Source organism: Lolium perenne, chromosome 1 (assembly GCF_019359855.2).
Source record: "Lolium perenne isolate Kyuss_39 chromosome 1, Kyuss_2.0, whole genome shotgun sequence".
NCBI lineage: Eukaryota > Viridiplantae > Streptophyta > Magnoliopsida > Poales > Poaceae > Lolium > Lolium perenne.
The window spans coordinates 176,109,585-176,181,052 of NC_067244.2; the positions used below are offsets into that span (position 1 = coordinate 176,109,585).

The following is a 71,468-nucleotide window of genomic DNA, read 5'->3' on the forward strand; positions in this document are numbered from 1 at the left end:
ACGTGCACCGGCTGGCCACCGAGCGCCCTGGGCCCAGGCCTTTGGTCGCGGTTCTCCTCCCGAACCGCGACTAAAGGTACCATTTGTCGCGGATCCTGCAGCATCGCGACTTATGGGGCTCACCCGAAGCCTGTTTTTCCACCAGTGCAGAGATCAACATTAGTACTTGGCTGAGTTCATGTTTTAGGTCTATCATGCCATGTTGACCCCATTTTGCAAAATACTCCTAGGAAAACATAAACACATGATCACATCGTAAGTTAACTGCAGACCAAAAAGTGAGTTAGTGAGTATGACTTTTGCTACGAGTATATACCTCCACTTCTTGTAGCATTGGCTTAACGTGGCCCCTCAGCTTGGATGGATTGAGTGCATCGATAATGAATCGATTCTGTTCACTTCTTGTGGAGGTGTCAATGCCAAAGCCAACCTCTTGGCCAAACATTGGCACAGTGAATTCATAAAAATTACCTTGGCTAATCTTTGAAGCTGGCCCTTGAAAGAAATGAGCTGACGCCTCTGGACCAATCAAGAAGGTTATCTTTGATCCAAAGAAATTTATTGTGAACACACTTCCAAACTTTGTATATAGATTATGGATCGTAGCTTGAATACCCTTTGTCAAAACCGTAAGTAAAATTCCCACGAGAGCAATGCCATTAACAACCGGGGGAAATTGTTTTGTGCTCATTGGGACAAAGGTGATTCTTCTTCTTATGATGTTGGTGAGTACTGCAGTGATGAAAAAAATAGCTACGGCAACCCAAAGGTCGCTAATTTCGAAGTCCATGTTGGGGTTTGCCATGATGCCACCAACAAAATTGCTAATAGGATTTTCACTGCAGGAATATCAAGATGAGTTGGATCAGATATATGTATGTTGTCTTCTGTTAAGACTAAGTTACATTGCATATTTAATGTGCTTATTATACTCTCAAAAAAGGTGATTATAATAGAGTTGGATGAACAAAGTAGTTGAAATGGTTAAAACTTTAGCACAATATAATTATAATAATTTAACGAACAATTCACATTTTATCAACTATATTGATATGTAGTCATATGGAAAGTCGATGTCAACAGTCACAAAGGTTCACCGACGTTACAAGATAACAGTCAAAAGAGAAAACAGGAGAATAAACAATACGTTGTGTGCATAGTGGAGCTGGTTGTACCCCAAACCCACATGGGATAAAATGTTTGTTTTACGTCCCGTGTCTCACAATACAGGTTATTGTTTCCATAGGATTCAATGCACATGTCGATGGCAAGCTGATACATCCAAAGCATATCTACTTGTTCGATGACTTTGCTTATGGTTTGCCTTTCTATCTTGTCTAAATGAATTCATATCGTAAGACACGATGTTGTTTTCAACCCAAATCATCCAATGTATTTTAATGTGGAGGAAATCATTTCCACAAATTAGAGGAGATATGACACTGAGCTTCGGGACATAAGGAGGGCAACCACGACAGAGGGGTTGTGCGATTATGTGTGTGGCTAGGCGCACTACCTGATGTTGGATCCATGTGGCTCCTCCGACGCCACTTTTCGGACTTACTATTCCTTTCCAATGAGAACCCTATGAGCATTATCCACGTATTTTCCATGACCTAAGAGTTACGGTCACCGCATATACTCGTTCCATAGGGAAATCGGATCCATGTATTCATTGCCGGATAGGGCTAGCTCGTCTCCTCTATATTCGACACCACTCCATCCTCCGTTGATAGCTATGATCATGTTTCCCCACATGTGAGTAATTCTTGGTAGGAACTTGTGATGGATAGAAATAGGATAGTCACATTATGTTTTGTTGTTTAGATCACGGCTGGTTGTTCTATTATAAATATTGAATTATTTTATGCAAAGCTCGCTCTCAATTTGTTGTTTACCTGAACCATATATGTTATAACGGTGTTTTTGTGTTATGATGATAACTGCTTGCCGTATCACCTGACATAGTTCCAAACTGGCAACCAGAGAGTAACAGACCAGAATATCATTGGGGAAGACTATGGTTTGAGGATCACAGTATACATTAAGTGTCAATGCATTGCTCTGGTAGTATAGAAAGGAATATCTTAGTTATCATTTATTTTATAGTATAGTTGTAGACTTGTGGTGACAGGCAGGTTTAGAACAATAGGCATTGGACCTCGTTGTAGGACAACCTGGTTACTTATGAAACGCATGCCTATATTACTACGAGAGCATGAACTTTATTAGCATTAGCAAACATGTACGTGCACACAATGTTAAGGAAATCGGTAATCGTTAACTGCTCGGTTGGCTTGGGAGTAGCGATTAATCGGAATTCGGACGATTAACTGATTTAATCGTTCGGCTATTAATCGGTGCAAACTACACAAATTAACACTTAAAATAGTTTGTATAAGAAAAAATAATAGTATATGAGCCTCTATATGTCTGTCCCTACATCTCTGGAGGCTAAAATCCTAGAAAAACATGTACGCTTCTCCTGTGTGACCTAATTTTCAAGGTTACGAGCGAATCAGGATCCACTAGCCGAAGCCGCCTTCCTTCCTTTCACTTATTCTTCTTTCACCATCTGAAGGTTGTATTCTCCCACCACCTACCTAGGGTACGATCCCTCTTACACCTCAACCATCTAACCTATTGAAGGCATCCTCGAGCTCCTGGACGAGCTCCTCAAGGTGGTCGAGCTCCTGTATCTGAGGTCTGGAAAACTGCGAGTAACTGGTCTAGGAGGGCAAGAACTATTTGGCAACAGTGAAAATCAAGCTACTGGAGCCTGCAATGTAGCGGGAGATTCACAAAATCTACTTTATTGGGGAGGGGTAGCGCTTGTATTAGCGATATGCATTGAAAATTTTGTAACTTTTTTTGCCAAGTGTAATAGTTAATCGGGAACATACCTAGTAATTGGACTTTCAGACTGATTAATCGGGCTAAAGGATTAACCCAAGTGATTAATGGTAATCGACACGGCTAGACCCCTAGTAGCGATTAATCGGCCTAGTAATCGTTGAATCGGCCTAGTTTTTGAACAATGACATGCAGTACTGCTTCCGTTCGAGATTACAAGGCCGACGCGTATACGTAGGTAATTAATTTAACCAACATAGTATGAATTATACAAAACAAAATTTATAACATTAGAAAGCCCATCTAAAATCGTTCGGGGAGTCCGGACGAGAGAAAAGAGGAGACGGGCCCACTCTGTCGGCGAGAAAACATGCGAACCCCACCACTTTCTCACCACAAATCCCCCACCCCTCTTGTAGCCGTCTCGCCGCCGGCACCACTCCTCGCCAATCCGTCGGCTGGTTGCCTGTATTCCGTTGTCCCTCCTCCCACCAGCCTATATTCCGCCATCCCTCCTCCCGTCTGCCTATATTCTGCCGTCGGGCAACTCCTCGCGTCGACCACGCCCGGCAGGTGTTCGTCTATTTGCCTGGGCGGATTTGGACTCGGACGAGGAGGAGCAGATGTTCGCAGAGATTTTTGAGGAAGATATGGCAGCCGCCGCCCAAGACGAGGAACACATGTTGGTCCTAGCTTGCTTGTCAGGCCTGTACGCGGAGAAGGCCATTGGTCGACGTGGTGAGTCGGCACCATGTCGCCGGAAGTGCAAGCCGAGGCAGCGAATGGAGGGCTACTGCATTCTCTACGCCGACTACTTCGCCGACAATCCATTACACGGTGAGGCTGTTTTTAGGCGTCGTTTCAGGATGAGCCGGAAACTCTTCCTGACAATTGTGTATGCCCTTCGAGACTACGACTCCTACTTCGGATGCAAGTTGGATTGCACCGGCATGGCAGAGTTTTACGCCCTCCAAAAGTGCACGGTGGCTATGCGGATGCTAGCATATGGAGCTCCTGGTGATGATGTGATGATTATCTTCGGATGGCGGAGTCCATCGCCCTTGATTGTTTCTACCGGTTCTGTAGGGCGGTGATAGAAGTGTTCGGGAACATCTACTTGAGATTTCCGGGATGTTTGGAAGCATTGACTGCATGCATTGGAAATGAAAGAACTGTTTGTTTGTCTGGCTGGGAATGTACAAGGGTCATAAAAAGCCTGCACTGTGATACTTGAGGCAGTGGCTACCCATGATCTCTGTATTTGGCATTCCTTCTTTGGTATGCCGGGATCGAACAACGACATCAACATCTTGCAGTGCTCGCCGATCTTCTCCATGCTTGTTGAGGGTCATGCTCCCCCGATTGACTTTGTGATCAATAGCCGGCACTGCTACAACAAGAGATACTATCTTGCAGACGGTATCTATCTAAAGTGGGCAACATTTGTGAAGACTATCTCAAACCCCGTCCCCTCGAAGGAGGCGGGGTTTTTTCAAGAAACAAGAAAGTTGCCGAAAGGACGTCAAGCGTGCATTTGGTATTCTGCAGCAGAAATTTGTTGTAGTCCGGTTCCCCGCTATGACTTGGTCCAAAGATCAGATGTGGGAGATGATGAACTGTTGTCTGTGCTTACACAACATGATTATTGAGAATGAGCGAAAGTATTCAGTTCCTCTGAGCGAGCAAGCTGCACCATATGACAGAGAGGATCCTCTTGCACAGCTTAATCACCAGGTGCCGACATCGTGGACTTCGTTCATCGCTTTGCGTCAGAAGATTCGAGACTCCACAATGCATCAACAGATGCAGGATGATTTGATGGAGTACATATGGAGGCTTCGAGGTAACACCAACTAGTTTTCATTTGATTTGTTTCAAAACTTGTTAAATTATTTGCTTGCTTTATTGAACTATTAAATTTATTTGTAAAAATAGGTCAAATATTAGCCAAAATTTGTCAAATACACTGAACTGTGAGTTTATTTGTGAAAATAAAGCCAAGTAGGCCGATCATCGGGCGCCTAGCTGGGGCACGGCTGGAAGTTCAACGCTCCCCACACCAAACTTTCGTCCAATCCGACGATAATCCACCCCGAAATTAGCCGTCGGGAGCGCCAACAGCTGAAGGTGCTCTAACAGACCAGTATATCATTGGGGAAGACTATGGTTTGAGGATCACGCATGTTCATTCAGTGTCAACGCATTGCTCTGGCAGTATAAAAAGTACTGGAGATGACATGCAGGTTTATGACAATAGGAACTGGACCTCGTTGTAGGGCAACCCTGTTACATATGAAACACATGCCTATATTACTAAGAGCGCATGAACCTTATTAGCATTAACAAACATGTATGCAATATATATGATGAATCGGTCCGTCGGGAGCGCCAACGGCTGAAGGTGCTCTAACAGACCAGTATATCATTGGGGAAGACTATGGTTTGAGGATCACGCATGTTCATTCAGTGTCAACGCATTGCTCTGGCAGTATAAAAAGTACTGGAGATGACATTATCTCCATGCAGGTTTATGACAATAGGAACTGGACCTCGTTGTAGGGCAACCCTGTTACATATGAAACACATGCCTATATTACTAAGAGCGCATGAACCTTATTAGCATTAACAAACATGTATGCAATATATATGATGAATCGGTCCGTGTAACGTCCAAATGTCCACTTTGCGCTTGCTCTTTTCAGTATTGTTTGCTCTAATTTACTGCCAAATTTCCGATTAACGCCGAGCAATTACTGTTTTACTTATTTTCTATAATTATCAGAACTAACAATTTTTCATTTTATCTGTTACTAGTAAATCACATGAAATTATTTTAAGAATAGTGTGGTTGGCAGTGTCGCCTCATCTTACAAATATTATTTGGCTCCAATCTTGAGAAATATGAAATATAAATGAATACTACCTAACACTACATCGATCTCCTACACTTGTAGGTATAATATTCATTTGTGGTGACCTCGACAATTTGGAAGTTCTGCTACACTAGTCTTCTTTCTTAGCGTCGTGGGTGTGTATTTATGTGGTGGTATCATATTTATGTTGTTCTCGGTTTAGCATATACTCCATCCATCCGAAAATGTAAGAAACTGTTGGGTTTTTTTGTTTTGTTTTCATTACTCATATTTGATTATGGTTTTTACTTATGATACATCTGCAAAGAGATGAATAAATATGGGGGAAAAAGTAGTTTGTAAGACAAATACAACGGTATCATTTACCTAATACATAAAATTAAGTATATATTGGTGGTTAAAGTCTTGGATTAAAGACAGTGCAAGTCAACTATTCCTACATTTCGTGATGGAAGGAGTACATCACAAAAAAACATATTATATAGAATGTTTATATAGCCAAATATACATTTTGATCAATGGAGGATGTCTGCGGAAAATATTCGAATCAGCAGTGGATTTCGATGCTGTACAGGAACATGCGCCGATACCTAGCTATCTAGCTAGGCGGCTTAAAAGAGAAAATCAAATGCCAGAGAAATAAATAAATAACAGAGGCATGCCTTCACCTACTTCACGTAGTTCAGCACCATACGCGTCATGGAGTGGAACGTGTGCATCCAAGAGGATTTGCAGTCGGCCAAGTGTTTTCTGCATCTGCAAGCTCTCGCAGGAAGGTGTCACATTTATAGTGTGGTAGTGAAGCATGAGCAACAGCGTGAGTACTGTTGCACCATAAATACTCCGTATAACTTAATGGCATGTACGGTGAGGGTAGCTTCGACTTCGCATTCCAACTGTGGCAAGAGTACAACGATTAGCTGCTGAGTCTTTGCGTGTGGGCGGCCTGCTCGACTAGGACACCAGGGTCTAGGCCGGCTGTCACCGTGAGCACGCCCACCCGATTGGACGATTCGGGTCTTGTTGTGACTGTCCTGATCGAGAGGAATGGCAAAATTGATTCTTTCTCTTTTCTCTTCTCATTAATGAGGACGTGGAAAGGTAGACACTAGATGTAAATTAAGCGGCCCGAGGCAAAAAAAAAAAAAAACACCAAAACTGGCTGCTTTGCTTCTTTTGGGGCTGACACAAAAAAAAAATTGAGATTCATCAAAATTGAGAAATCAAATGAGATCCATATTCTAAGGACCTTTATACAGGAGGTAAGGAGGTACCCTTTGTGACACTTGATTAAAACATATGTATGCGATGAAAATTCATAGAAGTCCAAGCTAATTAGGACAAGGTGTGAGCACTATTGGTATATTATGCATAAGGCAAGCAAACTTATAGGAAGTAATTATGCATAAGTCATACTATTTATCACTACCTTTGACATAAGTAGCACCTATCAAAATAAATATTTTCAACACTCCTATTACTTTCAAAATAAAAAGCTCTAGCACATGGGTAATCTTTGTTTCTCTCTGCGAAGAGCCTTTCTTTTACTTTCATGTTGAGTCTCCATCTTCTACTTTATGCATCGATTAAGAGAGCATAGTTATCATTGTTAGTGCAATGTGCATAGTTTCAAAATTATTATTGATTGATTCATGATTGTGCTATTACTTGCTCTCCAATTATTTGTATCTAGTCACCCTTTAAACTTTGAAGGTGTCCTTACATTTATGTTTTGCTATTCCATAAGGACATGTTCAGTGCCACTTTATTATGTTTACTTTATGATTATAAACACGCAGTTGCTTTCAATACACTATTATTCATGATCTTTTGTTTGAGTTACTCTTCATGTTATAAGATAGTTGCTAAGTTCAATTAAATCCTATCTATCATGCCTATGTTAGAGTACTTAGATGCTAGCTCACAATGCTTTACATGCTTGATCAAGATTGTGTTGGCTTTATGTCACCTCAAAAATTATTTTGTTATCACTTACCTACTCGAGGACGAGCAGGAGTTAAGCTTGGGGATGGTGATACGTCTCAAAGGTATCAATAATTTTTGATGCTCCATGCTTATTTTACACCAATTCATATGTGTTTTGTTTGCACTTTGTTGCACTTTTACATGATTTCCGGCACTAACCTATTAACAAGATGCCACCCTGCCAGTTCCATGTGTTTCTACTGTTTTTGTATTTCATAAAAGTTGTACATGAAATATTCTCGGAATTGGACGAATCAAAAGCCGAAGTCAATATTTTACCGAAGACGAAGTCCGGAGGGGGGACGAAGAGGCGCACCTGGGCGCCCACACCACCCCTAGGTGCGGACTAGGGCTAGCCCGCGCCTAGGGTAGGTGTGGGGCCCACAGGCGCGCCACCGACCTGAGTCATCTGCCTATTTATACATCTTCTCGGGAAAACCCTGGATACCCGAGCCTCCTGCCACGAAAAGTTCTGTCGCGGCCGCCATCGCCAAACCCATCTCGGGGGGTTCTGAAGCTCTTCCCGGCACCCTGTCGGAGGGGGAAATCACCATCGGAGGCATCTACATCGCCATGCCCACCTCCGAAGTGATGTGTGAGTAGTTCATCCCTGGACTATGGGTCCATAGGAGTAGTTAGATGGTTGTCTTCTCCACCTTGTGCTTCATGTATCGATCTTGTGAGCTGCCCTACATGATCAAGATCATCTTTATGTAATCCTCTATGTTTGGTTTGCTGGGATCCGATGAATGTTGAATACTATGTTGAGATTGATTATATATGCATGGCATATGTTATTTGTGATCTTGCATGCTCTCCGTTGCTAGTAGAAACTCTGCAAGTGGACACTTGTGACTCCAAGAGGGGGTATTTATGCTCGATAGTAGGTTCATGCCTCTAGTTTCCTGGGAGAGTGACTATAACTTCTAAGGTTGTAGACGTGTTATTGCTACTAGGGAGAAAACAACGATGTTTTATCCAAGGATAATTCTATTATTTACTTTACACACATTGTTTAATGCGATAGTCTATTGCTTGCAAATTTATACTGGAAGGGGTGCGGATGCTAACCTGAATGTGGATTATTAGTCATAGACGCAGTTGAATTACGATCTATGTATTATGTTGTAATGCCCAATACTAAATTATCATAGTAATCATTTTGTCATGTATGGTCGATATTCTGTCAATTTCTTAGCTGTAATTTATTTACCCAATATGCTATTTCTTTATGGAGAGACACCTCTATTGAACTGTTGACCCCGGTCCTATTTTCTTTACTGATAAATTCAAATGCAATCATGTTCCGTTTACTTTCTGCAAACATCTCTTTCCACTCGACACGTCTAATCATTTGTGTTCAGCAAAACGGTGAGATTGACAACCTCACTGTAAGTTGGGGCAAAGTATTTTGGTTGTGTTATGTGTAGGTTCCACGTTGTTACTAACGCCGGTAGTGCGCCCTGCCACTAGTCAGTCAGTAACACATTTAGATGTCACGCATTTCTCCTATTGGTCGATTAAACCTTGGTTTCGTACTGAGGGAAAACTTGCTCTGTTGTGCTCATCACACCTTTCTCTTGGGGTTCCCCAACAGTGTGTCTGCATACGAAGAGCACACGCCATCGCCGACACGATCGGAACAGCCGATGAAGTGCCTTGTACCAGCAGGTTTGCCACACACGGCGCCAATTGACGAGGGAGCTCCTCAGCAATGCCCACCATGAGGGGCTTAGGGTTGACGGAATCCTGCAGGCTAACACGAGACATCGGATACCAAACGAACAGGGAGAGAGATTTACCCAGGTTCGGGGCCCTCGGTGAGGTAAAACCCTTACTCACTGCTTGTCTGATCTTGATTTATCGAGTAAAGCAGGTTACAAGGGGATAGCCGATAGACTACTATGGTCGACTCGCCGGGAGGCAAGGATTCTAGGGTTTGTGTATGCTAAATTGCGATGGTTTCGTGTGTGTTCTTCTTGTTCTGTTGTTCGGCAGGCCCTCTCCTGGCCTTTATATAGGAGGCCATGTCTCGAGAGTCCTGTCCGAACTTGACTAGATTACAAAGAGATCTAAACTAATCCTTCCTTTACTGACGTCTTCTTGCCTTGTCCGTCAAGAATCCATCTTCTAGTAGGTTTCCTTCATTGCAACCGACGTACGGGTCCACCTTGGTCTTGGATAATCTTCGTGGGCCCCTAATTGGGCCAAGGGAGGTAGACTAATGTCGGGTACCCAAAGGGTATTGCCCACATCACTGGACGCTGCTCAGGCGATCTGCCGCCCGTTCAAACCTTGCTTTCCCGACCTAAGTTTCCTCTCCCTTCCTCTTCACGCCCGTAGCCGCCCCGCTCCCCCGTTTCCTCGCCCTCACCATCGATCCACCATCCGAGTTCGCCATGGAGGAAGCCGACACAGCTAGAGCGACAGGCGTGCGCGTGGCGCCGGCCAAGTGCGGGCACACCGACGTGATGAGCAAGGAGAGTGATTGTGGCATCGTGGGGAAGGCGTCGACATCGAGGTGGAGGGTTGGGGGCTGTGGCAGCGTCGATGTGCCCTGTGAAGGGCACGGGGGTAATAAATGGCATGTGCGCCGACGAGTTCTACAATCTGCAAGACCGCCTTGGCTTCGACCATCCCAACAACTCAGCAAGGACGTCGACTGGCTCATCAACTCCCAGCAGGTTCGGCCTCATAGCTATAACTAGTAGTACAAACATGAAGTCTTCATAGTCAGTTTTGCTAGCTAAAAGAATGGGCACACAACAAACGCATTCCACATGCTGTTAGGTGTTCGGTTCCATTCATCATGTTTCATTTTATTTTTTGAGAACAACTAGTAAACATGCCCGTGCGTTGCACCGGGAAAAAAGGCACAAAGTTCTTGCAGGTACAGTTTCAGCACATCCATGACGCGCGCTCCGTAATGAGGTGGCCGTCAATGCCTCATCTCACTCCTCGAAGGCCTTTACCTTGCTCATGATCGGAAAATAGAGGAAGCAAACAAAGACGATGCATCATTGCAGGAGGAGTCAAACAGGGGAAGCTCATAAATATCTCACTTTTCAGAGTTTTGTACCTTCGCCCACATCGAGTTCAGAAATAACAATAGGGAAGCCAAGCAAAAGTTACAAGTTCCAGACCAAATAGCTAGGTGAGCTCAATTGCAGTGAAAAGGGATTAAACTTTCTGCTAGTATATTGGACCACACAACCAGGCAAACGCATAGCAACATCAGAAATATTCTTGCACACGTTCTAGAGCTTAGATAGGTTCGGGACATGGCTCCTTGACGCATTGACAACAGTTATGCAGCCAGAGATATAAGTATAGACTGGTGAAGACCAACCTCGATGCCCAACGGCAGGCCGGCTTGGATCGATATGGCCTTATTAGCTTCTCCCGTGTCTTGGCATGACGGAGCCGTCGTGGTCGCGTACCGCTGCCCCGATGGCCAAGTCGCTGGTCAGCGCTTGTATATATGCTGCATCGACATTGATCACCGCAGTTTCTTCCGTAGGCATGATCCAAGAAGACGTATGTATATCTTCCACTCTGTTTGGGCAACCAAAAATATAGATAATCACAACACTATTTCCTCTCAGAGCCTGCAGAAGTTGTTACAATAAGATACGAGTTATAACTGGAACCGATGAAAGTAGCCAAGATAATCTAGCAGGACATTTAGATGAAGGCACTCCTAATCCTGAGTGTCTCATCACAAGAGAACAAGTGGAAGAAAGAATTACTCTCCACCATCCCTATGTCAGTGTTCTCCACGAGCAAATCATGAACTGATCAAATCGTTTCCATGGGTATATCAATTAATATGTCAGCTCCTAGGTCAGTGCCACCATAGCAAATCCTCTGTAGCACCACGATTGATTTGTTGGAGAATTTTTTTTAAATTCTTGCGAGCAGGAGGGCACATGAGAATCAAGATTTTTTTACGGATGGCAGGCGCACCTCCAACTTGAAACCGTTGCAGGCTGCCACAGCTGCCTTGGCGGCGGCACGCACATACGCCCTCAACGCCACCAGAAGTTGACGCTCCCCGAACACCTGATGGACAAATGAGCAGCCCATTCCTTTTTAGCTTGTTGCTCCCAGGAGGCCGGGAGACCCATGTATCCGCCACACTAAACTTCATTTGCTCGCGGATCTGCGACAAATTCCTCCCAGTATTTTGACGTGGCAGCCAGCAGCCAGAACATGATCTCCTTTTGGAGCCGGGTCAGGGCTACCGGCAGTTCGCATGCTTCCGCGCCGCGCGCTACGTGCTCAGGGACGTGCGGCCGCTGCCGGGCCTCACGGTCAACAGGCTCAGCGCCGAGCAGGCAAACATATGGGATCTGCGGTGGATGGAAGAGGAATAGAGGATGACCTGGTACTGTTTGTTCCTGAGGTCCCGTGTGTGCACGTGGCGCTCATGTCGGCCTGAGGTGTTCTACGACCAGGAGATGCCGACGCTGGTGGCCACCCAGCGGGCGTTGTTGCTGGACGACATGATGGGTGGTGGTCGGCGAGCGAGGTGGTCGAGGTCGAGGTCGACGGTCTCACCTGGCCACTGCTGCGTGACCCACAGCGCTCCACTTTGCCTTTCTTGATTGTGCTCAGGAAGTCGCCGTTTAGCGCCACCGGCCGCCATCGATCGGGATATCTAACGCATAAGGAGGAGGACGCCCCAGTAGATTGCGTAGGAATTTTTTATGGAAATCCTTGAACATCATCTACGGCTTGTCCTTCTCCCCATCTTGGCGATCACTGAGTCGAGGATCAGGTTCTGCAGCTATCGTCCTACACCTCGGCGTCATCCTTGATCTGCCTGGTTCCCCGTCCAGTTTAGCTAGCAGGTCCGCCGCCACGGAACTTTGTTTCGATCTGATCCGCAACCTAGAAAAACGTACCTCTCACAAAAGTCGATCGATTGATCGCGAGTTCGCGTGCAGATAGAGTTGGTCAAGCGAGGTATATATGACCGTTTTTTATTTGAAACCCTCACGGCCGGATATACGTAGGTTACCGATCGGGAGAAGGAGATAGGCTATCGATCGACCACCGACACTGGCCGGGCCAACAGTTTATGGGCCACGAGTCAGTGCCACGGGCCTGGGAAAACGATAAATTCAATCGGTACGGACGAAACAAAGGAATATGTCTTGACTTGGCGGTGGCAGTCCAGTAATTTTGACAAAAATTAAAGGTAAAAATAGACGGACGAACAAGAAACCTTATTTTCTTTATTATTTTGAGAACAATATGAAGAACAAGCTCTAAATCTCGCCAACAATTTTGAAATTTTATGCGAATCTCTCAAAATTTTCAAAAATCTAGCACGTACAGAAAATATTACTGAAACGAAATATCAAAACCATTCTAAAAGGTGTGGTCCAGAGCAATGAAGAGAGACTAACTAGATAGGCTATGATTCTCATGTTTGCATGTCAAGTTCATTTTGCAAACGGCATAGCTTTTTGATCGGACAACTAACTAGGGATAGGCGAGCAATGATGGGCTGTGACGGATAAAAATACGGGGCACTGAAAGCTCTCGCGAGGCAGATGATTCGGAGGAGACCATTAGACTGGACAAGTAGATGCAAATCCACTATGGGCGTCTATAATAATTATATTGAACATATTCTTGAATTAATGCGCAAAAAAGTTGAGGCATTGGTTCGATGCTACTCTTGGGAACATGATCAAAGATGGCGTAGCTGAGCCAGAGTATTGCTGTCCCATCAACAGTACCAAAATGAAAAAAGGACCGTTGAATATGCATGGATAGAACGCGTGTCGAATCCCCCACATATCTTTGTTCATTCGTGCTCCTTTTGACCTGAATGTATATATACGTCGGCCTGAATGACGCAGATTCGGTTCTACACATTATGTTGCTATTCAAATTAATGGAAAAAAAACTAATCGAAAATTAATGGAAAATTAAAAAATACAACACCACCAAGCAAGGCGATTAGTTATGCATGAATGTGAATAGAGGAAAACAAAATCTCTATTACCTAAAAAGATTCTAAATGTCAGCCTAGAATTTTTGTGTCAAGTTAGGTATCAATGCTTTACTTTGTTCGGTTATCTTTCACATAGCTACAATTTGTACACGTTTCCTACCTCATATGTGAATATGTTGGAGGAAAATAAGGTCGAACTTCGTAGTGCACCGCTAGAATCATTTGATCAAGGTATGGTTAAATCGTTGTATTCAAGGATCTAGGGCCACGGATTATGGTTATAGATATATCAACCAAACATTTTCCTTTCTTGTTACATTGTTGATTAATATAATAAATGAACGATCAATGAAGTATTGATGTTAATACAAATTTCTAATCGTCGTATGAAAGTGTGCGCGATTAAATCGTGCCTCATTCCCCTAACAACCCAAAGATTTTCTTGTCACGGTGTCGCAGCCGAGGACCAACTATACCAAATGTATTGTCCCCTTGCTAGTAGAATCGCTAGATTAAGATGGGATTTGTGATGATTATTGTCGTTAGATAGAAGGGAGAAGTGATAAAGTGCTTTTTATCGAAAAAAAGGTATAAGAGAGATGCAAAAGAGACCGGAGATTTCCGAGTTCTTCTCACTAAAGCCATACCGTTTCTGTTAAAATGAATTGCTTAAGTAGCATCATGCACGCCAACAGCTCTCACACTTCGAGAGCCACCCTAATACGCCTTTCCTTAAGGCGGTGTCCTCGTTGCTGCTTTAATGTTTTGTTGATTAAAAAGTATGAAATTCATATGTTTTTCTTTAAAAAAATTAGGAAGTTTAAACTTCATATGTTGTCTCTTCTATCTAGGGGGGAAAAAGAGAAACTTTCAAGTAGCATCAACTAACCGATCTCGACGGCAACATGGACGATCCAGATATAGCAGACACCAGCCCTGAGTTAGAAAGTCCACGTCCCCGATTTAGGCCGCACCCGGAGGCAGACCTAGCGCCAGACCTCCGTTGCGCGCGGCGGCCTGAGGTGGCTACGCCTCCGCTCCCTCCCACTGTTCGACGGCCACGCATTCGCGCACGGCACGGCCGCGGGGCGCCTCGCGCTCCCCTGCTAGTCCCAGCTGCGGGAACTGCTTTCCGCCCCAGTGTTTGTTTGGCTGATCACTAGGTATTGCTCTTTTCATCCTACAGTATTCAGTACATAGTGTAGAAATTTGTTTAGGGAAGATGCTCCCATGCACCTGATGCCTTCGCATCTAGTATGATTCTACTGGCGTGCTGTGACATGGAACCAGTGATTCTACTGGTATTATTCAGTATCGATCTCTAAGTGCTATATCCTTCCTTTCATAAATAAATAAAAAATGTTAGTGATATGTTCCCATTTGAATGTTGCAGGCAGTTATCTGTCCAGTTAGTTGTTGGTTTTGGTGGATTTTCTCGCTCGATTAAGTATGCTCGAAATAGTACACCAAAAGTAAAACAGGAGCACATATCGCAAACCAGGCACAGTTATTACCACCTAAAAGGGGAATGCAATATTATTGAACACCCCTTGCAGCACAGAGCTTCCCCAATTACATATATCTGGGCTTTTAATTGCCCAAAGCAGCGAAAAGAATGCCCGGGAACGATGTTTATTCCTGTATGAATGGTATTTACCAAATATCCTACTGCCTTATACAAGAATCTGGTTCTGATGGTGTCGTGCGGCCATAGCCAGCCAGCGGTGCAGCAGCGACCCGTCTTTCGTTCAGCAAACACCTAAAACGTGCCAATCTTGCAGTGACTGTTGATGGGTCCTTTGCGAGCTTCTCAAGGGGTGTCCACAGCCGCTCTTCAAAATAGCAAGTGAATTTGTGAGTCAAAGCAACATGATGGAGAGGTAGCTTTCATGTGTTTTATGTTGTATTTTGACAGCATTAAGTAGCATGCTTAACGTATATTTTTCTAAGCTACAATTTATAAGACCACACATATGTTTTTCTCCTTTGGTTACTTCTAACGCAATACATAACAAGTTGCCAGAATTAAGCTTGTGTACTATGTTGTAAGCCTTCAACTAAAAAGGAAAGCATATTAATATACTCTCATATTCATGATGCATATATGTGGTGCTTGACTATACAGTAGCACTATCCTATTAGTTGTCAAAGTGTATACTCTCATTGATTACAAAAATGAAATATTAGTTTTCTTCGAAGATTTTATGCCCACGGTGTGGGCTGTGCCTCCCCATCCTTTGAATACCATGCAGCATATTAGACCACATGCTTTATGTGAAGATTTCCATTCCGACAGAATGATTCACTGAATCTCAATGAACATCATTCTGCTTGGTATACTCATGTACAGATTACAGAGCGGAGATGTTATATCTATTCAGCAGGAAGGACTAGATGCGATCGCGCTAGTTTGTGATGAATTGATGATCAACCATAACACTACAAGTTATATTATATTGTGCCATGGCATATATACGACAAAAATCTTTTATTTAGTTCCTGATATAGCATACAGAACTCTGGTAAATATATAGTATTATTTAGATATAATTAGAAGATGAAAATGAATACTTTGCTCATTATACCTGCAGCTGCAGCAGCACGGGGCCAAATGGTTTGCTGAATGTCAGATGCATCTATGTGTTCACCCCACATGCATACCTCACCACCAAGGATCAACTTCCGTTGTTCCGGGTTGTAGATATTTGTCCATGGTTCATTCATATAAAATCCTTGCCATAAAGCATCCAAGTGATCTAGGTACCACTTATCCTGGTTGCTTACAATGCATCTCAGACCAGCAGAAACCACTTGCTCTGCAACTCCACCTCCGAGCCTATTAATCAGTGATAACAGAATTACCAGTTAAGGTCCGATGCACGAACACCGATTATATACTTTATTGTCCAATAAGGATGCTGGTATTTTTTAGCAAAAGGAAGGACTTAGTAAATACCAGTTATGCACCACAGTTTTGCGGTCCAACTTGTCCCCAAAGTTGTTAAATGTTTCTTCCCTACAACCACGAGAACCATTCAATGACTGATAGAATCTTTGAACATGCAGTAGTAGTCATAACAGTTGCCTTACCAGTTAATAATGTCGTAGCCATGCTTTATTGCTATCTGTTGAGCTCTCAACACAAAATATCTGTAGGCATCCGACTCATTCATACCATGTTGAAGCAACCTGCACATCAGTAAAATGACGTCCAAATCGATTACTACCAAACACATACTGAGGACTGTAGTTACCAGGGCTTATCAAAGCACATATAAAGCCATCCGTTTTTATAATTGTGTATGGATATCTAAAGTGCATACCATGTTTTAATGCGTGGTGTGGTAGTCCAGCAACCTGAAATTCATAGTAAATAATGAATATGTAGATTGATGTGCTATTGTGCAAAGAGCAAGAGATTTCTGCAAACTTACTTGTATTGACTTCATCCCCTCCCAAATGGACAAACTTGAACTTAAAAACCTTGCTAAAATCTGAATGGTTAACAAAAAATAACATTAGCACTGTGTCATGTTCTTCTGCGCCAATGGATTTATTTTTGTTCAGGCCATTTTACCATCATTTGTTGCTGTTTCCGATTTTAATATATTGTGCTAATTTTCTTCCTTTTTGTGACACAGGTATATTCGGGTTGGATCTTTCAAAGAGATGACTGATGCGTGGTATGGTGTATGTCATAACATGATTTCTATTTGTTGTATGTGTATTACCTGACAGAATTCCATCGATCACTTTAAATGTAAAGTCGTTGCTGACATCAAGTGGTTGTTGACAGGTAGCTGATGGTGACAGTGCCGGATATCCTATACCCCTGAAGCCAAAGAAATGCACCACAATTTTGAGACATGTAATGTATGCTTATTGTTGTACTTATTAGTACATAATTCCATTTATATGTTAAATTATACCTTTAGGACTCAAATAATATAGTGCAAGTATGTAGTACAGCAAGAACAAATGATTTCATGAACCATCAGTACACTTATCCACAAATCATATTCTAGAGATATCATATTGCACAATTTCATTGAACCAGTGTCTTACCACGAGCGACTATGGCCAGGGACATCGATCTCGGCCAAGACATTCACACCTCGTTTTTCAGCATATCTGCAAATTAATGATAAGCCATCTTAACTTGGGTGAGTCTAGCAGCATAGCTGGGAGATATCTACTTTTGAGTACATCAATTATTTTGTGAGTTCCTGTGCAACCTTAACTCTAAAGTGAAAGCTATTTTGCATCGTTTGCTGGCATACTCAGGTTTTGGGACTTACTAGCTTCTGGTCTAAGTAATAACTCAAGGGAAAGTGATTTGCTAGTAAAATAAAAACTCACTGTACAATGTCGAGTGCATCATTCATTGTATATTTTTCGGAATAAGAGTATGCACCATTCGATAACTTTGGGTATGAAGGTATCTCAAGAGGAAAGGACTGCTCATCCACCATGTGCCAATGGAGAACATTCTGCATTGCGAAAGGGTAAGCATGTCACATGATGAAACTGCAACTCATTTATGAAGAATATACATAGAAGCCATTGTACTGAAGGAAATATGTAGACGTTAGGATTAACGAGCTTGTTTGAGTGTAGAAAGGTGAAACATACCAACTTGCTGTAGGTCATTGAATCGATTACACCTTTGATTACTGGGATAGGAAGATAATGCCTTCCAGTATCTGGAGCATGTAATGCACAAATTAATATCAATAGCTTTCTTCAAATAGTGCAAGGATAAAAAGTAAGCTATTATATCACTATCTTAACTTGAAACTCCAAGTTCTTAGATGTAGTATGTATCTATGAAGCATATCAAATGTAGGAAGTTCAACAAATGCACTAACCAATCTTGATAGTTGATATTACTTGGAATGTTGGTTGACACGAAAATGAAATATGGACTGAATACTGTGCACAAATGGAAATAGATGATGAGGAATTCCAAGGAGTGTAAAAAAAAGACTCACGATATGCTCGGTTATTTTTTTGGGCATGTTTGTCTAATTTTACTGTGTTACAGTAGTATGTCACAGTTGATCCAGTTATGATGTTTATGCAAATCAGCTTGATGGTCAATCTATTCAAGTGGCACTTTATATTTCAGAGACATTATGTAGGCGATTATAATAACAGAGAAACAGTTGGAACCAACGGAATTGGAGCTACATTGGGCAAACACTGACGAATCCAATTCATAAGCTCCACTACTCTAAATTGTGATTAAATTTATTGCTTCTAAAACGATGTCGAAATTCAGATTGCATCTTACCAATAAGAAGCCCTCGATAAGGAAACCTGGGCGCGTCGACGATAGTCCAAGGGGCCGAATGGAGCCCAGTCACACCCAAGATGAAATCGAAGTAACACAGTTGGCTGAATGTCTGCATCAACAAAAAAGCTTAGTATCAGTATAGCTGGAGGTAATATTGATTGATTCCGAAGTTTATCTAGCGGTCATGCATAACGTCGTGAATCGTGCGGAAGTTACCTCCAAAGCATGGAGCGCCCCGAAAACTGTCTGGGCCTGCAGAATGTGGCGAAAGGATGTCAAGTGGACATCTAAAAGAAGGTATTGTTGCAGCACAAAGCTCACTGAACATGTTCTTATGTTCAGGTTGAGAATATAATAGTGCATTGACTATTGGTATACTTGATATGTTCAGGTTGAGCGCGAGTCTTTTACTAACCTCGATTTGGGCGTAGATTGGAGTCCCAGTCGCGGGCACGGTCAGCTTGTACGACTCATCCACCCCGAACTTGAGCTGGAGAGAGGAAAATAAACGCAGAGCATGAGAAAAACAGAGGAAGCAACCCGCAGCGCGGCTCGCGGAAAATCCATTACATTCATACCTCGTCGTCGAGAGAGTGGACGGCCACTTTGACGCCGGCGAGCACGGGGAGGCCGGCGTAGCTGCCGTTGATGGCGTGGTCCATCTGGACGACGGCCAGCATCCTGCTGAAGGCGCCCGCCAGGATGGCCTTCCCGTCGGCGTAGGCGCTCCCGGCCGTGGACAGCCGGAGGTCCTTGGCGACGTAGAGCGTCCTGGCCCCGCGGCTCACCGACGCCGGCATTGGCCACAGGTCGACGCGGCCGCGGCCTCCGCCGGCGGCGGCCCCTGCGACGGCGCCGCACGCGGCCACGGTGAGCGCCAGCAGCAGCCTCAGCGCCGGCGCCATCTCAAGCTAGCTACCTGCAGAGCAAAGCCGGCACGGGGAAATGTCGTCACCCTGGCGCTACGGAACATACGGGTATGTAGATTTGGACGACGGGGGCGGAGTGCATGGAGTGGGAGAGCGGCCGAGAGTGACAGGGATCGAACACCTACTGGACGCAAACCGTCGCTGCAAGAATCCGAAGGAGCCGGCCGACGCCGGAGCCAAATTCTGGCGCGCACGTCGTGGAGCAAGTGGTGGAGAAACTACAGTACTGTACCACGGAGTACTAAACAATAAGTACTATAGTGCGCGTGCCAACTAAACGGAGTGGTAATATGATGATCCGCTTTCCGCCCTGCCCTCCCTAACTTTCTGAAGAAAAACAACAACAAGATGATGATGATATACCAGATTGATGATATATCTATCCTCTCCGTGCCATTATGAGGTGTGACGAGTGGGAGCAGAGGTAGATGGACGTGCCCCACTACAAGAGCACAAACACAAATGCAGTCATAAACCTAGGGATCTGATGGCATGTGGGCGTGTGGTGACTCGATCAGTTTTGAGGAATCTTTGGAGTAGGTAAAGTAGTTTACAGACAAATGGTCATGCGTGTGGTCATGTATGTTTACGGTTTTACCTAGTGCGTCCGGTAGGTACAGTACATACCTGTTGTAGCAGATGGTAGTAAGAAATGGCAAGTGGTAAGTGAAGTGAAATGGTCATTTGTTGTGATCGACAAAAAAGTCTGGCATAGTTTATCATAGGATTGAACCTGTAATTTGCTAGCCTTCTGATGTACCTTTCAAAGCCCTATCTCATCTAGTTTATAGTATATACAGTGATCAAGTGGTGAGTGAAATGGTGGTTTGTGCGACCTACCAAAAGTCTGGCATAGCTTATCATCGGATCATGTTGCGTTGTTGTTAGACATGTGTAATTTGCTGGTTTTCTTGGGATTCAAGTGGCGCCATGCTGCGTATCCGTATCAGAATCGACTCGCTATCTGTTGTACTACTACTGTAGAGCGTATTCATCGGTTTGATGGTCTGCTGCAGATTCGCGTCGCAAGGGAAGTTTAGAGTAATCCGGTTTGGTGGCTCACTCCTCAGTCCTCAACTCACATGTACTTGTCTCTTTGCTCTCATGTCCCAAAGGCACGTGATGGTCCTATGATAAGCTGTGCCAGACCCTCCAGATCGAAATGGGAAATCTATATACTTTGTCAGCCTATCTCTATCCATGTGCAACTGTATACTGTTTGCCCTTTATTGGCTACCAAGGGATGTGAGTTGAGCTGGAACCCATTTTTTCTGGACTAGTATTAAAAAAGATTCTCAAGCCGGGATATGCATGTAGCTGGTACGATCTCGGGAGCGCCTATGCTCCGCCTTTAGCGGGAGCGATGGTACGCTCCGCCCGAACAGATTCTTCCTGGGCCGCTCCTAATGCGGCCCAAAAAAAGGTACTGCTTCTTTCTGTTTTTTCTCCTTTCAGTTTATATTTTAAAAATACTTTAATTCAAAAAATATTTAAATATAAAAATAACTGGATTACAAAATGTTCAGATTTACCAAATACTCGAATCTAAAAAAGTTTAAATTTCAAAATTCTAAATTCAAAAAAGTTCAAATTAGAAAATTGTTTAGATTAAAAAATGTTCGAATCTAAAAAGTTCAAAATTCAAAAAAGTTCAAATTAAAAAATGTTCCGATTAAAAAAATGTTCGAATCTAAAAAGTTCGAATTGAAAAAAGTTCAAAGTAAAAAAAGTTCAAAATTACAAAATGTTCAGATTAAAAAAATGTTCGAATCTAAACAATTTCGAATTTAGAAAAAGTTCAAAAATCGAAAAAGTTCAAATTTTGAAAAGTACATAAAAACCGACCGAAAAAACCAAAAAAAAGCGCAGGCAAAAATCGTTAAGAAACCAACACACAAACAACCACTTGACAGCCAAAAAACTGAGAAAACCGAGGAAAAAATCATCACTAGCAGAAACTCGGTAGTAATGGGCCGGCCCAAAAGCATCGCTCCCTGAGCGGAGCCCCGGATATATCCCGCTATAAGCGGAGAATAGGATTCACGTACGATCTCGGCACCCGTAAGAAAACAAATTAAGCGTGGGGCAGCATGTGTTCCTACTAGCACTACTGACTGTTTCTTGCTGCCGCATCGGTCAGTGTTGGAGCATCTGCTAAGAGCATGTCTAACAGATCCCTTAAAAGTAGCAAACCCGTATAATAATCGCCGGAATACGGATTTCAGTTCTACTCGGTCGTCTAGCACGCCCCATAAAAACGGTCCCCGCATCGAATTTTCTTGTTTTCGATTACGGGGCGGGTCGTCGCCCCCTACTTGTGCGGGGTGGGAGCGGGGATAGAGGGTCAAACCGGTATCGCCCACTCCACTGCGCGCGAAGGGTTTCGCTGAAGCCAACCGCCGCCGCCCGATCTCCTCCGCCGCGCCCTTCCCGGCCGGATCCCGCTGCCATGGATCGTCCGCAAGAGCCGCCTACCGCCGGCGATGCATCTCCTTCGGCCGCGGTGGTCGATGTCCCCGTCGGAGGTCCGCCGAACGCCGGCGTCGTGTCGGCCATGATCTCCGCCACCATCCCGTCGAAGAGGAAGAGGATTCCGAAGCAATTCCTCGAAGCTCCTGCGGCAGCCGCAGCTTCGCCGGCCGAAGCCCCGCCGGCTGCCAAGAAGGCGGGCAGGATGAAGACCAAGGCGGCCGGGCCGAGGGGCGCCGCGCCGGCCAAGGTGCGGACAAAGGCAATCAGCCGCATCGGCCTCGCGCCTCCACCGCCCTCCAAGGCCACGACCTCTCCTCCCTCTGTTCCGTCCGATGCGCCGCCCGCGCCGCCGCCACCCACCATGGACGTAGACAAGGTGTTCGATCTTGAGTCCACAACATCCTACATGGACATGCTCAACAATTCCGCGGTGAATTTGGACACCGGTATCGATGCATTCGATGGGGAGTGCAACGTCGAAGAGATTGATGACGAGGAGGAGGACGAGGGTGACGAGGAGGAGGTGGTTGAGGTTGATCCGGCTGCCGCCGGTTCTTCGTCGACGCCGAAGCCACGCACAACGAACTACGGCGAGATCGAAGACGCCATCTTGGTCCGTGCTTGGAGCAAGGTGGGGATGGATGCGTGCACCGGAGTGGACCAACGCGGCAAGCGCTATTGGCAGCGCATTGAGGATCTGTACCACCAGCTGAAGCCTCGCACGAAGAGCATGGCGGACAGATCCTACCGCTCCCTTGAAGGCCGATGGAACATCATCAAACCGGCTTGTTCTCGTTGGAGTACTGCCATGGATCAAGTGGCCGACAACCCCCCTAGTGGATGCGTGCCGGAGGACTATGTAAGTTTTCCTTGTGTTGATGATGTGGAAACATCACATGCTATCCATATTATGTGTTGATGATGTGGAAACATCACATACTATTGTTGTGCAGCCCAAGTATGCTCAAGCACGGTACAAGGACATGGCCGGCTCCAAGAACAAGGAATTTCAATTTCATCATTGCTTTTCCATCCTTCAACATCTTCCTAAGTGGAAGTTGAGGGACAACGAGCTAAAGTGCAAGAAGGAGGCACTGCTCACCATGGATGATGAAGCGGAGGACATGAGTGGGAGAAACGCCGGCAAGCCCGAGGGCAACAAGAAGGCCAAGGAGAGGGTCAAGGTAGAAGGCGGAGCAGCTAGCTTCCGGGAGAAGTTGGATCAACTCATGAAGTCCAAGGAGGCATTAACGATGAAGACGTTGGAGACCAAGCTCCTCATCACCGAGAAGAAGAAGGAGGTGAAGCTTGCCAAGGTGCAAGCAAGGCGGGAAGATGCCAAGTTGAAGGCCGAGCTTGACATGAAGATGATCGCACTCAAAGAAGCCAAGGCCATGAAGGAGCTCTTGGCCGAGGAGAGGGATATCATGATGATGCGCGCCGACGGAAGGGACGAGGATCAGCTGGCGTGGTGGAACGAGACCAAGGCGGACATCATTGCGAGGAAGAAGGCTGCGCGTCAAGCTCGTGCTCAAGGTGAGTCTCCGGCGAGTGGTGGCGCCGGTGGCGATGGACTCGTTGATGGTTGATCACATTTGGGAACTTCCGTGGCTTGAACATTGCCTATAATCGCGTTGTGATGTTAAAACTATGAATTATGTATCACATATTTTGGATGTGCTATGTTTGATCTGAAATTATTGTGCAAATTGATGTCTAAAACCCTGTTTTGAGGGGCCGAAAACTCGGACGAGCTAGCAGAACCCGTATCCCTACCCCGTAAAACAGAAATTCTGTTTTACGGGGTGGGTTCTGTTTTACGGGGTGGGGATACGGGCTCTGCTAGCTCGTCCGAGTTTTCGGCCCGTGAAAACAGGATACAGGACCCTCTACTCGCGTTCTAAGGGGCGAAAAAATACGGGGCTTGTTAGACATGGTTATAGGCATTGGGTAAGAGCACGAGTAGCTAAGTGTACATGGCATGTTCTTGGAGGCGATCGGTACGACATAATTCTATGGATGCTCCTTGCAATCGGCATCGCGCTTAAGCCCGAAAAATATATTATCTAGATCAAACTAGACTAATTTATTGAAAAAAGTTACAACTAACATAGCCGATTTTGACTAGGAAAGGGGCGGATCGGGTGCCGCTTTACATCCCTATAAGTATAACTATGTATATATATCCTCTAACTGCAAGTCATTTTCTCTATCAAATAAGATAAATGAGGAGTAACTGGGTTCAAAAGTGACCCTACGAATCTTTTACAAAATAAAAGCTGATGCAGGTGTTTGTAAAAAAAAGGTTTGGACCAGTATATTGCAGCCAACTTGTGATGGGTATGATTTGCTAGTCTCCAGCTTATTGGGCCGCAGATACATGATACTGGTAGGCGGTAGCAACTTTCTAGGCCTGATGGATAAAGTCATAAAATGGTCCACTCCATCCAGTATAAGGAATGGGCATAACCGCATAAGAGGGTCCTTTGTGCTACTGGGCCTTTAACAAGCCTATCTTAGACACTACGGCCTCCACAACAAATATCCTTTCACTGAAAAACAGTATCCCTTTTTTCTTCTTAAAAGAAAGAATGGTACTCATTTTCGTAGGAATAAAAACACAACGCTATCTAGTAAAGTAAAAAAAAATCCATAAAAAATGTGTACAAAGTTATAACAAGTGATACGTAGTATACAACAAACAACATTCGGAAGATTTTTTCTAACTAAATAAATGGTCAAACAAAAGATGGGATCTCCAATGGAAAAGAAACAGCAAAAGGAAGAACAAAGCATGTCGCGCATCCGGAAATACGAAACAACCGGTCACACTGGCATGCTCTATAGTGCCAATCCTGATTGAACTACAAGAATGGTAAGTTCCGTACCTTTCGTGCGTCTCTGATCCTTCCGCTGGCCGAGTGTAATGCTTATGTATCTGTTCTGGTTCTCTCTCAACCTCTAACCCTGGTAGTCCTTTTATACCAGTATACTCGTATGAAACGATTAATCCCAGCGGTAGAAACGAATGCATGCAGCGTGCAAATGTGTAATCGCTTCACAACTTTTACTCCATTAATTGGCGAGGCCAGCTTATATACTCCTTTAATTCTTAATTGTACAGTAGTAACCATCTAATAATATATATAGTAGCAAATTTCCACCAGCAAATTTCCACCAGCATTCAAGGAGTAGCACTGAAATCTTTAGTGCTGTTATATTTGAAGATCTGTCATTTAATGTACAGCTCTCTGTATCAAAGTACTTATCACGGATTTATCTAGATACACATGTATCTAAAGATGTTTTATTGTACAAATATATGCAAATTTAGATAAATATATGACATCTAATTGGGGATAGAGGGAGTATCTTATTTATCATATGAAAGGTATAAATACCCTTCGTCTAGCTGTGTCACGAATATCTTTCTCTCTCTCGCTCCTTAATTTGGTCACCGCAACCTATTTTGACTAGCTTAGACTCAGTAAGCACTAAGTCTATTTTAGCTCATAAAACAACCAAAAGCACATCAATCTGATATAAATGCGTGCGGAACAAACAAAATCCAAGGTGTATGTACCTTTTGATTTCAGGAATCCCACATGTGTAAAGACAAACCTTTTAGGGGAACCAAAAAAGTTTCAGGGTCCTTGAAACGCCTTACGGTAATGGCTTCAACTTGAGTTTGCCTTAAGAAAGGTCAAGTCCGACCTTTTTGGTGGCACTTCCATATAGAGATTCTTCAGTCGCCTAGGCGTATGCCCAAGGTTGCTAGATTTGCATTTAAATGGCGATTGTTATTGTGTATCATGTACACACTTGAGTATATGTGGCCATGGGAAGCCCGGTCTGGCCCAAAATTTGTGGTCTTGGGACAGCCCAAGTATGCGTGCGGGCCGGGCCTAGGCCGAAGATTCAGGCCCGGTGTCAGTCCAGGCCTGAGAAATGTGTCAAATGGGGAAGAGGCACGACTAGAGGCCCGAAGCCCAGCATGCTTTTGCTGTGATGGGTCGGGCTTGGGCTGAAATTTTAGGCCTGGCGATTGGGTTGGGCCGGGCATGGGCCTAGTTTTTTGCGTTGGGCTTTGTTAGGCTCGACCCGAATAATGCCCAGGTATACACTTGATTATTATTACGCAAAGTTTTGTCTTAAACTATCAAAGGTACGCCGCCCTTCCTTGTGCACTGAGAAATATCTTCGAAAGGTAAGATCTGTTATGCACTGTCGCGAGGTTCTTCTCTTTACATTCAAAGGCCTCTTACATTTATCCTTCCATACCTTGGTACATTGTTGGCTTGAATGTTCTCTATCTTTTTTTCATTGCTCACAAAGAACTTAAAGTTCTAGACAACCAATGGGCATATGGTTGGTACGGTAGTTGTACTTGTTACGCACTAGGGTCACACGTGTGCCCTCTTGTATGTCTGAATGATGGAGTTCTAAACAACAAGACATATCCTTTTAGTAAAAACGAACATCCTGGTAGTTTGATCAGTTTACAGACAGAGGTATAAACATCTAATACAATATGAAATACATTCCATGCTACATTTATGGATGTTGATTTAGTGCTATTATAGGTGTTCGTATTTTAGTCTACAAAACTGATCAAAGTAACGAGATATTGACTTTTGACCGAAAATACACGACTTGTTTTGGGCAGGGGAAATACTGATCCTGTGACTCTTCGAGCCAACATTCATGTTGGCCGTTGACAGTGACTCACTTAGTCGTCGTATGTGGTTATTTCGTTGATCATGAAGCTCGGCGTCCATGGTGTCTTGCAAGTGCGGTGTGGGCTTGCCTATGTTGCACAGATGTCTATATCTTCCCTAGAATTTCCTAGTGGCATCTAGGTTCATGAGAACCTGATAAATTGCCGAGTACACCGTGCACCGCAAACGGAACCTTATCTCGCGCACGAAAGAGACTCACTCATGACTCCTGTGGGAAACCGGGAAACCTGCATCGCTCGAAACGGAAACGGATGATGTCTCTGACGAGAAAAACGAGTCTTAGACTGATCGGCGTGGAGTGTGAGCACAAACAAGTGTCACCACTCTGTTGGCGTTTCCATCCTTTTGTTGACTACTACTACTCCACCTTATTTCCGTGGTGTGGGCCAATCCAACTTTGCTTGACCAGGCAAACCCTGAAGACGGGCTAGTGCTCGAGGAATCAAGACCTAAACAGTAAACACGACACAAGAACAGCGCTAGCTTTTCCACACGTATCCGTGCACAATTGAGCGCTTGTTGTTTTGTTTGAGCATCTCCAACAGCACCTTCTGTAGCGGCTCCGATAGCAATTTAGGGGTCGAGAGAGAAAATGGGCTCACACCGGCGCGTCTTAAATAGCGTCGGCGCTTTCCCAAGCCCAATAGGAGCGCCGGCAACCCCGTGTTGGCCCCTTGGTCAAGGGCGCGAATCGGGCGCGCCGGGCGCCGGCGCCTCTCGAAGCGCAAAATTTTGGGTGTGGAAGCCACCTGACAGTCAAACATCCCAAAAGTAGACGCCAGCGGGGAGTGGCGGGGCCGATGCGTCAGCGGCACATTCAATTTTAACCTAACCGTCGCCTACCTCGCGACGGGAGTTATTTGCGCGCATCGGCGGTGCAGTTTCTGCAGACGCGCAGCGAACCGTCCCGTCGCGACTAGCTCTCTGTGCCGGTGTTAATGAGCTCCACCGCTCCCCCGCCTCCCTCCGGCCTATAAAAAGGGCGCTCTCGCGTCGTCCCTCCCACACAAACCCTAGCGCCTCTCTCCCCAACCCTAGCCGCCACCATTTGAAGAGACGACGCCATGTCTGGTAGAGGCCGAGGTCGTGGTCGTGGCCGCGGCAGAGCTGCACGCTCGCCGTCGCCTGCGACGTCGTTGTCTTCATCGTCAGACTTGCAGGAGGAGGAGCGGCAAGTGTTGTTCGAGTTTGTCGTCGTCCTCAAGGGCGATCCACTCGGCATCCAGAGGCTGTCGGACAAGTTCGCCGACTTCTTCGCCGGCAACGAGCCGGCCTCTCTGCATATGTGGGAGGCTGCATGCGGCTGCTGCCGGTGGATTGTGGACGTGATCTTCGACGCGCACGGCAAGATGTACCTCCACATCGGCTGGGAGAAGTTCGTGCGCTACCACCACCTCGAAGCCGGCTTCATGCTCACGTTCTCCTACCTTGGTGAGGGGGATATGAGCGTCAAGGTGTTCGACGAGACGCGCTTCCGCCGGCACTACCACGGTGGTAGCGATGAGGAGGACGGCGACTGAGTGTTGTTTCTTCGCAGTGAAAATAAGCACGCATGTTTTTGGATGTTCTTCCTCGAAAGAACCAACAGGTGTACCGTCACCAGCTGGATTTTCCAGTTTCGGTGTCTAGGAGTGCCTGAGAGTGTTCTTTCTTGGCAGCGAACACACGAAACATGCGATGTCAACACTAGTTAGGTTTCGTTATTTTGCAATGTTTTATATTTTTGTCAACCGTGGTTCAAAATATGTATTAGTTTGTGAAAACATGTTCCAAATTATATCTTCGTGTAAACCATGTTCCCAATTATGTATTAGTTTGCGGAATGTTTCTTCTCTTTATTTGAATTTCTATGCTTTTATTTGAGATTTCAATTTAAATCATCTATCGGGGCCGCCGGTTGGGGGCGTCGGTGTGGGAACATCATCCCAAATAGAGGATGCATTGTGGACGTCCCCCATACGGAAGTGCCGGCGCCTCTGTCGGCAACTATTTGGTGGACGTTGGTGGAGATACTCTAAGTTACATAATTTTATCTTGATATGGATGTATTTATGAAGGTAGTGTGTTCGGACGTTCGTTCAGGTATGAAACAGGTACCGAGATACCTACTACCACAAAAGGAGCTTTTTTCAGAATACGTCAAATCTTTAAAAAAAAAGACTACCACAATGGAGCCTATAGTAAGTGTGCTAAAAAACCATCTATAACATAAATTACGTAGCCGAAACATTTGTCTAGGGCTTCGGGAGAGAGGTGATCAGGAGGCGATCACATCTACCCTCGGCTATCGGCACCGCCGCCGCTAGCCGCTAAGGCGAAAGGTGGGAAGGGGGTGGAAATCGGTGCATCCGGTCCCATAGGGTTTTCGAGTTCTTCGTCTCCGGTAAAGAGGCATCAACGGTGATGAGAATAAAGCTCCTCCAGCCCGCCCCTGATCAATGTCCTTCCGCGGAGGAGAGTCGACGGAATAGAGTTTGGAGTCGATCGTGGGACATTAGGTCTGGTATGTTATGTGTTTATCTACTACGGCGGCGTTATGTGTTTATCCACCTTCGCCTGGTGAGGCTTTGTCAGGTACGGCTACGTCGGGGAACCTGCGATTGGTGCCTCACATTTCTATTTGGCCGGAGCTGGGACTATCTCCCGGTATGTCTCAGTAGTAGCTTCTTCAAGATGGCGATCTCTCGAGATTGTGACCATCGGCATCTTCTAGTCTACGTCAACAATTTTCAAGCCGCTGCTTCTACAAGCGTTTTGGTTTTTTCAAGTTTTTTTTTTTTGACACAAGCGTTGCTACGCCGGAGGCTCAGAGGAGGCATCAAGCTTTGCTCAAGGCGCGCCATCAAAGGATGCAACAGGAAGATGAAACTGAACTTTTCAGAAACTTGTATGTTTTCTTTGCAAGGTTGGTCCTGTAAAAGCTGATTTCAACTCGGCTGCCGTTGCCCATAAAACAAAGTATGTGTGCTCCCTCAAAGAAAAAAAGAAAAAGCATGTGTGTGCTCAAAAGTCTCGAGAAAATCTTCGTACACACATGACACATATCCGGGAACAAAAGCTAGTACGAAGATTTCAACTCAGCTGCCGTTCCGTTGCGACAAATCCACTCCATGATCATGGCAGCGAAAACCAGTCGGACCGTTCCGGGCACCGCGCGCGCGGTTCAAGGCTTTCGCACGGCAGACAGGGACGTGAGAGACCCGCAAAATTTGACTCGGCCAACCCTCCTTCCAAGAACACACCCGTACGTGCAGCATCTCCGGCTCACGGAGCTACCACATATTCTCCGTGATCGGCACTTGTTTTTCTCGGTGCCTGCTCTACGAAAAAATATATACTTGTGTACCGAGGTGCGTGTGGGTTCTGGCCCCTCCAAGAAGTTTCAGAAGCGAAAACAAATAACTAACCTGCCCCAAGTGACGTAGTACCACAAAGTAAATAAATCAAATTTGCGTGAAACCAAATGAGAGCTTCGGCATATACCCCGCCCAAGAACCCTCGATGCGGGTGTTAAAGAAAGAGTGCAGACACGTCACGTTAAAAGGTTGAATGGGCGGTCAAAATTGAAATGTGGTCGTAAAAAAGGACTACCCATGATTGCTACACTGAAATCGCCTCTCTAGCTATATGATGTGTTAAAAATGCGGAGAAATGTTACACAACATACAAAAACATGGGCAATCATCGACATATCAAACCTGTATGGACGTATGAGCTACTGATCCTCCGTAACACAAAGTATAATAACCGTGCTCAGTGTTCACTACATCAGCACGAGCATGTGGATACCTTGCTTCCTCTATTTGTGTGATTTCATGCCATGGCCTTATAGAAACTCCCGGTTCTTGGGATGCCCTCGCGCCTCGCCTAATCATACAAATTGTTGAAAACAAGTCGTGTTTTTATCTAAAAGATCAAATGCAACAATTCAACAAACATGATGACAGACACACACACCATAAAAACAAATATATACTTACTCAACGCCTAATGACTATTGGTAAGCACAGTTGCGGCACTCGTACACAATGTCTGTTGGGGACCTAAAGCTATGAAGCTTGATAAAGTTATCATGACCTCTGGATATCGATCACATGTCTACCATGCAAGGAAACTCCCTCCTAGTGGGTTACATTGAATGTGGCGACAAGGTTTAACCTCTCTTGGTGAGGAGAACAACCACCTAAACAGGTTAACCATCCAAACAATAACCCCAAGAACCCAAAAAAATGGGAATACGGAAAATGTAAGAATTAAGATGCCATGTATCCTAGATCACCACATGAATCAAAAACTATGTTGGAATTTTTGAATTGAGATGCCACATATCCTAGATTTCTACATGAACCAAAATCATATGAACCTCCAAAAAATCATTTGAATATCACACGAAAACGTAGAAATTGTATGCACATAGATGAAAACATGCACTGGTAGAAAAACAGGCTTCCGGTGAGCCCCATAAGTCGCGAAGCTGTAGGAACCGCAACTAATGGGACCTTTAGTCGCGGTTCGGGAGGCGAACCTCGACCAAAGGCCTGGGCCCAGGGCGCTCGGTGGCCAGCCGGTGCACGTGGGGGGCTTTAGTCGCGGTTGGCCAGGCCAACCGCGACTAAAGGTGCCCGAAGGCCTTTAGTCGCGGTTGGCCAGCCAACCGGGACTAAAGCCCCCTATATATACCCATCCAGCAGCCAACACTTAGCTATTTGGAGCCATTCTCTTCACAAACTTCACAAGTGGGTGTTAGGTTTGCTTTTGGTTCCTCTTATGCACATAAGGTGTTTGATGAAATGCCCCAAGAGCATGAAACAAACATGATATGAAGTGTTGGAGCCACACTTGAGCTTTCTCATTTATTTTTTCCTCCTCGATCGCGGTTAGCAACTTGAACCTTTGATGTGTCGTTGATAAAATATGCATGTGTGTGTAGTTCATTGTTTAATTTATATTGTTTGTAGCTAGTTAGTTTAACAAATGCATGATGGTTAATTATATATTTTATATTATAATAATGCAGATGAATCGACAATGGATGTACGGTAACCGACTCTCCGGCGAGTTCAGTACGGGTTTGAAAGATTTCCTCGTAGTGACTAATGCGAACAAGCAGGGGGGTTTTGTTATCTGTCCATGTGTTAACTGTAAGAATCAGAAGGGTTACTCTTCCTCAAGAGATGTTCACATGCACCTGCTTCGGCACGGTTTCATGCCAAGCTATAATTGTTGGACCAAGCATGGAGAAAGAGGGGTTATAATGGAAGAAGATGAAGAAGGGGATGATTTCATCGATGAAAGCTATCTTGCTCATTTCGGTGATACTTTCATGGAGGATGCTGAAGGTGAAGGGGAAGGTGAAGGGGAAGGTGAAGAAGAGGCATGTGATGATCCCGTTGATGATCTTGGTCGGACCATTGCTGATGCACGGAGACGCTGCGAAACTGAAAAAGAGAGGGAGAATTTGGATCGCATGTTAGAGGATCACAGGAAGGCGCTGTACCCCGGATGCGATGATGGTCTGAAAAAGCTGGGCTGCACACTGGATTTGCTGAAATGGAAGGCACAGGCAGGTGTAGCTGACTCGGCATTTGAAAACTTGCTGAAAATGTTGAAGAATATGTTTCCAAAGAATAACGAGTTGTCCGCCACTACGTACGAAGCAAAGAAGGTTGTCTGCCCTCTAGGTTTAGAGGTTCTGAAGATACATGCATGCATCAACGACTGCATCCTCTACCGCGGTGAATACGAGAATTTGAATGAATGCCCGGTATGCACTGCATTGCGTTATAAGATCAGAGGCGATGACCCTGGTGACGATGTTGAGGGCCAGAAACCCAGGAAGAGGGTTCCCGCCAAGGTGATATGGTATGCTCCTATAATACCACGGTTGAAACGTCTGTTCAGGAACAAAGAGCATGCCAAGTTGTTGCGATGGCACAAAGAGTACCGTAAGTCGGACGGGGAGTTGAGACACCCCGCAGATGGAACGCAATGGAGAAAGATTGACAGAGAGTTCAAAGATTTTGCAGCTGACCCCGTAATTTGTATTTTTAATATTTTGAATTGAATTAGTTTTATTTTTCTGAATTTTTTGATATATTATTTCTATTTTTAAGATTTTGAATTGAATTAGTTTTATTTTTCTGAATTTTTTGATATATTATTTCTATTTTTAAGATTTTGAATTGAATTAGTTTTTTTTTCTGAATTTTTTGATATATTATTTGTATTTTTAAGATTTTGAATTGAATTAGTTTTATTTTTCACATTTAATTTCGAAATAATTTCGAAAAAGGCCTTTAGTCGCGGTTGGCCTGGCCAACCGCGACTAAAGGTCATTTTCCGCGGGAACCGCAAATGGGGCGAAAAATGGGCTTTAGTCGCTCGGTTGGGGTCACCAACCGCGACTAAAGGGTGACCTTGAGTCGCGGTTGTTGTCCCCAACCGCGACTAAAGCCCATTTGGTATAAAAACTCGCGCCCTCGCCCGCGCACTTCATCTTCTTCGCAGACTCGTCGCCTCTTCGCCTCTTCCGCGCCGAAGGCCTGCCGCCGTGTCGCCCTCGCCCTCGACAACGCCGCCCGCCGTCGTCCTCGCGCGCCGGCCGCCCGTCGCCGCCGCCCCGTCGTCGTCCTCGCGCGCCCCGGCCGCCCCGTCCTTCGAATTCCTCGCCGTACGTCGTCACCGCCCCGCCCGGCCCACGCGCGCCGCCCCTCTCGCCCACGCCGCCGCCACTATCACCGCGCGCCGGCCGCTATCACCGGCCGCCCTCGCCACCGCGCCCGCCGCCTCTCGCTCGCCGCCCTCAACGGCGCCGCCTCGCTCGCCCACGCGCGCGGCCGGCGGTGTACGAGAGATGAGGAGATCGAGACGAAGGGCCGTGGCCGGCGCCGCCCCTTTTTTTTTGTTTTTATTAATTATCTCACAATTTGTTAATTAAAATTGTACACTAAAATTTGACTTAAAAAAGATTGTGTAAAGAAAACTAAAATTTGACTTAAAAAATTAAAATTGACTTAAAAAAGATTGTGTAAAAAAACTAAAATTTGACTTAAAAAGATTGTGTAAAAAAATAACCACCGCGCGTATACGGAGGGGGCAGCGAGCCCTCGTCGCCCGTCCGTATACGAGCGGTGTTTTTTTTTTGGGTCGAGAGGCGGCACCACCATCGCCTTTTCGCCACCGCCGCCCTTTCGCCACCGCCCTTTCGTCACCGACCCCGCGTGTATACGGAGGGGCGGCGAGGCCCTCGCCTCCCCTCCTTATACGCGCCGGCCGCCGGTGTTCGCGGCGAGGCGGCGCCACCGCCACCGCCGCCCCCCTTTCGCCACCGCCACCGCGCGCCCAGCTTCCGCCGCCCCCCTTTCGCCACCGCGGCCCCGCATATATGCATGTGTTGTGTCTCGACTCCGACTCCGCGTGCACCCCTTCCTCGCCCCCTCCTTTTGCCACCGCCCTTTCGCCACCGCCACCGCCCCCCTTCTTCACTTAATTAATTTGTTTGGACTACATGTTTTCAGGACTGACATATGGCGGACGATAGAGCTGACCCGATTCTGGACAACTATGATCCGGACCTTGAAGAACATATGTTCGGCATCATAAAAGGCGATATTCTATATGTGCCGACCGGACAAGAAGAAGATGATATCTCTTCTTATCTGAACCTTGAGGGTGAAGATGAAGGGCGCCGTCAGCAAGATGATGCCGAAGAAACGTCGATAAACGACGATCTTCAATTGGAAGTAGCAACCACCTCCGGCGCCGAGGTATATATATACATTGAGCCTCTGGTGATACAAACTAACTGATTTGAATAAATGTGTGTGTACTAACGCGCGCGACTCTCTTTCTTATTTTAGCCCTCGGCCGGATCGTCGAAAAAATCGAGTACGTCGTCAAAGCGTGGCGCAACCAAGACGATGAAACCAAACGAAACATGCACCATCGAGGTTGTCGATGAAGAAACCGGCAGGCCGCTGGAGCCCAGCAAGAACGCCACCAAGTTTATCAGCCAATGCGGAGCCGTTGTTAGAGACAACGTCTCGATCACCGTCCAGGAGTGGAATGAGCCAAAGAAGGCACGTCTTGGTTTCACTTTTGTCGATAAGAGAACAAAAAAAGATTGCTTCAACAAGCTTATGGAACATTTCGTTCTACCTCCGGAATACCGCAAATACGATGAGAAGGGTAACAAGATTCAGGAAAACAAGGAGAGGTGCAAGCTAGTCAAACAGTTCGCTCTTTCTAAGATGGCCAACGCATTCCGGAAATACAAGCAAAATCTAGCCCATGACTTTGTCAAGCAGGGCAAGACTCCGGATTTCAAAGGACAATATGAGAAACTGCAACATGATTGGCCAGAATTTGTGAAGCAAAAGAAATCGGAGCAGTTCCTTGAAATATCGAAAAAAATAAGGAGAATGCGGCCAAGAAGGAGTACAATCATATTATGGGGCCAGGAGGGTATCGCTTTTGGCAGCCTAAGTGGGAGAAGATGGAGAACGAGCTGAGGCGCGAGGAATCCGTCCAGGTACGGAGGGATGGGACCCAAGGGCCAAAAGCTGGTGGTACGGGCATGGGGGATCGCTGAACCCGGAGACAGGGGAGTGTGTTTATCAGGGCAAAATAATTAAACCCACCCAAAAGCTTATTGAGGCAATGAGGGATGCTCAAGAGGGGAGGATCAAGTTCAACAGAGAGAACGACGCCCTGACAAAAGCCCTCGGGAATCCTGAACACGGAGGACGTGTACGAGGCATGGGGCCCATTCCGTGGAAAGTAGGGTTCCTGTAACGATGACCCGTACGGTTACAGAAGCCGTAAGAGAAAGATGGATCGGGATGCAGATGTTGTGGCGAAGTTGGTAACGGAAATGGATGTGATGAAGAAAACCGTGAGTGTACTAGTAGCCGAAAGAGATGCAGCTCGGGCGCAGCATGAAGATCATCCAATGGATCTCGGAAGCCAGCAGCGGAGAAGAAGCAGCGTGGCTTCCACGGAGGCCTCACCGGCTGGTGCACCGACGATCGAAATTATCGCACCGAGCCTCTGGTGGTCGAAATTACTGCACCGGAGCCTCCTCGCTACCCCGTGGACGATATAAAGGAGATGAAAGCATGTCATCTGTATTATCCTATTGGGAACATGTCCATGAAGGTAGCCATCGGCAGTGCTTTACCACCTGGAGCACTCCACCACAACAACCCCATTCAAGATGGCTATGCTCGTGTCACGGTGGAGGAGATAGTCCAAGGGTTTGAGGACCTGGACATTGACATTGCTACACCTGAAGGGGTGAAAAGACTTGGAGATGTCAAGCGCCAGTTCATTCTATGGCAGAAGAAATTTATCAAGTTTCCAGGCGAGGCGCCAACAAGTCCACCCCCCTACGGTGGTGGTGGTGGCGGTGGCGGTGGCGGTGGCGGTGGCGGTGACGGTGGCGGTGGCGGTGGTGGTGGTGGTGCTTCACCTACACCTCCTTCACGTCAGCCGACGCCGCCCCCCAATTCACCTCCGGCGGGTAGCGACGCCGCCCCCGATCCTCGTCCGGCGGGTGATCGACACCGCCCCCAATCCACCTCCGGCGAAGAAGCAGAAGCAGTCCTGGGTTATTAACCCGGACCCTTATGTACCTAGAACCACAAAGATACCAGAGCCATCACTGAAGCCTCTCCCCACAAGGCCTTGGGAACGTAGTGCCGAGGAAGTCGACGCACACGCGGCTGCTGAATATGAGAAATGGAAGGCGGACTGCAAGAAGAAAAGAGAGCCCGAGCCCAAGCAAGTATTTTCTGACAAGGAAAAGAGCTGGGCTAAGTCATTTTTGAACACACCGTCCCAAGCCGCGAAGAATCTGCCTGACGACTATTTACGTGAACTTCGTAGGCAAGCACTCGCGTTCAAGAGGAACCAAGAGTTGGCGGAGAAGAAAGCCTTGGAGGAGGCCGAGAAAAAATTAGAAAGGGGGAAAGAAGTTGCCCAGCTCGGGGAACAAAGTAAACAATCGATCGCCCCGCTCATAGTGCAAGCCGCCGGTCCGGATGCCCCCGATATCATAGCAGCTGCGGCAGCACATGGATTGACTGTAACGAGTGCCAGAGAACAAGCGGCCGACTTAGGTATCACTCTCCGTGCACTGTTAGGCCTTGATGAGGCGCCAATGAAGGACGTAGTATTTACATATGTGAAGAATGGCCCTCTCGTCGAGCCTGCGCAGGAAGAGGATCTACCTCGACAAATGAAAGGTCTGCTAAATTGGTACAAGGGTTACATAAAACTTAAAAACGCCAAAGACTATATTTATGCGGAAGTTAGATATGAGCATTGATGACCCACAAGTATAGGGGATCGCAACAGTCTTCGAGGGAAGTAAAACCCAATTTATTGATTCGACACAAGGGGAGACAAAGAACACTTGGAAGCCTTAACAGCGGAGTTGTCAATTTAGCTGCACCTGGAAACAGACTTGCTCGCAAGAGTTTATCAGTAGTAACAGTTTTATAGCAGTAGCAGTAGTGAAATAACAGCAGCAGAGTAACAAAGACAGCAGTAGTGATTTTAGTAAACAGCAGGATTAAAATACTGTAGGCACGGGGACGGATGACGGGCGTTGCATGGATGAGAAAAACTCATGTAACAATCATAGCAGGGCATTTGCAGATAATAATAAAACGGTATCCAAGTACAAAGCAATCAATAGGCATGTGTTCCATATATAGTCATGCGTGCTCGCAATGAGAAACTTGCACAACATCTTTTGTCCTACCAGCCGGTGGCAGCCGGGCCTCAAGGGAAACTACTGGATATTAAGGTACTCCTTTTAATAAAGTACCGGAGCAAAGCATTAACACTCCGTGAACACATGTGATCCTCACATCGCTACCATTCCCTCCGGTTGTCCCGATTTCTGTCACTTCGGGGCCATCGGTTCCGGACAGCGACATGTGTATACAACTTATAGGTAAGACCATAAACAATGAATATCTTGATGAAGCAATAACATGTTCAGATCTGAGATCATGGCACTCGGGCCCTAGTGACAAGCATTAAGCATAACAAGTTGCAACAATATCATCAAAGTACCAATTACGGACACTAGGCACTATGCCCTAACAATCTTATGCTATTACATGACCAATCTCATCCAATCCCTACCATCCCCTTCGGCCTACAGCGGGGGAATTACTCACACATGGATGGGGGAAACATGGCTGGTTGATGTAGAGGCGTTGGCGGTGATGGCGGCGATGATCTCCTCCAATTCCCCGTCCCGACGGAGTGCCAGAACGGAGACTTCTGGCTCCCGCGACGGAGTTTCGCGATGTGGCGGCGTTCTGGAGGGTTTCTGGCGACTTCGACTTCCCTCTGTGCGTTTTTAGGTCGAGGCCGATAAATAGTCCGAAGGAGGGCGTCGGAGGCCGGCCGAGGGGGCCACACCACAGGGCCGCGCGGGCCCCCCCTGGGCCGCGCCGCCCTATGGTGTGGGGCCCTCGGGCCTCCACCTTACTTGACCTTCTGGCTCCGTCATTATTCTGGGAAAATAGGGCCTTCTGCATAAATTCCGAGGATTTTCCCGAAAGTTGGATTTCTCGCACAAAAACGAGACACCAGAGCGGTTCACGAAAACAGCGTTAGTCCGTGTTAGTTGCATCAAAAATACACAAATTAGAGGCAAAACAATAGCAAAAGTGTTCGAGAAAGTAGATACGTTTTGGACGTATCAACTCCCCCCAAGCTTAGCTTATTGCTTGTCCTCAAGCAATTCAGTTAACAACTGAGCGATAAAAGAACTTTCACGAACACATTTGCTCATATGATGTATATATTCTCATGCTATGGCTAATACTTAAGCAATTCATAATGAGATACATGCAAATAAGATCATCTAACAGCTATGCCAAACATGGAGAGGTACCAACAATTAATAATAAGCATCATGAATCATGTATATAAGCAGGATTGCAATGTTCATAAGAGAGTATGATAAAGTGGTATCTCGCTTGCCTGTATTTGATTGGCAAAACATAAATACCCGGGCACCTCTGGAGTTCATAGAAAGACTAGAAGTAGTGATTGTCAAAAGATAAATGCATCAAAGTTATACCACAATCAATCATATTTTGAGACAAGCATATTATACTAAGAATGATAGTTGTGCTCTCAAGATAGTGCTCAAAGAAATAATGGAGACACAACATAAAAGTAAAAGATTGACCCTTCGCAGAGGGAAGCAGGGATTAACATGCGCTAGAGCTTTTCATTTTTATAAAGACAGGAGTAAAATTATTTTGAGAGGTGTTTGTTGTTGTCAACGAATGGTAATGGGTACACCAACTACCTCGCCAACCGGACTTTCAAGAGCGGCTCCCATGAATTATTGCATGTTTATTTGGCACTCCTTCCAACCTTTCTTACACAAACCATGGCTAACCGAATCCTCGGGTGCCTACCAACAATCTCATACCATGAAGGAGTGCTTTTTTTATTTTAGTTTTATTATGATGATGACACTCCCCCCAACCTTTGCTTACACAAGCCATGGCTAACCGATGAAGGAGATATGCCCTAGAGGCAATAATAAAGTGGTTATTATTTATATCTTTATGTTTATGATAAATGTTTATATATCATGCTAGAATTGTATTAACCGAAACATTAGTACATGTGTGATATGTAGACAAACAAGAAGTCCCTAGTATGCCTCTTAAACTAGCTTGTTGATTAATGGATGATTAGTTTCATAATCATGAACATTGGATGTTATTAATAACAAGGTTATGTCATTGTGTGAATGATATAATGGACACACCCAATTAAGCGTAGCATAAGATCTCGTCATTAAGTTATTTGCTATAAGCTTTTGATACATAGTTACCTAGTCCTTATGACCATGAGATCATGTAAATCACTTATACCGGAAAGGTACTTTGATTACACCAAACACCACTGCGTAAATGGGTGGCTATGAAGGTGGGATTAAGTATCCGGAAAGTATGAGTTGAGGCATATGGATCAACAGTGGGATTTGTCCATCCCGATGACGGATAGATATACTCTGGGCCCTCTCGGTGGAATGTCGTCTAATGTCTTGCAAGCATATGAAAGAGTTCATAAGAGACCACATACCACGGTACGAGTAAAGAGTACTTGTCAGGAGACGAGGTTGAACAAGGTATAGAGTGATACCGAAGATCAAACCTCGGACAAGTAAAATATCGCGAGACAAAGGGAATTGGTAATGTATGTGAATGGTTCATTCGATCACTAAAGTCATCGTTGAATATGTGGGAGCCATTATGGATCTCCAGATCCCACTATTGGTTATTGGTCGGAGTGAGTACTCAACCATGTCCGCATAGTTCTCGAACCGTAGGGTGACACACTTAAAGTTGGATGTTGAAATGGTAGCACTTGAATTATGGAATGGAGTTCGAATATTTGTTCGGAGTCCCGGATGAGATCCCGGACATCACGAGGAGTTCCGGAATGGTCCGGAGAATAAGATTCATATATAGGATGTCATTTTATGTGAAATAAAATGTCGCGGAAGGTTCTATGGAAGGTTCTAGAAGGTTCTAGAAAAGTCCGGAAGAAACCATCAAGGAAGGTGGAGTCCACATGGGACTCCACCACCATGGCCGGCCAGCCCTAGATGGGGTGGAGTCCCAAGTGGACTCCACCATAGGGGGCCGGCCACCCCCCACATGGGAGGTGGGAATCCCACCTTTGGGTGGGAGTCCTAGTTGGGCTAGGTTTCCCCCTCCTATGGAAGGTTTTGGTTTCGGGTCTTATTCGAAGACTTGGACACCAACACTTGGGATCCACCTATATAATGAGGGGCCAAGGGAGGGGGCCGGCCACCCCAAGACCAGAAGCTGGCCGCCCCCCTTGAATGGCCGGCCACCCCCTCCCAAACCCTAGCTTTGCTCCTCCACTCCATATTGCCCGCGTAGCTTAGCGAAGCTCCGCCGGACTTCTTCACCGCCACCGACACCACGCCGTCGTGCTGTCGGATTCAAGAGGAGCTACTACTTCCGCTGCCCGCTGGAACGGGGAGGTGGACGTCGTCTTCATCAACAACCGAACGTGTGACCGAGTACGGAGGTGCTGCCCGTTCGTGGCGCCGGAACCGATCGTGATCAAGATCTTCTACGCGCTTTTGCAAGCGGCAAGTGATCGTCTACCGCAGCAACAAGAGCCTCCTCTTGTAGGCTTTGGAATCTCTTCAAGGGTGAGACTCGATACCCTCTCGTTGCTACCGTCTTCTAGATTGCATCTTGGCTTGGATTGCGTGTTCGCGGTAGGAAAATTTTTGTTTTCTATGCAACGTTATCCTACAGTGGTATCAGAGCCAGGTCTATGCATAGATGGTTGCACGAGTAGAACACAATGGTTTGTGGGCGTTGATGCTCTTGTTATCTTTAGTTTGAGTACTTTGCATCTTTATGGCATAGTGGGATGAAGCGGCTCGGACTAACTTTACATGACCGCGTTCATGAGACTTGTTCCTCGTTCGACATGCAACTTGTATTGCATAAGAGGCTTTGCGGGTGTCTGTCTCTCCTACTATAGTAAAGATTCAATTTACTCTTCTATTGACAACATTAGTATCAACGTTGTGGTTCATGTTCGTAGGTAGATTAGATCTATAACGAAAACCCTAAACCACGTAAAATATGCAAACCAAATTAGAGAGCGTCTAACTTGTTTTTGCAGGGTTTGGTGATGTGATATGGCCATAATGTGATGATGAATATGTATGAGATGATCATTATTGTATTGTGGCAACCGGCAGGAGCCTTATGGTTGTCTTTAATTTTCATGTTGAGTAGTATTTCAAAGAAGTTGTAATAGTTGCTACATGAGGTGAACAACCATGAAGACGGCGCCATGAACCTTGACGCTACGCCGACGATGATGGAGATCATGCCCGTTGATGATGGAGATCATGTCCGTGCTTTAGAGATGAAGATCGAAGGCGCAAAGACAAAAGGGCCATATCATATCACATATGAACTGCATGTGATGTTAATCCTTTTATGCATCTTATTTTGCTTAGATCGCGACGGTAGCATTATAAGATGATCCCTCACATTAATATCAAGATAATAAAGTGTTCTTCCCTCGTATGCACCGTTGCATTGTTCGACGTTTTGAAGCATCTCGTGATGATCGGGTGTGATAAACTCGACATACAACGGTGTAAGCCATGTTGCACACGCGGAATACTTGGGTTTGCTTGACGAGCCTAGCATGTACAGACATGGCCTCGGGACAACGGAAACCGAAAGGTTGAACACGAGTCATATGGATGATATGATCAACATGTTGATGTTCACCATTGAAGCTACATCATCTCACGTGATGATCGGTTTTGGTGTAGTGGATTTGGATCGTGTACCACTTAACAACTATGAGGGATGTTGTATTAAGTGAGAGTTCATTAGTAATTAGATTAAAACATGAACTAATTATCATAAACATAGTCTGAGTAGTATTTTGAATTAATTTTGTAGTATTGGCATCCGTTTACTACTATGCGCTAGTCTTGTTATTGAGATAGAAATACTGTTAAAATCTGACAAGAAACTTTACGGATTGGTACCGTATTGTTAAAGAATCAAGAGTTGATTAAGTCCTATTGCAAACTTTTAGTAAACCTCACATTGTTGATTCAAATAGCTATGGTTCCAATTAGTACCTAAAGTTATCTTGTCTCCGTGAAACTTGAAGTTCAAATCTGTTTGAAAAGTAAGGAGCTGAAAATTTAGTTTTCAGAAATAATGAAGGTACGAGATATATGTGATATCTAAGACCTTATTGCAAGATGATAGAATATAAAATTGGTGAGACTACATAAACTCATAAGTTTTATGGGAATGTACGAAGGTTGAAGACGCAAGGCGTCCCAATCCTCCAACTATTGGGGCACTAACGATATTCGCATATCCATGAAGTGATTGTCCTTAGTATGCACCGTTGCTAAGACTCGTCGTTTCGAAGCATCACGTGATGATCGGGTGTTATAGATTCTACGTGTGCTTCCAACGGGTGCAAACCAGATTTGCATATACGAATACTAAGGTTTAAACTTTATGAGCCTAGCATGTACAGACATGGTCTCAGAAAGTTATCATGAATTGATGGATAAAATTATGAGTGAAATTGTTCATCGTATTACAAAGTTACTAATAGTGAAATCTGAAACACTTGTCATATGATGATCAACTTCAAAGTAAGAACCTCAAGGTTATTGGTATTTGACCAACAAACCTAGAAGTTATTGATGTTGAAATGTTTTTCTGAATAATGAGGAAAGCTAAAAGAGAAACTGCAAAAGATATTTTGGCAACAGAAAAGAAAAGACTAGAAAGTCTAGCTCAGGTGTATATAAATGATATACATGTTATGGTTGTATTCCTAGTTAAGTCACACAATGAATTTCTTGGGTATTAGTACCATATTGGTTGGTATGAAGTGTCATACAAAACAACGCAATACAAGAATACAATGGCCTAAGTGACTGACAAGGAATATGATAGGAATGCACGTCTGGAACAAAAATAAAGTGTTATTGTGTTCATCGTTGGCATTCTATCTAGCCCTTAGAATTTATAATAAAGAACTTAATAATTGTTATTTTGCTCTGGTCAAATGAAAACAATGAGTTGTTTAAATTATGACATTACTCCATGTACGATGGATAAGTTATTATAAATCTTAATGGTGAAACACACATACATAACACTGACGCTAAAATGCCATAAGGCAAATGATTTGAATTCCACTTATTTGTGGAACCGCAATTTAGGTCATGTTAGAAAGGATCGCATGAAGGAACTCCATGCAAATGGATTTTTGGAGTCATTCGATTTGTTGAATCGTTTGGCACTTGCAAAATCTTTTCTAAAAAGTAATGACTGAAATACCGTTCATAGGCCGAAGAGTTGAACAGACAACTAACTTAGTGAAAACATACATAATGATATATGTGGTTCACTGGGCATAGTTGTGTGCGGAAGATTCTTCTACTTCATGAAAACTTTCAAACAATGAATTGAGTATATATGTGGATATATTCAATAAGGAAAAGTTTGAAACATTTGAATAGGATTCAAATAAATTTCAGCATGAAGTGGAAATCATCGTAATAGAAATCAAATATCTATGATTGGATCATGGTGGAAATATTTGAATTACGAGTTTTAGCGAACATCTAAGAGAGTTATGAAATTGTTCTACAACTTACGTTTCTTGGAGTATCATAGTGATGATGAAGTATCCAAGAGATATATCCAAACTTTGTTGGATCAATGATGAGATAAAATATTGATGCCATTATATTTTTGTGGATTATGCTTTAGTGACTACCGCTTTTACACTGAATAGAGCATCATCATGATCCGTTGAAATGACACCATACAAGTTATGGCATGGGTATAAACCCTAATAGTCAACCAAAATCGGATGAATGTCTTTGTTGGTTATCCCAGAGATTTAATTGGGAATTCTTCCCACGAGACAAAGACAAAAGTGTTTGTCAATGTTTCTTATTTCCGAAAAAATTGTTTCGAGTGAAGTATTTGAGTGGGAGGACAATATAATTTGATAAGGTTTATGAACACGAGCATAATGATCAGAGTAGCGCAGCATCGGAATTGGTTTCGGAAGCGGCCACGACGATCATGGCTCTCATGACTACAAAATGTTTTAGCCATGGAGATCGAAGTACATATTGAACCTTGTAGGTATGGTTTACTTTGTGATCAAATAAATGATTTGTGGACAAAGGATTGATTTTGATCAATGATAAACCAACTACAAAACAAAGAAGTTATGATGGGCCCTGACTCCGTTAAAATGGCCATACGCCATGAAATCCAAAATAGATGAATACTTTTTGAAAGAAAATAGATCTATAAAATTGATGGACTTGGATGAAATATCCTTGAAGAAGCTTGACTTGTCGAAAAGTTGTTTACGACAAAGTTCAAAGAGTTGACTACGACAAGATTAGATCTTCCGTAGCAATGCTTAAAGTCTATATGGATTATTCTAGTAATCACTACATATTTCCTTTATGAGATATGTTAGTAGGATGGCAAAATACATTACTTATCAGAAGTGTGTATTAAAAGGTGTATACAAGATACAACCAAGAGTTTTGCTGATCCGTGGAATACTAGATAGGTATACAAACTTCAATTTGATGAAGTAAGTATAGCGGAGTTTGAATCTTCACTAGATGAAATAGTCAAAGAGTTTTTGATTTCATCAGAAACAATGAAGAGGCTTGCATTTGCAAGAAATTAAGTGGGAGCGCTAAGACACATTTATAATACTTTATGTAAGTGACATATAGTTGGTTATAAATGATGTAATTATATACTTGATTAAAAAGGTTTCATTGAGAATTAACTTCAATGAAAGGATATGGACTGAAACAAATTTAGTGTCAAGATCTATGAAGATAGATTGAAACACATAAATAAGTTTAAGTCAAAGTACATATGATGGATATTGAAGAAGTTCAATATAGAAATATTAAGAAAATGTTCTTGTCATGTGAAGGTTTAACAAGACTTGAGTGTATCGACACTCAATGAGTAAAAACACATGAGTGATTATAGATCACGAATAATATGTACACAATCAGATATCATGTGCTATAAAGTGTTATGAGCATATACCAGAATGATTCATATGATGATCATTGGACGACAGTAAGAATATCCTTGAGTACTTTAGAAGAACTAAGGATATATATATATATTTTTTTTATATGAAGAAATGACAAACAAATCGCTGTAAGGTGTTACACCGATATTGGTTTTGTCACATATAAAATATAATCTCAAATTAGACAAAGTGTTGTTTAAAAGGTAGCACAATGAGCTAGAAGTTGTCTATGCTAGATTTAGAAGAGTTCTAAATATTGTGACGGATTCTACAAAAGAAGGCAGAGTATGTCATTGTTTTGACAATGACAAAGGATGTTAAGTCAAGAGGTTCTTTGAGAACTTGATGTAGTTCCGACAGAGTCAGAACTTTGAAGCTATATTGTGTGTGACAATATAAGTGACATATTTCAGACAATGGAATTAAGGTTCCACCAGAAGATCAAACATATATAATGCCAACTCATTTGGAAATGAGTGATGCGTTGAGACGCAAATGAATTACAAAATACATACGTTTCTGAGCGTGTCAGATCCGATGACTAAAAACCTCTCCCGTGAGCAATACATGATAAAGCACCAGAAGGCCAAGGTGTTATATCTTTACAAATGTAAACTAGATTATTGACTCTAGTGCAAGTGGGAGACTGAAGGAGATATGCCCTAGAGGCAATAATAAAGTGGTTATTATTTATATCTTTATGTTTATGATAAATGTTTATATATCATGCTAGAATTGTATTAACCGAAACATTAGTACATGTGTGATATGTAGACAAACAAGAAGTCCCTAGTATGCCTCTTAAACTAGCTTGTTGATTAATGGATGATTAGTTTCATAATCATGAACATTGGATGTTATTAATAACAAGGTTATGTCATTGTGTGAATGATATAATGGACACACCCAATTAAGCGTAGCATAAGATCTCGTCATTAAGTTATTTGCTATAAGCTTTTGATACATAGTTACCTAGTCCTTATGACCATGAGATCATGTAAATCACTTATACCGGAAAGGTACTTTGATTACACCAAACACCACTGCGTAAATGGGTGGCTATGAAGGTGGGATTAAGTATCCGGAAAGTATGAGTTGAGGCATATGGATCAACAGTGGGATTTGTCCATCCCGATGACGGATAGATATACTCTGGGCCCTCTCGGTGGAATGTCGTCTAATGTCTTGCAAGCATATGAAAGAGTTCATAAGAGACCACATACCACGGTACGAGTAAAGAGTACTTGTCAGGAGACGAGGTTGAACAAGGTATAGAGTGATACCGAAGATCAAACCTCGGACAAGTAAAATATCGCGAGACAAAGGGAATTGGTAATGTATGTGAATGGTTCATTCGATCACTAAAGTCATCGTTGAATATGTGGGAGCCATTATGGATCTCGAGATCCCACTATTGGTTTTTGGTCGGTGTGAGTACTCAACCTTGTCCTCATAGTTCTGGAACCGTAGGTTGACACACTTAAAGTTGGATGTTGAAATGGTAGCACTTGAATTATGGAATGTAGTTCGAATATTTGTTCGGAGTCCGGATGAGATCCCGGACATCACGAGGAGTTCCGGAATGGTCGGAGAATAAGATTCATATATAGGATGTCATTTTATGTGAAATAAAATGTCGCGGAAGGTTCTATGGAAGGTTCTAGAAGGTTCTAGAAAAGTCCGGAAGAAACCATCAAGGAAGGTGGAGTCCACATGGGACTCCACCACCATGGCCGGCCAGCCCTAGATGGGGTGGAGTCCCAAGTGGACTCCACCATAGGGGGCCGGCCACCCCCCACATGGGAGGTGGGAATCCCACCTTTGGGTGGGAGTCCTAGTTGGGCTAGGTTTCCCCCCTCCTATGGAAGGTTTTGGTTTCGGGTCTTATTCGAAGACTTGGACACCAACACTTGGGATCCACCTATATAATGAGGGGCCAAGGGAGGGGGCCGGCCACCCCAAGACCAGAAGCTGGCCGCCCCCCTTGAATGGCCGGCCACCCCCTCCCAAACCCTAGCTTTGCTCCTCCACTCCATATTGCCCGCGTAGCTTAGCGAAGCTCCGCCGGACTTCTTCACCGCCACCGACACCACGCCGTCGTGCTGTCGGATTCAAGAGGAGCTACTACTTCCGCTGCCCGCTGGAACGGGGAGGTGGACGTCGTCTTCATCAACAACCGAACGTGTGACCGAGTACGGAGGTGCTGCCCGTTCGTGGCGCCGGAACCGATCGTGATCAAGATCTTCTACGCGCTTTTGCAAGCGGCAAGTGATCGTCTACCGCAGCAACAAGAGCCTCCTCTTGTAGGCTTTGGAATCTCTTCAAGGGTGAGACTCGATACCCTCTCGTTGCTACCGTCTTCTAGATTGCATCTTGGCTTGGATTGCGTGTTCGCGGTAGGAAAATTTTTGTTTTCTATGCAACGTTATCCTACAACCGAATCCTTCGGGTGCCGTCCAACAATCACAAACCATGGAGGAGTGTCTATTTAAGTTAATTAATTCGGGACTGGGAATCCCATTGCCAGCTCTTTTTGCAAAATTATTGGATAAGCGGATGTGCCACTAGTCCATATGAGAGTCCGTCAAAAGTAAATGACAAGGTTGAAAGCTAAACACCACATACTTCCTTATGAGCTATGAAACATAAACACAAATTGAGAAGCATTTTGAAGGTTTTAAAGGTAGCGCACGAGAATTTACTTGGAATGGTTTGAAATGCCATGCATAGGTATTTATGGTGGACACTTTTGGAACAACTTGGTTTTCAGGTATTTGGAAGCACGAGCAGCGTTCCCGCTCAGTACAAGTGAAGGCTAGCAATAGACTAGGGAGCGACAAATCAAGAGAGCGATGCTTGTCATAATCATGCTTGCGGCAAAATAAATTAACGGAGGCATAAAAGTGATACAAGGACTCTGAAGCAATATAGATCATCGAGGCTTAATTGACTTTTTGTTCAGTCATATGCATGCGTGAGCATGTGCCAAGTCGATATGAATGAATTATTCAGAGGAGGATACCACAATGCCATACTTACTTATGAATAAAACAATGCAAGCAAACATCCATGACATGCTACTCATATTAATAGATTGGAGCTAATCATGAGAGATCATAAACTACTAGACTTTCTCAAATAACATATACCTCACATGAACCAACTAAGCATGCTCACATGGATGAGTATATGTACAAAAATGAAAACAAATAGAGTTCATACCAGCCTCTCACCACAATCCAATTGTCGTAGATCGTCATTATTGCCTTTTCACTTGTGCAGCTTGGATAATATGAAATGAAAACCACGCTCCAGCCACCGAAGACCATTGAACTCATAAAGAACTTTACAAACCAAAGAAGAACAGCAAATATTTTTGGTGTTTTCGAATTGCAAATAAGAACAAGAGGAAACAAACAAACAAAGCAAAATCTTTTTGGGTTTTCTTATAGCAAACTAGCAATAGCAAATAAAGTGAAACAAATGCAAGAAACCAAAGCAAACAAATGGTGAAGAGAAACAACAGAAATATTTTTGGTCTTTTTGTGTTTTGGGGAAGAAACAAAGCAAAAACAAGAAATAGCAAACTAAAAGAAACGCAGAAAAGCGAGATGGCAGAAATCTGCCAAAACCTGACAGCAGTACAGAAATCGATTTTTACAAAAATCTTACGTTGCTCAGATCGAAAAGTGTTCAACTAATGAAAGTTAGATAACAACCTGGGGAACCTGCACAAAAATTGGCAGCTCAAAATGACGCTCTGGATATTTTTGAGAATTTTTACGGTAACGTTCCAGAATCTGTTTTCAGGCAGCACTTCCCCAGATATCATCTTCCTCTCATTAGAAAACCACTCAAACGAACAAAGCAAGTGTGTGCAAGTATCCAGCAACCATAATATGCAAAGAATGAGTGATGCCGGTATACCTCCCCCCAAGCTTAGGCTTTTGGCCTAAGTGGAGTTCAATCCCATCGATCCCATGAGGTAGTGTCTCCGTAGTATGACGAAGATGGATCGTATTCCGGGTATGTGCTAGAAGAAGCACCCGGATACATGACGGTGTGGTCGTAGGAGGCCCCGGCGTCCTCGGAGTCATGTTGCTGGTGGAAGTCCTTTATCTTCAAATGTTCATCCACTTCCTCCTTAGTGCACGACCATGATTGCCTGTCAATACTGAACAAACCTGGTTGGGGAAGAGGAATTTCTTTCTCATCCCCGTCAGAAAACAACATTCTATAAACCATATTATCTAAAGTAGAATCAGTGGTAACAAAATAATGACTCTTCATAGCAGTAATATCGAGTCTCCTAGGGGCCAATGGCACATCATTAGGATCAATAGGAAGATTTAGATATGTTAAAACGCGCAGTGCGATAGTTCCTCCAAAAATAGGCCCCCTGGTAGTCAGGCGGCGAGCAATAAGAGCACCAAGGTGATAGGATGTCTGACCAGTAAGTGCAATATTCAAGAAAGCAAGATGGTAACTAGAAATGTTGCTAGTGTTCTCCCTACCAAGAATGCTAGTAGCAATGTAGTATGCAAAATACTTAATAGCGGGGAGTTGAATGTTCCTTATCTTGCCCCGCTGAATGGTGCGACAATCATCATCGGTGATCCCTCGGTAGAGCTCCAACAAGTCCCGGGGGTTGTCATCAATCCTACTCGCTGTACCTACAGGGACAATATCCATTGCACGACAGAAATCCTCCAATTTCATAGTAACAGGATTACCATAGATCCTGAATGCAACCGTCGGCTCATATTGTTTGTTGTTGAACTGGAAACTCTCGACGAAGATCTTGGTGAGCATGTAGTATTGCTCCCTTTCATCGCCCACATAGGTGGTTAACCCTGCCCTGTTAACAAGGGTGAAGAAATCCTCCAATATCCCTGCATTCCTAAGAAAATCATAGCATGGAAAAGACGAAGCATTAGGAGCCCCGTTGTCCTCTTCGGGCGCGAAGCTAGGCGCGATGATGTCTTCATTGTATGATCGCCTAATCCGGGTGGCGGCCCTAGAAGGACTACGGGGTGTTGTTGTACCTATCTTGAACAACTCTCCAAAGTTGAACTTCTTCATAGCTTCTCTGAAATTTTTAACAAATGATATAAAATTTGATTTGGTGACATATAATTGAGGGAAACTACCATAGGAACTTGCTAGAGTACTAATCATGCATCAAAACTAGTTTCTACTACTTAGAACAAGCATGCAAGCTCACTAAACATGTTACCTACAGCAGCAAAATATTCAAGATATACTCAACCAAACAAAATTCTACTTGGATGGGTGGAGGAGTCACATACCAAGGAGCAAATGTGCCAAATTTCAGCAGGAAATCTGGGCTGAGCAAAGAGATCGAGAAATCTGGAGCTCTGGAGCAAAAACGCGAGAGAGAGGAACTTGGTACGAGTTTTTTCGGGAGAGAGAAGGTGCTGGGAGAAAGAGATGACAAAGTGGGGCAAAGGGGGGCCCACACCACATGGTGGCGCGGCAACCTCCTTGGCCGCGCCGGCTGTGGTTTGGCGCCCTACGGTGCCCCACAGGTCATCCTCTGGTGCTCCCAGTGCCTCGTCGAAAAATAGGACCAACGGTATAATTTTTGTGAATTTTTGAAAACTTTGAAAAATGCACATTTACGGGTATTTAGTTTATTATTACTGGCGGGAAAATTTTTGACATCTCCAAATAACTAAGGAACTTTGCAAACTAAAAGTGCTACAGCAACTAGAGCAAGTGGAGGAAGAAAGATATGTTGTTTACCTCCTCTATGCATATAAAAAGTATCCGTTAACAAGGTTGATCAAGTCTTGTCACCAAATAACTTTTTCATAGCATAAGAAGAAATAAACCTCAGATCAATCATGTTACCTTGAATTGTATTGATATGGATCCAATCACGAGAGTTTGATATTCTTCTTTAGGCTCATATATAGGACAATCAATAGTTCCCACTTTGATAGTTCTCACATTAGAAATAGTATTAACTCCACACGCTTTCTCAATCCTCTTGGAAAAATAAACGGTATGCTCCCTATCATCAACATTGAAAGTAACCTTTCCTTTATTGCAATCAATAACAGCCCCTGCGGTGTTAAGAAAAGGTCTCCCAAGAATAATAGACATATTATCATCTTCAGGCATTTCCAACACAACAAAATCAGTTAATATCAAGCAGTTAGTAGTAACTTGAACAGGAACATTCTCACATATACCAACAGGAATAGCAGTAGATTTATCAGCCATTTGCAAAGATATATCAGTAGGTATCAACTTATCTAAGTAAAGTCTCTTATAAAGAGAAAAAGGCATAACACTAACACCGGCTCCCAAGTCACATAGAGCAGTTTTAACATAATTATTCTTAATAGAACAAGGAATAGTAGGTATACCTGGGTCGCCCAACTTCTTTGGAACTTTACCATTGAAAGAGTAATTAGCAAGCATAGTGGAAATTTCCTCATTTGGGATTTTCCTTTTGTTAGTAACAATATCTTTCATATACTTTGAATAAGGAGGCAATTTAATAGCATCAGTCAAAGGGATTTGCAAGAATAAAGGTTTCATCCAATCACAAAATTTATTATAGTGTTCTTCTTCCTTTGATTTTAATTTCTTAGCAGGAAAAGGCATTTGCTTTTGCACCCAAGGTTCTTTTTCATTACCATGTTTCTCAGCAATAAAATCTTCTTTAGTGTACTTTTTATTTTTAGCATGCTTTTCAGGTTCTTCTTCAACCTCTTCTTTATCAGGAGCATCATTCTTATCATTATCTTTATCATGTTCATTACCACTTTCAGTTTCAGCATCAGAAATAGAAATACTATTAGGATCATTAGCAGGTTCAGAGGATTCTACAACATTTTTATGTTTCTTCTTCTTTTTCTTCCTAGAATGAGCACTAGGTTCAATGTGTTGAGAATCTTGTTCAATTCTTTTGGGATGCCCTTCAGGATATAGAGGATCCTGGGTAGAGACACCACCTCTAGTTGTTACTTCATAAGCATGTTTCTCTTTAGAATTATTCCCTAACAAGTCATTTTGCACTTTAGTGAGTTGATCAATTTGAGTTTGAATCATATGAAAATGTTTAACAAGCATCTTAACATCATTGGAGGTTCTCTCCACAATATCATGCAATTCACTAATAGCTCGAGAATTTTCCATTAAATGATTCTCTACTCTCATATTAAAATTTTCTTGCTTAACAATATAATTATCAAACTCATCTAAGCATTGCGCAGGAGGTTTCGAATACGGAATATCTTCCCTAGTAAAGCGTTGAAGGGAATTTACCTCAATCATGGATGAAGGGGGAATTATCTCACATATATCTTCTATAGGAGGTAGATTCTTCACATCTTCAGATTTAATACCTTTCTCCTTGAGAGACTTCTTGGCTTCCCTCATATCTTCATCATTCAATTTAATTAAACCCCTCTTCTTCAATATTGGCGTTGGAGTTGGTTCAGGCGTAGTCCAATCATCATGATTCCGGCTTATTTTAGCCAATAATTCTTCAGCGTCGTCTGGAGTTCTTTTCCTGAAAACACAACCAGCACAACTATCCAGGTATGCCCTAGACTCAATGGTTAGTCCACTATAAAATATATCAAGTAAATCATGCTTTTCCAAATCATGATCAGGCTGAGCTCTAATAAGAGAGCAAAATCTCGCCCAAGCCTCAGGCAATTTCTCTTCATCTCCCTGGTCAAAATTATAAATTCTCTGCAAAGCAATATGTTGAGCACTAGCAGGAAAGTATTTGCGGAAGAAAACATCAAGCAATTCTTTTGGACTTTTAATAGAATTAGGTGGCAACCTATTATACCAAGTTTTAGCGTCATCCTTTAATGAGAATGGAAATATTTTAGCAACAAAGTAAGTACGCATCTTGACATCATCAGAAAACAAGCTACTCAAAGTAGATAACTCAGTCATGTGTTCAACAGCACTTTCTTTTTCAGTACCACAAAAGGGTGTTTTCTCAACAATAGCTATATGAGATAGATCAAGAGAAAAATCATAATCTTTATCCTTAATGTTTATAGGAGATGTGGCAAACTTAGGATCAGGAGATAGTTTATACCTAACAGCATGTTCTGCAAGCAACTTTTTAATTTTTCTTGCATCAGTAGTAGCATTGCATTTTTCAATAAAATCATCATTAAGCTCCACATAATCTTCCTCAGGATCATCACTAAAATAATCAAGTTCAGGTGAACTAACAGGTGTAGTAGCATTAGGAGTTTCAGTATTTTCAATTTGTCTAGACCTAGCAATTGTAGCATCTAGAAAGGATCCCAATGAACCACTATCATCAAGCACAGCAGAAACATTATCAATATTATGAGAGTTTTCAGATTCAGCGAAGTACCCGCATGTGAAGCATGCGGCGGTGAAACAAGTTTATCAATCACGAGATGGTGAATCAAGAGCAGCAGAGGTATTCAGAATTGTACCTTTTCTTGTAGTGGATGGTAATATGGCGATCTTAGTATCGCGAGGTTTACCCATGATGGAGAATTTGCAGCGAACAATATTAATCCAAGTGAACTTCCAAATAAAGCTATGCTCCCCGGCAACGGCGCCGAGAAAATAGTCTTGATGACCCACAAGTATAGGGGATCGCAACGATCTTCGAGGAAGTAAAACCCAATTTATTGATTCGACACAAGGGGAGACAAAGAACACTTGGAAGCCTTAACGGCGGAGTTGTCAATTCAGCTGCACCTGGAAACAGACTTGCTCACAAGAGTTTATCGGTAGTAACAGTTTTATAGCGATAGCGATAGTGAAATAACGACGACGAGTAACAAAGACAGCGGTAGTGATTTTAGTAAACGGCAGGATTAAAATACGTAGGCGGGGACGGATGACGGGCGTTGCATGGATGAGAGAAACTCATGTAACAATCATAGCAGGGCATTTGCAGATAATAATAAAACGGTGTCCAAGTACAAAGCAATCAATAGGCATGTGTTCCATATATAGTCGTGCGTGCTCGCAATGAGAAACTTGCACAACATCTTTTGTCCTACCAGCCGGTGGCAGCCGGGCCTCAAGGGAAACTACTGGATATTAAGGTACTCCTTTTAATAAAGTACCGGAGCAAAGCATTAACACTCCGTGAACACATGTGATCCTCACATCGCTACCATTCCCTCCGGTTGTCCCGATTTACTGTCACTTCGGGGCCATCGGTTCCGGACAGACGACATGTGTATACAACTTATAGGTAAGACCATAAACAATGAATATCTTGATGAAGCAATAACATGTTCAGATCTGAGATCATGGCACTCGGGCCCTAGTGACAAGCATTAAGCATAACAAGTTGCAACAATATCATCAAAGTACCAATTACGGACACTAGGCACTATGCCCTAACAATCTTATGCTATTACATGACCAATCTCATCCAATCCCTACCATCCCCTTCGGCCTACAGCGGGGGAATTACTCACACATGGATGGGGGAAACATGGCTGGTTGATGTAGAGGCATTGGCGGTGATGGCGGCGATGATCTCCTCCAATTCCCCGTCCGGCGGAGTGCCGAGCAGAGACTTCGGCTCCCGCGACGGAGTTTCGCGATGTGGCGGCGTTACGGAGGGTTTACGGCGACTTCGACTTCCTCCGTGCGTTTTTAGGTCGAGGCCGATAAATAGTCCGAAGGAGGGCGTCGGAGGCCGGCCGAGGGGCCACACCACGGGGCCGCGCGGGCCCCCCCTGGCGCGCCGCCTATGGTGTGGGGCCCTCGGGCCTCCACCTTACTTGACCTTACGGCTCCGTCATTATTCTGGGAAAATAGGGCCTTCGCATAAATTCCGAGGATTTTCCCGAAAGTTGGATTTCTGCACAAAAACGAGACACCAGAGCAGTTCTGCTGAAAACAGCGTTAGTCCGTGTTAGTTGCATCCAAAATACACAAATTAGAGGCAAAACAATAGCAAAAGTGTTCGGGAAAGTAGATACGTTTTGGACGTATCAAGCATCACTTCAAACATTACTATGTACAAATTCATCTGAGTGAATTGTTCCAGCTTTTCAATCTGCGCGATCTCGACAAATCTATCATCAGTTGCTACGTTCTGTAAGTGATTTATTAATTTCTACCCCATCTCGTTCATTGCCTGCACTATATATATATATATATATATATATATATATATATATATATATATATATATATATATATATATATATATATTGTCCTAACTATCTTGTTGTGTACGCTATTATGCAGAATGAAGAAGCGGGAAATGCGAATAAGGAACATCCATGATGTTGGGTTCATTGACCCACAAATCGTTAATTCATATGTGTTAGAACACCACCCCGCCGACGTGGAGGATGACCTGTGGCGGTTTATTAGAAAACAGAAACTCAAAAGTGATATTCTATTTCCTTACCATTTTGGGTGAGTGTTTCTGTCTTGAGCACATTCTCTTTTGTTTACTCCATGCATGGTATGTGGCTAATCGATGAGTTATGCATGACTGTGCATGTATCGTGTCCGCAGGTTCCACTCGATTCTTATGTTAATTCAATTTCAGACCTCCTCAGTTCTCGTCCACGACTCTCTGAATATGGATCCGGCGCTTTGGGCCGACATGAGAAAAATGATGCAAAAGTAATTATTTTCATTCATTTGCGCTCTATATCGATCGGCCTATTTCGTTCATCATTTCCTAATATCAAGTAACTAATTAATAACTCTCTTGTTCATTTAATTTTCTTTGCCTCGTAGGGTTTGGAGACGGTTCGTAGATACCAAGGTCGGTGAATTCAAAAAAGAGCTACATTTTAAAATGGCAGTGCGGACGACTGGGGATATTCAGCCACCGGGGACCAATCTATGTGGATACTATGTTTGTGAGAGGATCCGGAGATACTGCAATGAGCGGGACCAGAAGTGTGAGAACAACATCCTGAGGAATAACCTCCGGAAGACGCTTAGTCCAGAAGCTCGCTTCCGACCACTTCAAGAGGAACTAGCTGGATGGTTGGCGAGGGAAGTCATCGATCCTAGAGGAGAACACCATTACGATGACGTAGATCTTTATATGCACTAAATTATGGATGGAAACTTGTTCAAAATTGTATATGGTCATCCGATATTGAATATATATTGTATATGGTCATCCGATATTGAATATATATTGTATATTCCTCTTGAATTCTTTTTGGTTCTAATTTTAAATTTGTTTGAAATTGTACATTAATTCATATGCATGTATGTAGTACCGTAGAATATGTGAAACTCCTTCAAAATTAAAACCCAAAAGAAATAAAACAATACAAATTAAAAAGAAACCAGATTTAGGGGGAGGGGGGCTAAACCCTAAACCCTGCGGAGGCCTTTAGTCGCGGTTGGCCAGAAGAACCGCGACTAAAGGTCCTCCGCCTCAAGCGCTCGCTGCGGCCCACGTGGACGGGCCTTTAGTCGCGGTTCGTAAGGAACCGCGACTAAAGGGGGGGCCTTTAGTCGCGCTACTTTGGTCGCGGTTGCGCAACCGCGACTAATGGCAGTTGCCAACCGCGACCAAAGGCCCTTTTTCCACCAGTGATGAGGCGAGACCCTATTTTATTTTTCCTCCAAAATGTCTATGGAGTAGCCCATTCATAAGAATTTCAAATAAATGTTACTTCACTTTGTTCCAAAGGATACATTAATAATATAGGAACCCTATACAAACTGAGCTTGGCTGTGATTGTTAAGTTCCTTTGGTGGAACCAACCCACCGAGGTTCAAGTTTCTATGTATAGTATATAGGTTTGCACTTCTGGATTTATTTCCGAATTTAACCAGAACTATTCTTGTTCATAGGTGTGGGTGTACATACATGTTTGTAAGAATGCTGCACGGTGTTCCAAAAAAAAAAGAGAGGAAGGAACCGTACTCGAAACTACAAGTGTAGACCGAGCTACGTGTAGCTTGCTTTTTGAAAAATTCAAACTCAGCACTTTAAAGTTTTAGAAAAATCTGAAAATAGATGTAGATGTCAACAATGTTGTGATCTACGACCGTGTAAAAATCTCGACTCGAAATACCTTATATTGTGGGATGCACAAAAATGACAAAGTCTGACATCTGTAGTATTAACAGTGCAAGATTTCAAAACCTCAAATCTGTCAGATTTTATTTTTTTTATTTTTGTGCAGCCCATAATATAGAGCATTTCAAGTTGAAATGTTTCACGTACCTAGATCACAACATCGTCTATATCAAGATTTTTTCTTAAAAAATTAAACCTTAAAATATTGTTTTCGAATTTTTGAAAAAAGAGAGCAATGTGCAGTTCGAGCTACAATAATCACACACACACACAAACCTTAATATGGAGTACCTAGGATTTTCATTTGTTGTAAACCAAACGGGAGTGATGTTTTGTTGTTTCCTGGTGTAGAGCGAGTGAATCGTAGAGGAGAGACCCGAGGTCCCGAGACCTCACCGAACTCCATTATCACTTTCTCAGCTTCAGTGGCACGGTGGCGCCGTAGCCATTCGTCCAGGTCCGGCCGGCCATCCCATCCAGACGGGTTGACTGGGGCAGTTGACCGGGAAAGTCCGTGGATTTCCGCGTCCCCATGTCGCTCTCCCGGGCCCACCGGGCCGGGCTTGGGCCCCCACACGCTTAGAAAAACCTCCCACTTTCTTTTCCTTTCCTTTGACGGGCGCCGGGCGGCTTCTCCTCTCTCCCCTCTCCTCCCCCTCCTACTCCCCTCACTACTACTCCTCTCCCCTTCCGCGCCTCGGGTCCTCCTCCCTGCTTCCCTCCCCACACCAGCCGACGGCGGTCGGGGCGAGCTTCAGGTGAGCAGCCCACCGACTCCGCCTCCTCTCTCAGATTTCTTTATCCCCTTAGCTTGGTGTGGTGCGAATGATCTGTGTTTCTTTATATATATACACGGTCTTGGCGAGCTCCGGTTTGGCCGGCTGCTCAGGGTTCTTGTGGGTTAACAACAGAGGATGCAAATTATGTGGATTAGGGGAAAATATTTGGTGTTTAGTGTTCTGTTCAGGGTTGGAATTTCGGGAGAGGAACTCCGGCCTCCAGGCCCTGGTTATTGGTGGGGGTTTGTTGCTTGCTGGAGGGGGAGCAGCAGCAGCAAGGGTTTGCCCAGTGTTCTTTTTTTCTTCTTCTTCTTTTGGTAAAAGTCAGACAGTCCGTGGGTGTGAAATCAGGGAGAAAGATATGGTATGGTATGGATGGTGCGGTGCCATTATTTCGAGAGATAGAGTTATTTCTCTCCCCCTTCTTAGATTTTCCTCTTTCTGGAAAGTAGGGCGCCTTTTGGCCGTTCGAGCCGTTCGGCTCTGGCATGAGAAATCGAGATATGTATTAAATATGAGATCATTTTGGTTGTAGTAGTATAAAGAACTGATGCCACGATTGATGGCTTGGGGCAACCGCATCCGTTCGTACTGTTATTCTTAGGGACGATGCAAATTGCAATTATTCTCTGGTGCTAATCTTGGCAGAATATTGGCATCATTTGTTAGTAGTATTTGCTATGTCTATAGTGGGGATCAGTTCTCCACTGATGGTGTCTGCATGTTACTGATACTCCTTTTGCTTCCCAGTGCTGCAATCAAGTCAATATTTCCAATTCAGCAAATTGGTATGTCTTTGAGAATTTAAATTGTACTACGGTTACGTGTAGGTGAAGCCTGAGCTTACAAGTGGTGTCGCTCGCGGGTTGGTTCCTACAAGTGTCCGATGACAAATCACTGTGTTCCGCTCAGGATTATTCCACTACTGTTGTTGATCTCCGCTTGTTTCGCTTCTCAAGCCGATATCGAATGCTTGAGATCTGTTAAGCAGTCAGTCATTGACCCCAATGGTGTACTCAATTCCTCATGGAATTTCAACAATGCCACTCCTGGTTTCACATGCAAATTTACCGGTGTCGAGTGTTGGCACCCGGACGAGGACAGAGTTCTTTCTTTGCGCCTCAGCAACCTCGGTCTCCAGGGTTTGTTTCCGAGAGGTCTTCAGAATTGCACCAGTATGACTGGGCTGGACCTGTCCAGTAACAGCTTCACAGGGCCAATCCCTGCAGACATCTCCCGGGAAGTGCCCTATTTGACATCGCTGGACCTCTCCTACAATAGTTTTTCAGGCAGTCTCCCGCAGAATATATCAAACATGACATACCTAAACACCCTCAATCTCCAACATAACCAGTTCAGTGGTCCAATTCCACTGCAGTTCAGTCTTCTTACTCGGTTAACTGCATTCAATGTCGCAGACAACCAACTGTCAGGGCCTATTCCATCTACACTAAAGAATTTCTCGGCGTCAAACTTTGCCGGTAATCCAGGGCTATGTGAAAGTCCATTGGATCGGTGCCAGGCTTCATCAAAGAGCAAAAACACCGCAGCAATCATTGGAGCTATTGTTGGTGTCGTAGTTGTGATAATAATTGTTGTGATAGTTGTGTTTGTTTGTCTGCGGAAATTACCAGCCAAGAAGGCAAAAGCTGACGAAGATAATAAGTGGGCAAAGAGTATCAAAGGAACAAAAACAATCAAGGTAATTTGTTGTTACCTTCTCTTTCTTTTGACACAAACGGCACTGTCCAATAGCATCGTTCAGAGAAGCTTTAACTATAACTTACTGGTGTCATGGTTTTCTCGATTATCCAGGTGTCTATGTTTGAGAATCCGGTTTCAAAGATGAAATTGAGTGATCTTATGAAGGCTACCAAACAATTCAGCAACGAAAACATCATAGCTACTGGGAGGACAGGGACTATGTACAGGGCAGTGCTACCTGATGGTTCTTTTCTTGCTGTCAAAAGGCTACAAGATTCACAGCATTCTGAATCACAGTTCACTGCTGAGATGAAGACGCTAGGCCAAGTAAGGCAACGCAACTTGGTTCCTCTCCTAGGATTTTGCATTGCTAAGAGGGAGAAGTTGCTGGTGTACAAGCACACGCCCAAAGGTTCACTCTATGATCAGTTACATGAAGAGGGAAAAGATTGTAAGATGGATTGGCCTCTGAGGTTAAGAATCGGCATTGGTGCAGCAAAGGGCCTTGCATATCTTCACCACACATGCAATCCTCGAATCCTTCACCGTAATATAAGTTCCAAATGCATCCTCTTGGACGAGGACTACGAACCAAAGATTTCGGATTTTGGGCTTGCTAGGCTTATGAATCCCCTAGACACCCATCTCAGCACCTTTGTCAATGGAGAATTTGGAGATATTGGTTATGTGGCACCAGAGTATGGAAGCACCCTGGTGGCCACGCCAAAGGGGGATGTCTACAGCTTTGGCGTGGTTCTGCTCGAGCTTGTCACCGGTGAGAGGCCTACTCAGGTTTCCAATGCTCCGGACAATTTCAGAGGGAATCTAGTAGAGTGGATCACTTACCTGTCGAACAATTCGATTCTACAAGACTCAATTGACAAGTCGTTGATCGGGAAGGATGCTGATAGTGAGCTGATGCAATTCCTGAAAGTGGCATGTTCTTGCACAGTCTCCACTGCGAAAGAGAGGCCCACCATGTTTGAGGTTTATCAGCTCCTCAGAGCCATCGGGGAGAAGTATCATTTCTCGGCCGGGGACGACTTGATGCTGCCACCACTAACCACGGATGGAGAAACCCCGGACGAGCTCATCGTCGCCATGTAACTGCAAATCCAAATACTGCAGGAGGCAAGTATGATCCCGAGCAAAGGCGCTCCACCTTGTATGATCCTTATTTTTTCGATGGGCATTACCATGCTCGAGTAGCAGCAGTACGCTGCATGCACTGTTGTGTATATATAGTTCTTGTAGCTTGGTTCTTCTCCACCCTTGGGCGGTGGTGCTAGTAGCAGCGAGGATAATTTTCATACGACCTATTTGGGAAAGTGGTACCTGTTAGTTAGCTAATTCTTGTGTCACTATGTGATCATGCCATTATTATGGGACTGCGCTCTTTGGTAGGCCATTTCTTACTGTCATTGTTTGTATATTAGATAATGAGCAGGCCCTAGCACACAAATGTCTGAAATGGTATGGTACTCCTTTGGGAAGTTTGATGCCTGAGATTAATGCAGTCATCATAACGTTTTGGAAGTTTTTTTGACCTGGGACCTTTTGGAAGTTTGATTACTACTCTGTATTTTGTAGGCAACAATACGGATTGACCGAGTGAAAATGATAGCACTGGATTTATCAGCCTGAATTATGTTTTGTTGTGTTCTGAATTTGGTTTCTGTAGCATATTGTGACTGAAAACTGTAGACAAAGCTTGTAGTTCAAAGGTCTTGACAAATGTGTTGCGTACTGAAACATCTTTCAGACTACAGCAAATATTCCTAACGATAAATTAGTTGCGATGTACGCGTCGTGAACTGAAACGTGATCAGTGTTTCGTACAGATCCTTACCCTGTCTCTGTGTGCAACTTGGAGTATGCCAGTACTTAAAATTCCAATTGTTGTGTTCTGTCTGTCTGCAATTGTCATCGCCTGGAGCTTGAACAGAGAGGCACTGAAAATTGGTGGCCCATGATGTCAGCGTTTATAATTTCTTTAGCACTCCAGGTCACGGAGGGGAGCTAATTTTCAGCAACGAGAAGATCACCAGTCTGATTTAGCTAATGATTACATTGTTCACAGTTAATTCCAGCAAATGGTTGCTCTCATATCTGTATACAGGTGAAATTCCAAGGCGCAAAATACATACAGAACATATGCACTACAGTAATGTACTTAAGACGGCGCAAATTACACGCAGAACACTTTTACATTCAAAACAAAAATCACTCCACAGGGCTCTGCTGGCAAGTATGATACCTAGAATACAGAAATGGCGAATATTGACTATACAAGGGAAGTAGATAGATCTTGATTTTATCTGACTATTTCATATTAAAGATGGTATTCTTTTGAACGGTGATGAAATTGACATGATAGTGGTAGACGCACCTACGCAGGTCAATGGATCCGTTTAATCGGAACACGAGCTATTTTATCCCATTCTGGTCCGTCCTTGAGTTGCAGTTGGTTCAAGAGCGCTGGCTTGCACCCAATCAGATCAAGAACTTGCAGTGAAGACGGGAAGTCACTTGGCAGCGACTCCAGCTCCGTGCAGCACATTATATTCAATTTTTTCAGGGAACCGAGCCTGCTGAAGTCGGTAGGGAAAGATTCCACGGTGAGCTTGGAGCAATTTTCGATCGACATGCTTTCCAGTGCTGCAAGATTTGGCAAGGAATGCAGAGAATACAACTCGGAGCACTGCCGAATGTGCAACGTCGTTAATCCGCTCGGATTCTCAACATGTGGAAGAGATGTTATGTTGCTGCAGTTGTCTATCTCCAGATTGGTAAGCGATTGTAAACCTTGCATGCAAGTACCCAGCTGCTCATCTGTTATGTCTAAATGAGATATTTGCAGCTTCTTGAGTGAGGTAAGTCCCTGAAGCTCCTCAAACTTCACACCTTGGCAGTGCCGCAGAGTCAAAACTGAAATTGCTTCCGCCTGTTGCTGGTGCAGCAAGCCATCTGTAAGGATGCTGGTAGAACATGTCTCTAATGCCGCATTGCAAGCTTTTGATGATGATGAGAAGGATAGCTTCATGTGTGAAACAAACCCTGTATTTCTGACCGTGACCTTCCGGATAGACAGAGAGAAAGGTGGCATTTTGACCAACTTGGGACAGTTCAAAAGATTCAGCTTACGGAGCTTGGGAAAAACATTGTTGATCGTATTATCTGCTTTAGTCCACTCAGCCCACAGTGGCATATCATCAAATTCAAGGTCTGTCAGGCATGGAAATGCAATCAATTTGACTCCATAGAACTCACTGCCAATCTGTTTCAGTGCGCACATCTCTTTCAAATGCAAAACCTTCAGGCACGGAAGCTGCCCAAGAGGAGGCAGGACCTCCCACTTTCTACAGTTGGTCAAATATAAAGATTTAAGCAGGCACAGCTTACTGTCCTTCCTGAAACTCATGTTCAACCAACGCGGTGGAGTATTACCATGATATCTTCTGATACGGACCTCTTCAACATGCGGGTGAGGTTCAAGGCCTTCTAAGACATCAGCGTCCACGGAAGGGTCACTCTTAACAGTGGAATTCCATTCCAGTTCTAGCACCTTAAGGCCATGTTTGTTTCTTAGGCCAGCTTTGCAGGCCTCTTGTTCGCTGGCTACAACATCAAGGTTCTTGATATGGAGCTTTCTGCAGAGATCATTCATATAATTCAAATCTTCTAACGTGTGACCCTTTTCCCTTTTAACATGGAACTCAATTGATCCCTGGAGATGAATTAGTTCACCAATACCCACAACTTTCGATGTACTTGCCCTGTCCATATCCAAATGGCGCAAATATTTCAAGTTCCGCATATCTTTCGGAAACTCCTCGAGGCGGCACCTCTTAGGGATGCTTAAGGTTTGAAGAAGGAATAACTTTGTCAATGACTGTGGAAGCCTTGTGATTGTCTTGCAAAGAGCCAGGTACCTCAGGTGGATCAGTTGACCGATTTTATCGGACAAATCAGCCATACCACAGCCATCCAAACCAAGCACACGGACACCTTTTAATTCTTTGAGGATATCATCTGGCAGTTGAGCGAGGGAAGACGAAGATTGCTTGAGAATTATGAATGTGCGTAGCCTGTCAAGATGGCACCGGCCTTTGAGATGCGTGACAGCCTCATCAGTAACAGATAAGTGCCGAACTGTACTAGGTATCTGTTTGCCATCAACATTCTCGACTCTTGCACAGTCAATTCGTGAGACATTCTCGGCCAGATCATGCATCAGGTCATGAATGTAATAGTAATTCTGATGGCCCTCCTTGCGCTCGTGGAAGAAAGACCCATCCACAAGTTGATCAAAGTACTTCTTCCCTACATCCTCCAGTTTCTTCCCATCAGCTGGCTGGATGAAATCCAATGCCATCCAAATCTTAACCAACTTGTCACGCTTAAACCGCCAGTTCTTGGGGAATATGCTACAGATTGCAAAGCATGGCTGCAGGTGTTCCTGCAAGTTCCGATAACACAACTCCAGCGTCAAGTTTACATTGTCATAGCTTTCCATTTCCGAGATCCTCTTCCACTCACGGATACTCCGGGTACTCTTAAGCATCCCACCAACGACCCTGGCAGCAAATGGCAACCCCTTCAGCTTTGGAACAAGCATCTCCGCAATTGCGTGCAATGCCGGATGCTTGTCAACGCTGTCGTTGCCGAAAGCAATCCTTGTGAACAGCGACCAAACATCGGCGAACGCCAACCCGCCCAACATGACATGCTTGCTCGCATTCAGCGAGGTGGCTACAATCTTTTTTCGGGTGGTGACCATGATCTTACTCCCAGTCCCAGGATTCCCAAACTTAAGAGGAGCCAACACCTCGCTCCACATATACTCATCCATGTCCCCTCTATTCCAGACATTGTCGAGAACCAGCAGGAACCTCTTGGATGAGACGGTCTCCCCTAACTGCTTCTGGAGCACAGCGAAGTTCTTCATGTTGTCAGGGACTTGTACTCCTGCAGACTGCAAGATTTGCTTGACGAGCTCAACCTTGTGGTAAGTGGCACCAGGACAGACCCACATCACCAAATCGAACGCCTCCTTCACGGAACGGTCGTGGAGCAGGACGCGCGCCAGCGTGGTCTTCCCCATCCCACCGAGCCCCATGATCGCGGCGACGGGGACGGCGGCGGCGCGCCGATCTGGGCAGTGGGGCGGGCCGGTGGCTAGCAGCCAAGAAACCATCTCCTTCCGCTCCGCGTCACGCCCAAACACCTCGCCTTCCTCCAGCAGCGAGCCCGTGTCGGGGTCCTCCCAGGTGGGGTGGCGGCCGCTCAGCTCGCCGGACAACGACGCCTCCAGCCCCGCCGCTTGCATCAGCCGCCCGGAGCTGGCCTTGATGCCGGCCAGCTTCTCGATGACGGCCTTGAGCCTGTTGAGCGGCTCGTCGGTGCCAGAGAGCTGCTTGCCGAACTTGACGAGGGAGGAGCGCGCGCGGTCGACCTTGCCGCCGTCGGGGCGGAGGCTCCGGTACTCGAACTCGTCGACGACCTCGTCGGCCTCGTGGACGGCGTCCTTCAGCTGCAGCAGCCACCGATCGAGGTCGCGGCCGCCGTTGCCCCTCGCGCCGCGGCTCAGCTCGACGGCGCTGGCCACGGTCCGCAGCTCCGTGAGCGTCCAGTCCAGCTGGTTGAGCGCATCGGGGACGCCGCCGTTGAGCCACCTAATCCGGTCGGCGGCGCAGGACTTGGCCTTGTCGACGACGATCCGGATGACCGGGCACACCAGCCAGCCGGCCACCGTCTCCGCCATCTCGCCGGCCGGTCGTCGGAGACCGAGGGGCTCTGAGCGTGTAGAGGATTACGAGGAGTTGACGAGGTTCGAGGGGTCAGCGCTGCCGTGCCGTGCTCGCCGTATTGTGGGGTTTTTTTGTGGTTCGGCCGCGGAAATTTCGGTGCTCTGTTTGGGGTTTTCCGGGCTACTTCTCACACCGGCGACGCCGACGGGCTCGAAATCGAGAGAATAGCCAAAATACCACACACATGAAAACCAAAAGTGCCAAAATACCACACTTCAAAACCAAAGTGCTAAGAGCATCTCCAACGTCCCCAAACCGTCCCCCAAACGGCGCAGGATTTGACGGTGGTGTGTTCGACGGTTCTGCCCCGTTGTCGCCACCCCTCCGCCGCAGCTCCTGCTGCGCGCGCCGCCTCTCCATGCGTAGGGCAGTGGCCAGACGCCGCTGCTCCAGCAGCGCGTCGTCACATGCTCTCCCCTGCTGGGCCGCCTGGAGGGAGAGCTCGACGGCGCGGTGAATCTGCGCCTCTTCGCGGGCACGTGCGGCGTCTTGAAGCTTCTTCTCCGACTCGAATGACTCGACGAGCGTGCGTTGCTGATCAGCCGTCTCATTCGGGTGCGGCCCGTCGTCGTCGGACCATTCGAACTCATCGTCGTCGTCCTCCACCTCGGTCTCCTCCTCCTCCTCCTCCTCCATTGGCGCCTCCTCCTCATCCGTTGGCGCCTCCATCATCGCCGCCGCCAACTCCTCCGCTCGCCTCCTCCAGACCGCCTCCGTTTCCGCCAGCGCCGCCTCCCGCTACTGACACTCCTCCGCCGCCAGCTGCTGCTGGCGCTCGATCGCCTCCCGCCGCCGGCGCTCGATCGCCACCTGCCGTTCACGGTACTGCGCCTCCCGCTCCTCGCGCTGGCGCCGGCGCTCATCATCCCACCGCCGGATCATCTCCTCCGTCCGGCGCCGCCGCGCCTCTTCTGCCGTGGAGGCGTCGAACGCCGCAATGGTGACCGACAGCGCCTCCTTCTGCCACGTTGCTGCCGCCGCGCTCTCGTCAGCTGCGGGGCCAGGGGCGTAGAACGCCGCTACATCCGTCGTGTGTGCCGCCTCACGCTGCTGGCAGGCCTGCTGCTCGAGTGCCTCCCGCCGCTCCTGACGATGTTCACGCCAATTCTCCGTCCCTCGCCGCCGCCGCTCTTCACGGGTGGCGACGTCGATGCCGAACTGCGAATCCGGTGCTGGAGGTGGTGCTGGAGAAGACGACGGTGGAGGGAACTGGCCATCGCCGGTGCGGTTCGTCATTGCGAACTGGTGGTGGAGGAGACGGCGGTGGAGCGACGAGAGCTGTGCTTGTGGTGGAGAAAGGGGTGCCGGTGGCTGTGGTGGCTGCCATTGAGCCGGGAGGGCCTTTTATAGACGCCGGCGTCGGGAAGAAAGCGCGGGAAGAGGCGAGAAGAGGCGGGAAGAAAGCGCGGGAACACGCGGTGGCGTGCGAACGCCGGCGCCACGTGGAGGCTACGCAGCACCGACGAGACATCTCGCCCGCCCCTCCGTCGCCATTAAGGCAAAGATGTCGTCGTGTGTCACTGCGCGCGAATAACTTCCTTCGCGAGGTAGGCGATGGTTAGGTTAAATTCAATGTGCCGCTGACGCGTCGGGACCGCGTCGCTTCGCCTCGCTTTTCGTTGTGTCCGGCGTGCCCGGAGCGTCCCCTGTGGGGCGGGGACGGGCTCGGGCGCCGGACACCGTATCGGGCCGCGCCGGACAAAAAGTGGCTTTGGGGGATGCGGCTAGGAACGCTTTTTTGTCCAGCGCGCCCCAAATCCCTTTGAGGAACAGTTTGATGGATGCTGGAGATGCTCTAAAATACCACTCTTTTTCAGTTTTTCGTGCCAAACTACCACTAGTGACTAACTGAGACAAACTTTTTCAAATAAAGACATAGATGCCCTTACCTAGAACACCATCCCACTGTGATGGGCAATCTCCCATGGTTGACATGCCGATGGAGGCACAGCCGGAGCAAGGGATGGCGTGGTACTCCTCTACCTGTTGAAATATTGGGCCCACTTTTAGAGGCCCAAATTAGATTTCAGTTTTCCCTATAAATCTCAAAGCCCACATAGTGGCAGCCTTGTGAGTTTGAGCCCAAGTGGGTGGCAACTCACTAGGGAGTGGCAAGTGGTGGGAAGTTTAGTCCCACATGGAAAGTTGGGAGGAAGTTAGACCACCTTATAAGGTGGGTTGTTCCACCACTAGTAAGTGAGTGAGAATAGGAGTGCTACACGCGCGCTCCTCCTCCTCCTCGCTCGTCTCGACTCGACTCGACTCGACTCGACTCGACACGACACGACACGCGCCGCGCTCGTGGTGAGTGGATTGAGCCTCGAGCGGAGACTTTCCTTACTTTTTGCAGCTCAGGAAAACAAACAGTCCTAGACGGACGCGTCACAGTTAGTCGGTTCGGGTCGCTCCTGGACCGTGGACTCGAAACGTGCGCGCGACGTGGGCGTGCCCCACGTTGCCTAGGGTTTCCTGAGCCTATATAATCTCTTGCCCGGCTACCGCAGAAAGATATCTAATACACGAGTTAGGGTTTCCACCTCTCTCTGTTTGCGCCGCCATCGTAGCCTACTCCATCCCGCGCGCCGACGTGCATCGGCGAACGGGAGAGCAGGTTTCCGGAACCGCTCATCCTTGCGATCCTGTATGGGAGAGGGTGAATTAGGTTTTTGGGAAGCGCTCTGCACGACTGCTCAAGCTCTTCATCACGGGTCACCTTCCGTCCAAGTCAGGCGGTGCTGACTACCGTCGTCTTCAACGCCGTCTACTTCGACCCGTCGTCCCTGCTGCGACATCATCTGCTACACCTCCAACGGCACCTCCACCAGATCGGTACGTGCGACATATCTCGATCTGTTTAGCAATGAATGCTTTACCGTTTGCGCTGCTGCTACTCATGTTGATTAATGCATCTAGTATGTTCGAGTTTCACATGTTAGTAGTTGCTGCCATCATGTTTTATATTCTGGAATTAATCATGGAAATTGTGCCTAATTATCCAACAATCCAAAAACCTAATTGTAGGCAATTTCCTGAGTTAACAATGGCTGGTTTTTCTGATGCACTTGTCGTCGTGGTGAACAGACAGATGCCATGGGATGGCTTAAGTTGGGGCCAAGTTGGACGCTAGAGGATTCGGGGGAGGGTTTTGGATCAGGTAGGATGAACTTCCGGGTGCTTTCCTCAAGAACTTGGCCACGACCAGAGGTAGAAGAAGAGAGACACAAGGATGAACTCCGTTCTAGATCTTCTCTATTCCATGAACAACAAGGTTACAATAGGTATCTTCGTACATACATGCGTGCCCGTGAAGGGGGCTGCCCCCTCTCCTTATATAGGGGAGAGGGTGGCTTACAGGGGTAGAAACCCTAATGGCATCTTTGAACAGACAAACTACTTTACAAAGCTACTTTAATCATAGGTGACGCCGGTATCTTCTTTAATCAGGGAGACTGATGTCCTCCGGTTGCTTTGGGCGTCACCCTCGTCTTTTACGTCATGGCTTCGTTTAAAGCCACTTTGCTTAGGTCATGCTTGTCTTCTAGCTCCCGAGGGAATCTTTGACCGGTCCTGCCGACGTGCTACAGTGCACTTCTTACCGGCAGTCCGGTGTCTTCTTAGCCCATACCGGTATACCTACCTTTGGGGATACCGGTACAGATTTACTTAGCCAATCGCTTAACTTCGTTCTCCGGAATGAACCTCAAACCGGTATCTTGATGGCTCAAACCATCCGGTTTGGCATGCCTTTGGCATACCGGGGGTCATCCCCCCAACATTAGTCCCCGAAGCTGGTATAGTCCGGCTGACCTCATCCGGCGGGCCATACCAGGTTCCTATCTCACAAGGTGCCGGTTTGATCTTTTTGGCACTCTGTTCGAAGATGCCGGCCTCTTTTCCTTAGCCTTTTTCTATTATCTTCCGGATTCTTCCGGTATCTCATGTCATACTCACATCTTTCTTTCTTTGCAAAGTATTTCCGGTGTCTCTTCCTCCGGTATCATTGACATTTACTCTTTCCTCGGCGAAGTCGAGAATTTCTCGGGTACAGTGCCTGTCAGAGACATGCGCCTTTGTTTACGACGCGTCGATGTCGGTGGTCATTTCCGTTAAACCTCGCGCCAACATTAAATGTGCCACACCGGATCCTTCTGGCCATTCCGGATCCGTGCGGCGACTCTGTGGCCTCTTAATTTCCGCGCGTGTATATTCGCGCCACGTGGCGGCCCACGAGACGAACCGCCGTGGCCCGACGGTTTTCGGCCCACTAACTCCTTCTCCTATATAAGGGCGGAGCGGTTCCACTCCATCCTCTTCTTCGCACTTGCCCCCATTTCCAGAGTACTTCGAGCTCTTCGCCTCCTGCAACCTCGTCGCCGCCGGTCGCCGCCAGAGCCCTGCATCCGACGAACTCGCGCCGCCGCTCTCGCTGCGCCGAAGATTTTCGCCGCGGAGAGATCTACCGGCGCTTCTTCGCCGCCGCTGCTTCGAGCTTTCATCGGCGGCTTTCACCCTTCGCCGTCGCCAGCCTCCGTCGGCCTTCGCGAGTTCACCGTTGCTCCGGCGACCTTCTCCTTGAGCGTCTCCGCCGCCCCAGGTCAGGTTCGATTCGCATTTACCCCTCTTTTCTTTGCCTTTCAGATCTTGGGCCGGTAGAATATTTACTTCCTCCTTTCTTTTGCTTTTCTTCTTACTCGTAGATCTTCGCGCGAGGGTAGTTCTTGGGAAAACTGTTTTTCGAGTAGATACCGGCGTTTCTCAGATCCATATGTCTAGAGAGGAGTCTCTCTCCGCTTCGTCCTCCAGTAACCAAGAGAGTAGAGATTCCGACGGGCTAAGCGCAGATCTCGCCCAGATGGAAATCGACGCCGGCAAGGATCAAGAAGCCGGCAGTTCTAGCCACGCCCCCAGAAAAGATCTTTCCGGTATCACACGCGGAGCCTGGAGGGGCTCCGACGTTACGCAACACGAGATCGACTGGCTCCGCCGGTCTAGGAGGATACCGGAGGGAGTATTCTGCCGGCTCCCTGGCGATGAAATCGAACCGGTACTCAATCCCGGTGAGTTCGTGGTTTTTCTTGCTCACTTTGAGCGTGGCTTCGGCCTTCCCGCCTCCGACTTCTTCCGCCAGGTCCTGGATTTTTATCAACTCCAGCCTCACCATCTTCCCGGCAACGCCGTTTTCTACCTTTCTTGCTACGCCACTTTCAGGGAGGCCTACATCGGCATCCGCCCCACCCGCGAGACTTTTGCTCGCTTTTTCTCTCTTCGGATCAATTCGGTCCAGGGCAAGGACATTCCTAAGCCCAAACCCCCCGTT

At 45.4% G+C, this 71,468-nt stretch overlaps 5 protein-coding genes and 1 long non-coding RNA gene across 6 annotated transcripts in view; 3 read left to right on the top strand and 3 right to left on the bottom strand.

Annotated features, from left to right (window-relative positions):
• LOC139833416 (obtusifoliol 14-alpha demethylase-like) overlaps positions 1–828 on the bottom strand; it is a 12,899-nt gene extending 12,071 nt beyond the window's left edge. Inside the window, exons 1-2 of the mRNA XM_071823714.1 lie at positions 317–828; positions 151–226 (exon numbers count right to left, since the gene is read on the bottom strand). Of these exons, the coding sequence (XP_071679815.1) occupies positions 151–226; positions 317–805 (565 nt within the window). The 5' untranslated portion in view covers positions 806–828. The remainder of the gene's footprint in view (positions 1–150; positions 227–316) is intronic.
• A 13,802-nt stretch (positions 829–14,630) lies between these two features.
• LOC127313735 (uncharacterized) lies at positions 14,631–17,366 on the top strand. Its single transcript, XR_011745030.1, has 3 exons — positions 14,631–14,843; positions 15,462–15,560; positions 17,322–17,366. It is a non-coding gene; the product is annotated as an uncharacterized lncRNA (long non-coding RNA).
• LOC127313725 (beta-hexosaminidase 3) lies at positions 15,169–20,216 on the bottom strand. The gene is made up of 15 exons (XM_071820004.1): positions 20,027–20,216; positions 19,555–19,891; positions 19,392–19,466; positions 19,193–19,228; positions 18,974–19,085; positions 18,313–18,383; positions 18,040–18,170; positions 17,746–17,811; positions 17,412–17,512; positions 17,115–17,174; positions 17,004–17,037; positions 16,771–16,869; positions 16,637–16,696; positions 16,266–16,516; positions 15,169–15,512 (listed from the first exon to the last, which is right to left on the bottom strand). Exons 2-15 carry the CDS (start codon positions 19,879–19,881, stop codon positions 15,346–15,348), a joined length of 1,590 nt encoding a protein of 529 aa, XP_071676105.1. The 5' UTR covers positions 19,882–19,891; positions 20,027–20,216; the 3' UTR covers positions 15,169–15,345.
• Positions 20,217–22,354: 2,138 nt separating this feature from the next.
• Positions 22,355–23,966, top strand: LOC127335258 (uncharacterized). Its single transcript, XM_071823609.1, has 3 exons — positions 22,355–22,807; positions 23,009–23,236; positions 23,331–23,966. Exons 1-3 carry the CDS (start codon positions 22,355–22,357, stop codon positions 23,964–23,966), a joined length of 1,317 nt encoding a protein of 438 aa, XP_071679710.1.
• A 34,495-nt stretch (positions 23,967–58,461) lies between these two features.
• Positions 58,462–61,691, top strand: LOC127313754 (probably inactive leucine-rich repeat receptor-like protein kinase At5g48380). The gene is made up of 3 exons (XM_051344224.2): positions 58,462–58,616; positions 59,468–60,339; positions 60,453–61,691. Exons 2-3 carry the CDS (start codon positions 59,524–59,526, stop codon positions 61,446–61,448), a joined length of 1,812 nt encoding a protein of 603 aa, XP_051200184.1. The 5' UTR covers positions 58,462–58,616; positions 59,468–59,523; the 3' UTR covers positions 61,449–61,691.
• A 762-nt stretch (positions 61,692–62,453) lies between these two features.
• On the bottom strand, positions 62,454–66,260 carry LOC127313742 (putative disease resistance RPP13-like protein 1). Its single transcript, XM_051344216.2, has one exon. The coding sequence runs from the start codon at positions 66,103–66,105 to the stop codon at positions 62,740–62,742; it is 3,366 nt and encodes a 1,121-aa protein (XP_051200176.1). The 5' UTR covers positions 66,106–66,260; the 3' UTR covers positions 62,454–62,739.
• Between the last annotated feature and the right edge of the window lie 5,208 nt (positions 66,261–71,468).

Bases quoted from the DNA above. Each gene is read 5' to 3' on its own strand.
- LOC127335258 (XM_071823609.1), top strand. From the start codon at position 22,355: ATGGATCGTCCGCAAGAGCCGCCTACCGCCGGCGATGCATCTCCTTCG. The intron at 22,808-23,008 runs GTGAATTTGGAC...GCTTGGAGCAAG, and splicing joins ACATGCTCAACAATTCCGCG to GTGGGGATGGATGCGTGCAC. The intron at 23,237-23,330 runs GTAAGTTTTCCT...ATTGTTGTGCAG, and splicing joins GATGCGTGCCGGAGGACTAT to CCCAAGTATGCTCAAGCACG.
- LOC127313725 (XM_071820004.1), bottom strand. From the start codon at position 19,881: ATGGCGCCGGCGCTGAGGCTGCTGCTGGCGCTCACCGTGGCCGCGTGC. The intron at 17,513-17,745 runs GTAAGACACTGG...CTTTGGCTTCAG, and splicing joins CCTGGCCATAGTCGCTCGTG to GGGTATAGGATATCCGGCAC. The intron at 17,038-17,114 runs GTAAGTTTGCAG...TATGAATTTCAG, and splicing joins AGGGGATGAAGTCAATACAA to GTTGCTGGACTACCACACCA.
- LOC127313754 (XM_051344224.2), top strand. From the start codon at position 59,524: ATGACAAATCACTGTGTTCCGCTCAGGATTATTCCACTACTGTTGTTG. The intron at 60,340-60,452 runs GTAATTTGTTGT...TCGATTATCCAG, and splicing joins AAGGAACAAAAACAATCAAG to GTGTCTATGTTTGAGAATCC.
- LOC127313742 (XM_051344216.2), bottom strand. From the start codon at position 66,105: ATGGCGGAGACGGTGGCCGGCTGGCTGGTGTGCCCGGTCATCCGGATC.